The sequence below is a fragment of the Mugil cephalus genome, chromosome 16 (genome assembly GCF_022458985.1).
Source record: "Mugil cephalus isolate CIBA_MC_2020 chromosome 16, CIBA_Mcephalus_1.1, whole genome shotgun sequence".
NCBI lineage: Eukaryota > Metazoa > Chordata > Actinopteri > Mugiliformes > Mugilidae > Mugil > Mugil cephalus.
In genome coordinates, this window is record NC_061785.1 from 2,865,495 (window position 1) to 2,935,407 (window position 69,913).

Consider the following 69,913-nt stretch of genomic DNA (forward strand, 5'->3'; position numbering starts at 1 on the left):
AATCTACTGGAATTTGTAACCACTGAATATGATTGTTAACTGCATATAAAGGGTACCAGGTACAGACACTGACAGGTTCAGAGAATGGATGGTGGGTATGTTTCTGAAAATAAACATGAAAGTGGTTTATGTATGTGGTGATTTCAGGAAAGATCATTGGCAATGGCAATAATGGAAGTTATTGAAGAGATTACACATGCTCTTGAGAAAAGACAGTATGCTGTTGGAAAATGTATTGGTATAAAGAAAGCTTTTGATACAATCAATCATGGTCTATTAATGATAATAAAAAATAGAAAGATATGGTATCAGAGACATTGTGTTGAATTGTATAATAAGTATTTAAAGAACAGACAGCAGTTTGTGAAGATGGGTAATGTTTGTTCAGCATGCTTGAACATTGTCTGTGGAGTCCCCCAGGGGTCAGTGTTGGGCCCTAAGTTAATTATTTTGTAGTGTTTGGAGCTGGTGCTTTTTGCTGATGACACGAATATCTTTTTTCTGGACACAATTTAAAAGAGTTTCTTAAAGATGTTACTAATGTAATGAACAAAATGAAATTATGGTTTGACAGGAATAAGTTATTATTAAAATTAAATTCAAATCAATCTGGATGAGAAATGACTACAAGCTTCTTTTTTATCTGTTATCTGCTAGCTCTTTTAAACACCAGTGTTGTGCTCATTACTTTCAATTTCACTTTACTTTCAAGACTTTTTATCAGTGAGGTTCCAGCTGACCCCAACGATCCCAGCAATTTAAACCTCCAAAAAAATGATCATAGTTGAAAGTTTATGTGTCAGGTACTTTATGTTTGATTGTTGACTATCTAAATAGCTCTTTGAATAAAACAAGCCCCCACCCCACATATTCATTCAAATATTTGGATAAAATGATTGATGAGATATCTTTAATAGGATATAACATTTGGTATAAAAAATTCTTATCACAGCTATTATCAAGAATCATCATGTATTCTGTTGGGGCCACAGTCTGTGTCAGTGTTTCCATAAATTAGGAAAAGTCACACTGCACAGTCACATCCACTCCTAACAGCACAGGACAACCGCCTACTACAGCTCTGCAGCTGAAGTATGGAAAACACTGGCCTCATCACCTTCTACAAATGTACTGTTCAAAGCATCATCACCTACAGTTTCACCTCATGGTTTGATGGTTGAAGCAAAAAGGGAAAAAAACAGCTGAAGACAGACAGAAAAATTCATCTGTACTCCACTTCCCTGCTTGTTGGAATTATACAAGCGGAGCTGTATCCATAAAGCCATGTCCATTGATGAAGACTTATATCATCCCTCCCCTCACATCTTCTCCCTACTGCCCTCAGGGAGATGTTATGCAAACATCAGCTGTAGAACTTTCAAGAAACAGAAAAGCGTCTTTCTCAGATGATGAATGGACTGTCTCCCCTCCGTAAACATATACCTTCATTCACCCCTCTCTGACAGTTAAACCACGGATGAGAAACATTATTTCATAGGCAAAACAAATCATATCTTTAGAGACATTAAAGATTGAATGGGGTCAAATTGATTCCGTAATAGTAGATAATAGTAGAGTTAACAATGTTAAAACCCAATGCAAACTGGAATAATCTCAGTTTAAAGTTTACATGATGAGGAAGTTTTTGATCGTCTGCTCCTATTATCACCATTATTAAAAACTTTGCATGTGTAGGATTTAATAAAATCAGGAGACTTACCAATAAAAATTGCTAGAGCTATCCAAAAGACAGAGCAGAATCTGAAGTTTTGAGCCATTTTTATTAATGGGAAGCACAAAACTTCAGTAAAATAAAATCAGACACTGAGAGCTATGAGTGGATGAAGCTTCAGTGCTGAACAACCTTGAAGGATTGAAGAGTTCAGGTGTCTATGACTGGTGGGTTTAATCATTAGCCATTAGGTATTTATATCCTGACCAGTCATCAGAGGGCACAGCACTAAACATCCTCTGATGACCTTAAAGCCATTTGGATGTGCTTCTGTGTTTGAATAACAAAAAATCATATCCGGAGTTATGGCTTACTGTAAATCATACAAGTCATTTTATAACTATGCCTGGGCAGGATAGTTTCACAATATTTACCATGTTTATTACTCATAATTTGTGCACAAAATATATAGTTGTTCAAGACAAGACAAATGAAATGATCATGCACCAATCGACCACAACATTATGACCACTGACAGGAAAATTGAATAACTTTGACCATCTTGTGACAATTCAGTGTTCTGCTGGGAAACTTTTGGACCTGGAATTCATTCATGTGGATGTTACTTGGACATGTAGCCCCCACCTAGACCAGACCAGGTACCCCCGATCGCATAGCAAACAGCTGGGTTTACATGGAACCATATATTCCAATTACGATCAGTTTATAAACCCAAACCGAATGAAAATGCTCAATTTAAATACCTCAATTGGAATAGACAGACTGAATGTAATTTTATTTGGCTGATCTAAAGTCATGTAAACGGTGAATCGGAATGAAGTCAGGCTCCGTTCTAACTGCACATGCTCTGTTTTGATTGCTCAGCTACTTTTCTCACGCACACCTGACGATTTATAAATTACTGAAGAGGTCAACAATGAAAAGATGGAACAGAGATTACATGGCTTGGCAGCTTGGTTTCATGGATTTATTACAATTCCACTCAATATATACCTATTTTTCAAGTGTTATCTACTCGCAGGCGAACCAACTCAACCACAGATGTGTCCTCACACCACTATGCAGAAATCCGTGCCTATTGAGTCCAATGCAATCACTAACAAAAAGAAAATCTATATTCACTTTGTTTGAAGTGTTAATGACAACTAGAGGTGGAACAACAGGTCACAGGAGGACATAAGCAGGGTGCAAAAGAATAAAATATAAAGTTATAAAGAGCTGAAAAATGAAGTGAACTACAACTGTGAACTGGACAATTGGAAATATGAGTGTTTCAGTTTTACTGCTTTCAGACAATAACCTGGTCACTGTCCATGGAATTATATATAATTAGCTGATCTTAATCAGAGTTGCATAACCAACTTACGGTCAACTGAAGTCTTTTGCAACTTCACTGTCGTGCCTGTCAGTGGACATAAAACAGAATGACCAACATGACCTTAAGATAAAAACTCATAACTGTAGTTCAGGGTTATGAATATATGTTAATAGTTTGTTAAGTGTCCTCCTCTCCACCACCATCTCAAAAGTTCCCTGTGTGTAGTTAATGACAGAGCCAGAGCCTTCCTGATCAGTTTGTTCAGTGTGTAGCTGTTCTCCAGCAGAGAAAAGGGTTCTGGTCACAACAGACTGGTAGAAGATCTCCAGCATCTTACTGCACACGTTGAAGGATCTCAGCTTCCTCAGGAAGTAGAGTCTCTCGCAGGCCTTCTTGTACACAGCTGTACTGTTGGTCTTCCAGGTCAGTCTGCTGTCAATAGTCACTCCCAGGTATTTGCACTTCTCCACCACATCCACATCCCTACCAAGGATGCTGAGGGGCTGAGGACCTGTTCACTTCCTTCTGAAATCAATCACCATCTCTTTGGCCTTGTCCATGTTAAGCAGCGGGTGATTCCTTCAAGCCCATCCCACAAATCTGTCCACCAGTCCTTTATACTCCTCCTTGTCCCGTCCACCACTTATACACCCCACATCTGCAGAGTCATCAGAAAATTCCTGGATGTGACATGACTCTGAGTTGTGCTGAAAGTCAGTGGTGTATAAGGTGAACAGGAAAGGAGGGAGTACAGTCCCCTGTGGGACTCCCACACCACTCAGCACCACGTCAGACAGGACACTTCCCAGGCACACAAACTGTGGCCTGTCTGTCAGGCAGTCAATGATCCAGGAGACAGTGGACGCACCAACGCCCATCGACCACAGCTTCCCACCCAGCAACAAAGGCTGGATGGTGTTGAAGGCACCACCCCCAGACTCGGCTGGTAGGCAAACTGTAGAGGGTCTAAAAACGAACACAGGGGGTGGAGAAGGAGATTTGAGATGTGGGGTAGTTGGAGTCGTTGGAGGCAGTGGGGAGGTGTAGGGGGGTGGCGTAGAGGAGTTAGGAGTCCAAGAGCTAAACCTGTTGAAGAACGCATTAAGCCAGATATGTCCTTCATTCGTGACCACACCTCCCTCATGTTCTTCTTCCGGAGTTTGGCCTCCAGCTTCCTCCTGTAGGAATCCTTGGACTCCCTCAGCTTGTTCCTCAGTTGGGGCTGTACCCTCTTTAGCTCCTCCTTGTCTCTAGACATGAACGCTCTCCTACAAAGTCCCTGGTTTTGTTAGCATAAGTACTGCGTGAAAATGACATAGACGACTCTGGCCACAGCTTTTCAGTGAAGAAAACTCATCCATTCATTCATTTTCCATAACTGCTTGAGCTCGAGTGGACAAATAAATGAGTGGAGCCTATCCCCGCTGTCATTGGACAAGAATTAACTATCCCAATTTGTTCAATTTAAACAGAGCAGCTGACATAACATGACACTGAGACCCAGAACTAAACAGTAGATGGCAGCAATGTGGCAAACTTGCACTCAGATATTTTAGGTTCTTCATAAAATATTCATAATGTACTTGTAGTTACTTGTACTTGATTGTCCTTATTTAGAGATCATATGCAGTTTCACTTGAGACCAGATTGGGCTGTAAGGGCCGACTGAACTAAAATTAGGTCAACACACCTGACCTAAGAGTGCCTGTTGGAAAACATGGTGATGTTCTTGAATGAGCAGAAGCTGACTTCATTGTCCAAAGCAGCTGTGTTGGCTGACGAATTTGTGCTAACCCGCAAAAATGTGGGTAAGCACCCCCTCAAACAGGAGAACTCAGTGAGAACTGATCTGGGACGCCCTCCTTTTGACAAGGTTAAGGGACTATCGTCACCACTTTTTGAAGCTTGTGACTGCTTCTGTTGTCACTAGAAGGGCCATGTGATCCCTGACTGCCTTTCTCTTAAGTGTAAGCAACAAAATGCACCTAGCATACAACAACCAAAAGGCAGGGGCCTGCTGAAGAGTGTGTCACTATTAAACATTAAAGGTTCTTTTTTTTCCTCTAACAGGAGATCCAAAAGATCAACAGTCAGTTATGATACTAAAAGTATCTAAAACTATCTAAAAGTTCTACCAGTCCGTTTTATGGTTTGAGAGGGCATCCGAACCTTATCATCCACCTCATCCTGTCACTCAGGTGCTATTGTTTATGGTGTTAGAATGGTTTTTGTATCTGCACCTTTGCATAATGTCCATGTCCAAACTCCCCTGGTCAATGGGTATTTCCAGGTTGCTGTACTTCCGGCCGTGACCATTAAATGTGTCCATTTCATCCTCGACAATGACCTAGCTGGGGGTGAGGTTATGCTGGTCCTGGATGTCCTGGATCACCCTGGTTTAAACACCGCATCTAACGCAGCACAGATGCTTTCTGACATATTTCCTGCATGTGTGGTTACACGAGACCAGTCAAACAAATATGCATCATCTTCCTCATGTTGTGTCAAATAGGAGACCTTTGTCAAAGAAAGCCCCTGGCAGTTGTTCAATTCAGCCTGGTGGAGTCTTTTTTTTGGAGTCTCGAAGAAATTGTCAGGCGTCCGCATTCAGAGCTTCAGAGTGATCCTTATTGCCAGCAACAAAGGAGAGCAGCACTACAGTGCACACATAGTACACCACAATCCTACTCTGAAGTGTAAATGCATTTGTTCTCAGCTTTTATACTTTTGGGACTTCTCAGGTCACACCTTCTGTCCATCTCCTACATTTGGAGCGTATACCACCCCTTCATTTTAACCAATTACACCATTAGAAATTGTCATTGTCACTGTTGTTGAGGCTTGTGACCTTGTGAGCTTGATAATCTCATTTGGTGATCTCATCTTTTGTGCCACCCGCCGAGTCTTCGTGGCTTTTGGGAGCATATTGCTCATTCTTTTGCACCATTGGGATTTTTCCAACTACCTTTTATTTTTTTTGTAAGGTTCATCCTAACAGCAGGTACATCCTGACGGCAGCAGGTGAGCGTGAGCGTGTGTGTGTGATGCGTAGGCGCCAAGTGTGCACCCTCGGATAGTGATGGAGAAACCGAAGCTTTCTGAAACACTTAATCAGTCTGAAGCAACTGTGTTGCAGTGGTTCAGTGTTTCGAAGCATTGATACAATTAAGTGTAGCGACATCTGCTGGATAAAAGTGTACATGTCATTCACAGGAAACAGCGCAAAGGGTCGTAAAATAGTGAGGCCACAATAAATGATCTGCAGTATGTGAATTTTGAAATGCTTGATTTATATTCTTTCAATTAAATAATGTTATGCTTGTGTGGTTGTGTCTCCATAAGTTTTATATGTATGCTTTTGGGTGAGTGATAGGAAAAAAAAAACTAAATACAAAATAGCAAAACTGAAATACTTTTGCAACTAGGGACTGTGGTGACAATAGTTGTATGAAATGCTTGTTTCTCTGTATGTGTGCTTAGTATGTATGTAGGTAGTCGGTCAATATGTGTATGATGTGTGAATGCCTATGTGCTAATGTAAGTATACAAGTTAATCTAATGTTATACTACTCTTACCTGAAACCTCACTCTCCCTCGTTCTAAATGGATGACGTATGCAAAACTGTCCTCTCAAAAACCTACGACATTTTCAGGAAATGTGGATATTTATATACATTGTGAGATTGAAAACCCCGCACCAAATTCACTACGCCGATACGTACGATGGTTTTGCTTTGAAAGCTCGACGCTGTGTCGAGCGTCTGCCTCGAGCGTAACATCTCTACCCACAGACCTACAGCAGGAAGAACAGAGTCCAGGCAATAAATTAACAGTTTGTGGGTAAACAGGACCACAGAACCAGAACATGGTCCAGCATGCACAATGAATGCGCGGAGCGCGTCCCGACACCGGCACTCTCCGGCCGTGCTCTCCGTCATCCCACCCCTGAGCAGAACTGAACGCTTCAGATGCTACTTTGTGCCCACTGCCATCAGACTATACAACAGAACACAGCTCTGACCTCACTGAGCCCATATGTAGCATACTTACACAGCCACTATGTAACAACACCGTGTTATCCCTATGTGTTACTGTTGTCACTTTGTGTACTGTATTTTCTGTTGACTGTTGTGTTTATCCTATTTAATGTCTTTCTGGTTACTGATTTTTATTGACTTGTGCTATTGTGAGATTAGAATTTCCCCAGTGGGGATCAATAAAGTCTTGTCTTGTCATATGTAAAATTGCAATTGAATTTGCTTTGCATGTTTTTTATAGACTTTTTTGTAATATACTGGTGTGACTTGTAAGCACAAAAAAACATTTTTGCTCTGATAGTATGTCATTCTTATTTCTGATATGGGACATAATGATAAGAACTATGTTATCTCATCCCATCTTCTACTACTGCTGATCCTCACTAGGGTCTGTATGAAGGGCCACATACAGGTGTTTTCATGCAGTGTAAGTTCTCCTCCTGTCGTCTTGCTGGACTTCTTCTCAATCCTCTGCCAGTTGCTCAGCATCCCTGGTCCAACATCTCATGGGACTTCATCACAGGTCTGGCTACCTCTGAAGGTAACACCACTGTCCTCTCTGTGGTGGACAGAATTTCCGAAGCCCCTTTCACATCGCTCAGTGTGAAAGAGTCAACCTGGGATTTTATTGGCTCAGCTCGGCTTCAATGTGAGTCAGCCATGTTGAACACACAAAGTCATTATTCAAGCTCATCAATTGAAAATATTGTACTTGAGGTGATAGGCATGTGTAGTTTTAAAGTTTTAACTCTACACTGGCTTCCTAATTTTGGCAAGAGTTCACAAGTAAAGTCATTTTCCATGTGCCCACATCAAAGTTCTAGTGGGAATCATTGTTTTTCACTCCTGCCTCTTATGTATCAACTCAAAAGTATCAGCTCTGCACCTGTAAGTGTGGGGATGTTAGATCACACACACAGACAGACAAGCTTTACACAGCTAAAACAACTTGGGGTCAAATTGACCCAGCACATTGAAAAATTATGATCAGGATGATTTTATGTTTAACCAGTTGTCCCCATCAAATTAGGAAAACTCATGAAATACAAAGGAAAAAAAAAAAAAAAAAAAGTCAACTGTTATTTTTTGAATGATGAACACTGAATTGGGTCAAATTGACCCCTAGGGTAATTGGAGGGTTAAATTCAGACACACTGGTTCCCTGCCCCAGACACCCTCTGATGGGAAATGGAAGTTTGCACAAATGTTGTGGATGGCCCCTTGCTAAGGGCCATTCAGTCCCTGTACCAAAGGAGCGACAGTTTGGTCCGTGTCGCTGGCTGTAAGTCAGACTTGTTCCCGGTAAGGGTTGGACGCTAGGGCTGCCCTTTGTCCCCAGTTCTGTTCATAATGCTTATTTATTTTGTATGAATTTATTTATTTATTTTTTTCTAAATGAAATACTCTAGGATATGTGTGGAAAATTTTAATATGTATTTCACTCATCAATTGAATTAATAATATAACATACGAAAATATACAATAATATAATTAGTAAGTTAGTAAGTTTGTATAAGTTATACAAAACCACATCAGTGGTTGTGACAATCCTCATTTGGTGGATTAAGATATTGTTAAATTTATCTGAAGAACAAATTTTCATACAAAAAAACAATTATTTGTAAATTAACAGATTCAAGTTTTAGTGCAAAATTAGTGGACAGTACCAAGATGGCATGAGATGGAAATCACATCCCACATTTCATTGAAGGTGGTCAGCAAAAGACAAGATCACTTTGAGTCTTTGAAAAGTTATCATTGTCTCGCGTGTAGTAAGGGTTGTTGTAGCCCCCGCTCTGATCATTGGGGTTGTTCTGGGACTCAGCCTGGGTGGATGTTTTTCTGCCACCATGGTTGTTGTTCAGCCACTGCAGTAGAAAACAACAGTTAATTGCAAGACAGAGCTTCATTAAGTATTACTTTCCTTTTATTTAAAATGCTATGGAAAGGCAACTGGACTGGAGTTGCTTGAAGAAACTTCATCCAGGTCTTTGGTTCTAAAGAAGTGGTGAGTAACTGGGGTTTAAATAAAAACATCTGTGGGTGTTACACTTTAGGTAAATTTCTGCAGAATTCCAATGTTTAATATCACAGCTATGAGGATGACACACAGATATATCTAGCACTGTCCCCAGATGACTATAGGTGTTACTGTTTAGAGCAGGTAAATTCGGATGAACCACAGTTTCCTTCAGTTGAATCAGGAGATAACAGAGATAATTGTTGTTGGTGCTAAAGTCAAAATACCTCAAATTGCTGTAGCTAAAAACTAGAGATGGGCGGATGAAGCCTTGTGAAGCTTCTGGGGCTTCTTCCTGATTGTACCAGAAAAAGCTTTGAAGCCTCAAAGACAGACCCTACCAGTGACATCTAGTGGTCAGCTGATATTATAGCAGCCACAAACTTCCAAATGATTCACACATCAGTCAAGTAACTCTTAAACATCTGTGTCAACATTTTGAAATGTCAATTAATTCATTACTTGAAACCTGATTTAGATATCAGGCGCAACCCACCTGAGGCTGCAGCCCAATATACACTACACACCCACTACACACTACTGTATGAACAAATGGATGGGTCAAACATTTCCCCATTGTGGGACGATTATGACTTCATTGAAAAATCCAGCTGCCTTTCTTTAGTGCAATTTGAATAAACCATGACCTGGACAACCGTGAACCTTCACAAACACATTTTCTTTACACAGAGACATTAAGTTCCTCCCTACAGGGAATAGGTTTTGCTGACTGTTGCTGGCAGCTGTCTCCAAGCTGGTGCTGCTCTTCCAGGAGTTGTTGACCTTTGCCCGTGGAAGTCTAATAACCCCATCCTGGGTATAAGCTGCCAGGCCATTGGCTGACCCCTTATCAAAGACTGATCCCTGGCTGTTGACTGAGTGGCCATTAATCAGTGTTGCCTTGGAAGCAGAGTTGTTGGCGTAGGGCTTTCCGAAGAATCCAGCAGAGTATGTCTTCAACTTTTTCTTTGACAGCCTAACAACATAATAGGAAAATACAGTAGTTAACATCCCTTGCTAGTTAAGGATGTGTATTAGTGAAACAGAAGGGGGAGGGAAGGAACAGGATGAGACAGAAGAGGTCAAGGACTTATGCTCTTTCCTAATGAGATAAGAGCGACACTTGTAGACCATGTTCCCAATCATGGGCCGAGGCTGATGACGGGACAACTGTTCATGAGACTCATTCTGTGTCTTCTGGATATAGCATATAATGGAACTGGAAGCAATTGAACCACCGCACGGCTTCATCTACATGGATGAAGCTGGCTTCAACCTAACAAATTTCAACATGTGTTTTTGAAATATCATTGGCCAGACAGCAACAGTTAATGTGCCAAGCCAAAGGGGTGGGAACATTACCATGAGTGCTGGTATCTCTGCCAATAGTGTGCTAACATATATTCCCATCATTGGGCCATAGAATACAGAGCGTCACCCTTTTAGAAACTCTCTGCAGGGGTCTCAACCCTGAACAAGTGAGGGGTCGGATTGGAGATGACTCGCCAAAGTACGTGATAGTCTGGGACAATGTCAGTTTCTATCTCTCCAATATCATCAGGTAATGGTTTGCGATGGAGTCCCCTCGCCCTACTCCCTATTCCTTATCCCCAATGAGGACTTTTTCTCAGGGTGGCGATAGAAAGTATATGATGACCCTTCTTGCTGGCATGGATGCAGTGTGAGATAACATCAAAGCAGACTCCTGCAGGACCTGGATAAGACACTCTAAAAGATTCTTTAAATACTGCATTACAAGAGAGGAATTTTTGTGATGTGAATGGGAATGTGGCCCAACAAACAGGAACATCAGGAAGACTGCACTGTAATTGTACACGGAATGTACAGTTTTCATGAATGAGATTGTCCTATGTTCACGTTTCTACTTTTGCTTTGATTTTGTTCTTTGTGCTATGCAGTCCTGTCTTTTCCTTTCTGTGTCGCAATGTCATGATCTGTCAACAAATTGCAGTGCAAACCGTATAAGCATAAATGTGAATCTTGTCTAGTCTCTTGCAATCAATCTCCCACATACACTGAGGTGTAACTTACAATAATTATCATCAAAACTTTAGGCATCGTTTACATCAGAACATCCCTCCAGAGTACACTGTTATATTGACAACATGACGAAGCGGTTTGACTGTCTGACTCGTACACAATGACACAAGGACTTGTCATGCTGATGGCATGACATGTACTGATGAAAACCAATTTACAAGTGAGATCATACAGACAGGTGAGTAATTGTGCTGTTTCTTTCAGTAGTGGTTAATCATGTGCTGCATACTTAAATTCATTGCACTTCAAAACCAGGATAACCAAATGGACAACTGAAAGACAAAGAAAATGTCTTCATCATTCAGATAAATGGATGGGTGGATGGATGGATGGATGGATGGATGGATGGATGGATGGATGGATGGATGGATGGATGGATGGATGCACTTACTCGATACACTCAGAGTTCACTGCTTTTTGTCCAGAGGGACAAGCTGCAAGAATAGAAAATTTTAAAAGTCATTTTGTTGTTTGGTCAAAGAAATATTGACACAAAATCTGAAATTAAATGTTCTCACCATGACAGGCTCTGGTACTGAAGTCAGTCGGAACGTACTCGTCCTTGCAGGTGCAGCTGAAATTCCCATTTGTTGAAAAGCATCTTGCGGTGGCTACATCACATGGGTTCCTCTCACACAGGTCTTCCTCTATAATGTTACAGTGAAGGGTGAGGATGGAATGGAGGGAGGGGGTGATAAGAATCGTTCCAAACAACTGACTAATCAGGATGCCATGAAATGAAGTGGGTCTGAATGTACAGTGTCATAGCAGTCTATCACTGAGATGATGTTACTGACTGACTGTGAATTTGTGCGTTGTGGGTAATTGAAATAACTTCCCTTATCAACACCAAGTAATACGAATAGTCTTCCTACATCTCAAACATACATTACTCCTCTATTCTTACCAGTCTCACAACGATGTGTTTTGATGTGGCTTCCGGAGCTACTGTTGTTGCCGTGACTTGTGGGGCAACAGTAGTTGTTGTGGCGTCAGGAGCGACCATAGTTGTTGTGGCGTCAGGAACGACTGTAGTTGTCGTGGCTTCAGAAGCAACTGGAGTTGTGGTGGTTTCTGGAGCAAAAGTAGTTGTTGTGGCTTCTGGAGCAACTGTTGGTGTTGTGACTTCTGGAACAATTGTTGTTGTGGTTTCTGGAGCAACAGTAGTTGTTGTGGCTTCTGGAACAATTGTTGTTGTGGCTTCAGGAGCAACAGTAGTTGTTGTGACTTGTGGAGTACCTGTTATTGTGGTTTCTGTAGCAATAGTAGTTGTTGTGACTTGTGGAGCAACAGTTGTTGATGTGGCGTCTGTAGCTACTGATGTTGTTGTGGCTTCTGGAGAAGCAGTAGTTGTTGTGACTTATGGCGTAATAGTTGTTGTGGCTTCTGTAGCTACTTTATTTAATTCTGATTTAAAAGTCCAGCTGCCTTTCTTTAGCATGATTTGAATAACCCATGATCTGGATGATTGTGAACCTTCACAGTCACATTTTATTTACACACAGGCAGAAAGAATACCCACTTAGTCCCTTCCCACAGGGAACAGGTTTTGCTGACTGTTGCTTTCACTCATCTCCAAGCTGGTGCTGCTGTTCCAGGTGTTGTTGGCCTTTGCCCGTGGAAGTCTAACAACCCCATCCTTGGTATAAGCTGCCAAGCCACTGGCTACCCCCTTATCAAAGACTGATCCATGGCTGCTGACTGAGTGGCCATTGATCAATGGTGCCTTGGGAGCAGACTGGTTGACGAAGAGTTTTCCGAAGAATCCAGTAGTGTTTGTCTTTAACCATTTCTTGGACAACCTAACAACGGTAAAGGAAAATAAGGTAGTTAAGATGCCTTGCTAGGTAAAGGTGTGAATTAGTGAAATGGAAACATGGCAAAGGATTGACAGACATGTGAGAAAGTGGGAAAGAGACATGTGGGAAGGTGAAAAACTTACTTGTGAGTGACTAACGGTAGAAGAAAGAAGGACATGAGCAGCAGCGCGCCGAGCACAGAGCCGACAATCACCAGTCTAAGCTTCCATGCTAACAAACAACAATGTAGAAGAAGTCAGTATCACAGCACACAGCAACGTGGCCCAATGTGGAGTTTAGATTTTTTCTCAATCGCTTTGGTACATTTCTCAGATCAGAATTGAAATTTTCAAAACTACCTGTTCAGTCTTCACATGTGTCACTTGTATACATCGAAAAAGCAGTTTCTGATTTCTCTGAACGACTTGCTTTTCATTCTGTGCAAATGATTGTGTACAATTCCCTGCTGTTTTTTACATAATCAGTTGCTAATGTCATTTCATTGGGTGAGAGGCGGGGTAAACCCTGGACAGGTCAGCAGTCTACTGCAGGGCTACCACAGAGACAAACAAGTTGCAAATGCTTTGGTACATCCATGCAAATGATCATGTACAATTCTCTGCTGTTACCCTCATTATCAGTTGCTTATGTCACGTCATGGGGTACACCCTGGACAGGTTACTGCAGGGCTAACACAGAGACAAATAACCTTTCACACTCATACCAAGGTCACCTAGGGGTCATCTATTAGCCTAATGAGCATGTCTTTGGAGGTGGAAGGAAACCAGAGAAAACCCCACACAGACACAGGGAGAACATGCAAACTCCTCCCATAAAGGCCAGGACCTTATCGCTGGGAGGCATCAGTGCTAACTTCAGCCGCTGTGCCACTCTTTGCATAAGTCTTTACATGCAAAATGGTTGAACATGTTGTCATATATTAAGCACATTTCTATACATTGTCATTAGACTTTTTGTTCTAAATCTGTCCTTAATTTGTAAATTGCTCCCAGGTGATCTTGACTCTTTTACATTTTGACACTCTCTGCAGGGATCTTTTCCCTGAACAAGAGAGGGGTCAGTTTGGAGATGACTTGCCAAAGTATGTGGTAGTTTGGGACAATGTCGGGGGATGCAGATGAAAAGTATCACAGCAGAATCCTGCAGAGGCTGGATAAGACACTCTAAAAGACTCTTTAAATGTTGCATTGCAAGAGAAGATATTTGTTGTGATGTGGATGAGAATGTGTGGCCTAACAGGACCGTCAGGAGGTGTAAGAAGACTGTTCTCTAATTCCTACAACACAGCATGTACGGTTTGCCTTAAGGAGATTGTCTTATGTTCACATTTCTACTTTTGCTTTGTTTTTGTTCTTTGTGCTATGCACACCTGTCTTTTCCTTTCTGTGTCATAATTACATGATCTGTCAACAAATTACAGTGCGAACCGTAAAAGCATAAATGTGAATCTTGTTTAGTCTCTTGCAATCAATCTCCCACATACACTGAGGTGTAACCTACAATAATTGTCAAACTTGAGCCATAGTTTACATCAGAACATCCCTCCAGAGTACACAGTTATATTGACATCATGACTAAGCTATTTCACTGTCTGACTCGTACACAATGACACAAGGACGTGTCATCATGATGGCACAACATGTTCACTGACACAGATATTTACTCATGAGAGATGAACTAAGGATTTTGAGCAAGAGACTTTGCTTTTGCATGTAATCCATAGCATTTTGCTATTTGTACAAATTGTATTGAGAAATGCACTTAGTGTTTTGCAAATGGTGAGGATGACTCGAGAAATGTACCAAAGTGACTGAGAGAAACTGTAATGCCTTGTTTTATAACGATGAAGTTCATATTGCCTAAATAGTGTTGTATATAAGTGGTATGGTACAGGTTGTTTTATAGCATATGACTCCAATGCACAATCCTTTGGACAACATTTACAGATGAAAACCTATAATATGTACAAGTGAGATCATATAGACAGGTGACTAATTGTGCTGTTTCTTTCATGAGTGGTTAATGATGTGCTGCATACTCACATTCATTGCAGTTAAAACCAGAATAACCAAATGGACAACTGAAAGACAAAGAAAATTACTTTAGATTACTTTACTAGATCACTATTGAGATAGATAGATAGATAGATAGATAGATAGATAGATAGATAGATAGATAGATAGATAGATAGATAGATAGATAGATAGATAGATAGATAGATAGATAGATAGATAGATAGATAGATAGATAGATAGATAGATAGATAGATAGATAGAACTTACTCGATACACACAAAATTCTCTGCTTTTTTTCCACTCGGGCAAGCTGCAAAAATACAGAATTTATAAAAGTCAGCTTGTTGTTTGGTCAAAGAAATGTTAACACTCTTCAGACATTTCAAAATCTTCTCACCGTGACAGATTCTGGTACTGAAGTCAGTTGGAATGTAGTCAGCTGTACAGGTGCAATTGAAATCTCCATCTTCTGACGAGCATTTTGCTGTGACTGTATCACATGGCTTCCTCTCACACAGGTCTTCCTCTATAATTTTACGAGAGGAGGGGGATAACACTCATTCCAAACAACTGACTAATCAAGGTGCCTAATAAAATTGTAAAATAAACACATACTGCAATGGCTGTTTTTAAACTACAGCAGCCCCAAAACTACATCATAAGCTTTTCTCTGCAATACAAAACTGCAGGTAGGTAGGTAGGTAGGTAGGTAGGTAGGTAGGTAGGTGGACAGATAGATAGATGCCACTGAAGTAATAGCTGGACTAAATCCAGGTAATTAACTCACCAGCAAAAATTGCCCCTGCCACTGAACAGTTGGTGCAATTGGAGGTGGCCTTCTCCACCTCTGCTACAACTTCCGATGTTGTCATGTTGGAGATTGCTGAGTAGATGATCTCTACAGATGCATTGGTGCCAACCAACATCCTAAATAGACTGTTGTCAGCTGACCTGTAGGGACAGAAATCACTCTTAATGATGGTAATTATTAAGTGCAGGAGGATCTGAGTGAACTGGTTCAAGATAGATGGATGGTTAATAATATACTCAAAACTTACCACATTTCCAGCACTATAGATCGAACGTAAGTAGGATTAGAGCTCAATTTATGGTCCAGCTGTGTTTCGGAAAAAAGAAATGTAATTTTGTTTAAGTCATCACCTGACAACACAGGCATATGATTTCATACCAAAGTGTCAGTATAACTAAAAGATAGACAGAGAAAATATATTTTTCACCTCTTGGGAAATACGGTCTGCAGTCCTTTTGAACACTGGTGATGCCTTGTCTGACATACTGTTTTCATATGGTATGTAAGGCAGGTGTATGTGTCCAGGGAAAACTTTGGCTAAAACAAAAAGACACTCAATGTTAGTATCAGAAACTATTAGAAACTCCACATTTAATATGAAAAATGGGGGCTGCGACATTATTTACATGACATCAATTCAGAAAAAGAAAACACATTAGATTAAAATTAGCTTAGCATTTAGACTGGGAAAAGGAGAATGTGTAGCTAGCCTAAAACCTGCCAAGAGCTTCAGGAAGTTAGGAAGAAAAGTTTCCTGCCCTGGTATTACACTGTTACTTAGTTATGTAATTTCCTCATGCAGCACAGACCTCATAGTGGTAGTACCAAACAAATTCTTACCCTTCTCACAACGATGTGTATTGTTGTTGTAGTTATCACCAGCCAGACACAAACATACAAAGCCCTGATTGGCTCGAGCCTCACACGTGCTTCCTTTTCCACAAGGGTTTGAATCACAGGGATCTGGAAAAGAAAAGAAGCATCATGAGAAAACTGGTGTTGTTGTTGAAGAAGCTGTGACCTGAATGTTGTTGGAAAAGTACCTGGGACTGCTGTTGTTGGAGTTGTCACTGTTGTCATTGGAGTCACTGTTGTGGTTGTCACTTCTGGGGCCACGGTTGTTGAGGTTGACGCATCCGGGACAACTGTGGTTGTTGTCCCTTCTGGAATCACTGTAGTTGTTTTCGATTCCGGGACATCTGTTGTTGTCGTCACTTCTGGGGCCACTGTTGTTGCTGTCGCTTCTGGGGCAACTGTTGTTGTAGTTATCCAATCAGGAGCAACTGTTGTCGTTGTCGCTTCTGGAGCCACTGTGGGTTTTGTCGTTGCTAGGGCCTCTGTTGTCGCTGCTGGGGGATCTGTTGTTGTTGCTTCTGCTGTTGTTGCTTCGGGGGCCACTGTTGTTGTGGGTGTTCCTTTTGTGGTCGCAGTGGATGTTGTTGCTACTGGGGCAACTGTTATTGATGTCACTTCTGGAGTCACTATTGTTGTTGTCGATGCTGGGGTCACTGTAGTTGTTGTGGCTTCTGGGGTTAATGTTGTTTTTGTGGCTTCTGGGGCAATTGTTGTTGATGTCACCTCAGCAGCAACTGTGGTCGTTGTTGTTTCTGTTTCTACTGTTGTTGTTGTTGTGGCTACTGGGGCCACTGCTGTTGCTGTTGTCGCTGCTTCTGTGGCCACTGTTGTTGCTGTCGTTCCTGGGGCCACTGTGGTTGTTGTCGCTACTGGGGCCACTGTAGTTATCGTGGCTTCTGGGGCCACTGTTGTTGTTGTCGCTCCTGGGGCTGCTGTTATTGCTGTTGCTCCTTGGGCAACTGTTGTTATTGTGGCTTCGGTTGCCACTGTTGTTGTTGTCGCTACTGTTGCCACTGCTGTTGCTGTTGTTGCTATTTCTGTTGCTTTTGTTGTTGTTATTGCTTCTGGGGCCACTGTTGTTGTCGTTATCAAGTCAGGAGCAACTGCTGTTGTTGCCGCTTCTGGGACCATTGTGGTTGTTGTCACTTCCGCAGTTATTGGTGAGGTTGTCCCTAATGGGGCAACTGTTGTTGCTGTTGCTTCTGGAATCACTTTTGTTGTTGTCGCTTCTGGAGTCACTGTGGTTGTTGTCGTTACTGGGGCTACTGTTGTTGCTACTGGGGCATCTGTTGTTGTTGTTGCTACTGGGGTTTCTGCTGTTGTTGCTTCGGGGGCCACTGTTGTTGTGGGTGTTCCGTCTGTGGTCGCAGTGGATGTTGTCACTGCTGGGGCAACTGTTGTTGATGTCACTTCTGGAGTCACTATTGTTGTTGTCGATACTGGGGTCACTGTAATTGTTGTGGCTTCTGGGGTGACTGTTGTTGTTGTGGCTTCTGGGGCAATTGTTGTTGATGTCAGTTCAGCGGCAACTGTGGTCGTTGTTGTTTCTGTTCCTACTGTTGTTGTTGTGGCTACTGGGATTTCTGCTGTTGTTGCTTCGGGGGCCACTGTTGTTGTGGGTGTTCTGTCTGTGGTCGCAGTAGATGTTGTCACTACTGGGGCAACTGTTGTTGATGTCACTTCTGGAGTCACTATTGTTGTTGTCGATACTGGGGTCACTGTAGTTGTTGTGGCTTCTGGGGTGACTGTTGTTGTTGTGGCTACTGGGGCAACTGTTGTTGATGCCACTTCAGCGGCAACTGTGGTCGTTGTTGTTTCTGTTCCTACTGTTGTTGTTGTGGCTACTGGGGCCACTGCTGTTGCTGTTGTCTCTGCTTCTGTGGCCACTGTTGTTGCTGTCGTTCCTGGGGCCAATGTGGTTGTTTTTGTCGTCTTGGGGTCTTTGGGTGGCCCACTATTGTTGGTTATCCGATTGGGCTTCTGGGGCCACTGTTATTGTTGTCGCTCCTGGGGCAACTGTTGTTGCTGTTGCTCCTTGGGCAACTGTTGTTATTGTGCCTTCTGTTGCCACTGTTGTTGTTGTCGCTACTGGTGCCACTGCTGTTGCTGTTGTTGCTATTTCTGTTTCTTTTGTTGTTGTTATTGCTTCTGTGGGCACTGTTGTTGTGGTTATCAAGTCAGGAGCAACTGTTGTTGTTGCCGCTTCTGGGACCATTGTGGTTGTTGTCACTTCTGCAGTTATTGGTGAGGTTGTCCCTAATGGGGCAACTGTTGTTGGTGTTGCCTCTGGAATCACTTTTGTTGTTGTCGATTCCGGGGCCATTGCTGTTGTTGTCACTTCTGGAATAACTGTTGTTGTTGTCGCTTCTGGAGTCACTGTGGTTGTTGTCGTTACTGGGGCCACTGTTGTTGCTACTGGGGCATCTGTTGTTGTTGTTGCTACTGGGGTTTCTGCTGTTGTTGCTTCGGGGGTCACTGTTGTTGTGGGTGTTCCGTCTGTGGTCGCAGTGGATGTTGTCACTGCTGAGGCAACTGTTGTTGATGTCACTTCTGGAGTCACTATTGTTGTTGTCGATACTGGGGTCACTGTAGTTGTTGTGGCTTCTGGGGTGACTGTTGTTGTTGTGGCTTCTGGGGTTAATGTTGTTTTTGTGGCTTCTGGGGCAATTGTTGTTGATGTCAGTTCAGCGGCAACTGTGGTCGTTGTTGTTTCTGTTCCTACTGTTGTTGTTGTGGCTACTGGGGCCACTGCTGTTGCTGTTGTCGCTGCTTCTGTGGCCACTGTTGTTGCTGTCATTCCTGGGGCCACTGTGATTGTTGTCGCTACTGTTTGTACTGTTGTTGTTGTTGCTACTGGGGCTGTTGTAGTTGATGTTGTTGTCGTTAAGGGGGAAACTGTTGTCGCTTCAGGGTCCACTGTCGTTGTGGTTGTCTTTTCTGTGGTTGCTGCGGTTGTTGTTGTTTCTTGAGTCACTATTGTTGTTGTTGCTACTGGGACCACTGTAGTTGTTGAGGCTTCTGGGGCCACTGTTGTTGTTGTCGCTTTTTGAGTCACTGTTGTTTTTGTTGTTGCTTCAGGGTCCACTGTCATTGTGGTCATCACTTCTGTGGCTGTTGTGGTTTTTGTTGCTTCTTGAGTCACTGTTGCTGTTGTCGCTGCTTCTGGGGTCACTGTAGTTGTTGTTGCTCCTGGGATCTTTGTGGTTGTTGTCCCTTCAGGGTCCACTGTTGTTGTTGTTGTTTGTTGAGTTACTGCTGTTATTGTCACTTCTGGGGCCACTGCTGTTGCTGTTGTCGCTACTTCTGGGACTACTGTTGTTGTGGCTTCTGGGTCCTCTGTTGTTGTTGTTGTCGCTCCTGGGGCCAATGTGGTTGTTGTCGCTACTGGGGCACCAGTTGTCGCTTCAGGGTCCACTGTCATTGTGTTTGTCACTTCTTGGGCTGCTGTGGTTGTTGTTGTTACTGGGGCCACTGTTGTCACTACTGGGGCATCTGTTGTTGTTGTTGTGGCTTCTGGGTCCACTGGTGGTATTTCTGTGGTTTCTGGGTTCACTGGTGGTATTTCTGTTTCTTCTGGGTTCACTGGTGGTGTTTCTGTGTCTTCTGGGTTCACTGGTGGTGTTTCTGTTTCTTCTGGGTTCACTGGTGGTGTTTCTGTGTCTTCTGGGTTCACTGGTGGTGTTTCTGTGTCTTCTGGGTTCACTGGTGGTATTTCTGTTTCTTCTGGGTTCACTGGGGGTATTTCTGTGTCTTCTGGGTTCACTGGGGGTATTTCTGTGTCTTCTGGGTTCACTGGTGGTTTTTCTGTGTCTTCTGGGTTCACTGGTGGTGTTTCTGTGTCTTCTGGATTCACTGGTGGTGTTTCTGTGTCTTCTGGGTTCACTGGTGGTGTTTCTGTGTCTTCTGGGTTCACTAGTGATGTTTCTGTTTCTTCTGGCTTCACTGGTGGTGTTTCTGTTTCTTCTGTGTTACCTGGTGGTATTTGTGTGGCTTCTGGGTTCATTGGTGGTATTTGTGAGGCTTCTGGGTTCATTGGTGGTATTTGTGAGGCTTCTGGGTCCACTCCTGTTGACCCTTCTGGAGCTGCTGTTGTTGAGAAACACAAAATTATAATACATTTTAATTGTGTGTGTGTATATATATACAATTAAAATGTATTTTATCATAATTTTGGGGATGTATCATAATTTTGGTTGGTATTCTTATTTTACAGCATTTTTTCCACACCTTCCTAAAACCTTTTCACACTACTGTAACCTAGTGTAATAATAAATGATAAGCTGTAATGAAAGAGTCAAACCTCAGATGACGTAACGGCAACTTAAAGTGATAAAGTGAAATGATTTTATGGGTTTATAGACTGTCCCCAGTCCTTGCCTAGACATGAAGAAAAGAAGTTGACCAACGGTTCTTTCATGTGTTTCATTTATTTTCATTTTATTTTATTTTACATCTATGTATGATGTAACGAATGAATTGGCTTAGCTAGGAGACAGTGTGTCTATTAATTGTATGTGATCAACATGCTGCAATTAAAAAGAAAGCTGTCTAGGGTCAAGGAAAGCATCCTGGCTGGATGATGAGTTAAGAAATTACATTTAAAAAGGGACCGATTGATCTATGAATTCACAGGATATTGAATGCAATATAGACTCAGATAATATTTTCTTCTGTAGTGTTAATAGCAATTGCCATTAACAGAACAATTCAACCGTAATATTACACAAAAGGATAAGCTCTTCAGTGCCAGAAATTTCTCTGCCAACTTCAATAACATCAAGGAATATCTAAATCTACAGTCCCCTCCAAAAGTATTAGAACAGCAAGGCAACTTCCCTTGTTTTTGTTGTTCAGTAAAGACATTTGGGTTTTACGATCAAAAGATGAGATTGAACGTTCAGAATGTCAGCTTTTATTTCCTCGTATATACATACAGATGTGTTAAACAACTATATCACCGTTTGTATTACACCACAGCATTTTTAGGTGAGCAGTGGAGTAATGGAACAAATAACCTTAAAGTAAATAACATTTGATATTTGGTGGCATAACCCTTGCTTGCAATGACTGCTTCAAGCCTGTGACCCATCGACATCACCAGACTGTTGCATTCTTCATTTGTGATACTATTCCAGGCTTTTACCGCAGCTTCTTTTAGTTTCTTGTTTGTTTCGGGGTATTTCTCCCTTCAGTTTCCTCTTCAGGTTCTTCGTGATGTCACTTACTGATGTTTTGGAGTTTTCTTTACAGCTCTCACAATGTTTCTATCAACTACTGTCGCTTTCCTTGGCCAACCTATTCGACATCTGTTGCTCAGTACAGCAGTAGTTTCTTTCTTATTCAAGACATTCCAAATTGTTGCCCTTGCTATGCCTTGCTAAGTTTGTTGAAGAGATTACACATGCTCTTGAGAAAAGACAGTATGCTGTTGGAAAATGTATTGGTATAAAGAAAGCTTTTGATACAATCAATCATGGTCTATTAATAATAATAAAAAATAGAAAGATATGGTATCAGAGACATTGTGTTGAATTGTATAATAAGTATTTAAAGAACAGACAGCAGTTTGTGAAGATGGGTAATGTTTGTTCAGCATGCTTGAACATTGTCTGTGGAGTCCCCCAGGGGTCAGTGTTGGGCCCTAAGTTAATTATTTTGTAGTGTTTGGAGCTGGTGCTGTTTGCTGATGACACGAATATCTTTTTTCTGGACACAATTTAAAAGAGCTTCTTAAAGATGTTACTAATGTAATGAACAAAATGAAATTATGGTTTGACAGGAATAAGTTATTATTAAAATTAAATTCAAATCAATCTGGATGAGAAATGACTACAAGCTTCTTTTTTATCTGCTATCTGCTAGCTCTTTTAAACACCAGTGTTGTGCTCATTTAACCCTCATTACTTTCAATTTTTCTAAGACTTTTTATCAGTGGGGTTCCAGCTGACCCCAACGATCCCAGCAATTTAAACCTCCAAAAAAATGATCATAGTTGAAAGTTTATGTGTCAGGTACTTTATGTTTGATTGTTGACTATCTAAATAGCTCTTTGAATAAAACAAGCCCCCACCCCACATATTCATTCAAATATTTGGATAAAATGATTGAAGAGATATCTTTAATAGGATATAACATTTGGTATAAAAAATTCTTATCACAGCTCTTATCAAGAATCATCATGTATTCTGTTGGGGCCACAGTCTGTGTCAGTGTTTCCATAAATTAGGAAAAGTCACATTGCACAGTCACATCCACTCCTAACAGCGCAGGACATCCACCTACTACAGCTCTGCAGCTGAAGTATGGAAAACACTGGCCTCATCACCTTCTACAAATGTACTGTTCAAAGCATCATCACCTACAGTTTCACCTCATGGTTTGATGGTTGAAGCAAAAAGGGAAAAAAACAGCTGAAGACAGACAGAAAAATTCATCTGTACTCCACTTCCCTGCTTGTTGGAATTATACAAGCGGAGCTGTATCCATAAAGCCATGTCCATTGATAAAGACTTATATCATCCCTCCCACCACATCTTTTCCCTACTGCCCTCAGGGAGATGTTATGCAAACATCAGCTGTAGCACTTTCAAGAAACAGAAAAGCGTCTTTTCTCAGGTGATGAATGGACTGTCTCCCCTCCGTAAACATACACCTTCATTCACCCCTCTCTGACAGTTAAACCACAGATGAGAAACATTATTTCATGAAGCAAAACAAATCATATCTTTAGAGACATTAAAGATTGAATGGGGTCAAATTGACTCCGTAATAGTAGATAATAGTAGAGTTAACAATGTTAAAAGCCAATGCCAACTGGAATAATCTCAGTTTACATGATGAGGACGTTTTTGATTGTCTGCTCCTATTATCACCATAATTAAAAACTTTGCATGTGTAGGATTTAATAAAATCAGGAGACTTACCAATAAAAATTGCAAGAGCTATCCAAAAGACAGAGCAGAATCTGAAGTTTTGGGCCATTTTTATTAATGGGAAGCACAAAACTTCAGTAAAATAAAATCAGACACTGAGAGCTATGAGTGGATGAAGCTTCAGTGCTGAACAACCTTGAAGGATTCAAGAGTTCAGGTGTCTATGACTGGTAGGTTTAATCATTAGCCATTACGTATTTATATCCTGACCAGTCATCAGAGGGCACAGCACTAAACATCCTCTGATGACCTTAAAGCCATTTGGACGTGCGTCTGTGTTTGAATAACAAAAAATCATATCCGGAGTTATGGCTTACTGTAAATCATACAAGTCATTTTATAACTATGCCTGGGCAGGATAGTTTCACAATATTTACCATGTTTATTACTCATAATTTGTGCACAAAATATATAGTTATTCAACACAAAACAAATGAAATGATCATGCACCAATCGACCACAACATTATGACCACTGACAGGAAAATTGAATAACTTTGACCATCTTGTGACAATTCAGTGTTCTGCTGGGAAACTTTTGGACCTGGAATTCATTCATGTGGATGTTACTTGGACATGTAGCCCCCACCTAGACCAGACCAGGTACCCCAGATCGCATAGCAAACAGCTGGGTTTACATGGAACCATATATTCCAATTACGATCAGTTTATAAACCCAAACCGAATGAAAATGCTCCATATAAATACCTCAATCGGAATAAAAAGACTGAATGTAATTTTATTTGGCTGATCTAAAGTCATGTAAATGGTGAATCGGAATGAAGTCAGGCTCCGTTCTAACTGCGCATGCTCTGTTTTGATTGCTCAGCAACTTTTCTCACGCACGCCACACGATTTATAAGTGACCGAAGAGGTGAACAATGAAAAGATGGAACAGAGATTACATGGCTTGGCAGCTTGGTTTTATGGATTTATTACAATTCCACAAAATATATCCCTACTTTTTTCAAGTGTCATCTACTCGCAGGCGAACCAACTCAACCACAGATGTGTCCTCACACCACTACGCAGAAATCCGTGCCTATTGAGTCCAATGCAATCACTAACAAAAAGAAAATCTATATTCACTTTGTTTGAAGTGTTAATGACAACTAGAGATGGAACAACAGGTCACAGGAGGACATAAGCAGGGTGCAAAAGAATAAAATATAAAGTTATAAAGAGCTGAAAAATGAAGTGAACTACAACTGTGAACTGGACAATTGGAAATATGAGTGTTTCAGTTTTACTGCTTTCAGACAATCACCTGGTCTCACCTGGTCACCATCCATGGAATTGTATAATAATATAATTAGCTGATCTTAATCAGAGTTGCATAACCAACTTACGGTCAACTGAAGTCTTTTGCAACTTCACTGTCGTGCCTGTCAGTGGACATAAAACAGAATGACCAACATGACCTTAAGATAAAAACTCATAACTGTAGTTCAGGGTTATGAAAAATGCAACTCAACACAATAAAACTCCAAAACAGATTAATACTTAGGATAAAGTGTCAATTTTAGTTTGGAAATTCTGGTGGGGTCATGCCATAATGCAATGCAGAAATATCATAATCAATACTGTCACAACAAAAACAGAGTAGCAAGTGAAAGAGGAGACCACAGCACCTGACAACATACAAGTGATAACACAATTGTGCCTGAGCAAATTGTGAGCATGAGTTGTCCTCATGCAGCTCAAGTGGTAGAGTCCTACATCGCACTAGTCAGGTAGAAGCTTCATCATGCAATGAATAAATGAAAAGTGAATTAACTATGTAACGTTCATTGACTGGTTACGTGACGTACATCAGCCGAGCTGGCTGACCTGTGCAGTGCCCGTCCTTTGCTTCAAATCGAAAACGAGAAGCACTCGCAGCAGTTCACCAGTCCACAACACCGCAGGCCAGGGTCATCTCAGCTATGCCCCACCTAGCAGAAACAGTATAAACGTATATTCACACACAGATACACTACAAAAGTGTTTATGGAGGGAATCTCCTGAGTCTTTTGGAGAAAGAGCTCCGCTGTCTGTCTATCGTCTGGTGGACAGGGTGGTCAGGATTATCCATGACTGTTAATAGTTTGTTAAGTGTCCTCCTCTCCACCACCACCTCAAAAGTTTCCTGTGTGGAGTTAATGACAGAGCCAGAGCCTTCCTGATCAGTTTATTCAGTGTGTTGCTGTTCCCCCGCAGACCACAGCAGAGAAAAGGATTCTGGCCACAACAAACTGGTAGAAGATCTCCAGCATCTTACTGCACACGTTGAAGGATCTCAGCTTCCTCAGGAAGTAGAGTCTCTGCAGGCCTTCTTGTACACAGCTGTATTGTTGGTCTTCCAGTTCAGTCTGCTGTTGATGGTCACTCCCAGGTATTTGCACTCCTCCACCACATCCATATCCCTACCAAGGATGCTGAGGGGCTGAGGATCTGTTCACTTCCTTCTGAAGTCAGTCACCATCTCTTTGGCCTTGTCCACGTTAAGCAGTGGTTGATTCCTTCCAGCCCATCGCACAAATCTGTCCACCAGTCCTTTATACTCCTCCTCGTCCCGTCCACCACTTATACACCCCACAACTGCAGAGTCATCAGAAAAACATGGTGATGTTCTTGAATGAGCAGAAGCTGACTTCATTGTCCAAAGCAGCTGTGTTGGCTGACGAATTTGTGCTAACTCGCAAAAATGGGGGTAAGCACCCCATCAAACAGGAGAACTCAGTGAGAACTGATCTGGGATGCCCTCCTTTTGACAAGGTTAAGGGACTACTGTCACCACTTTTTGAAGCTTGTGACTGCTTCTGTTGTCACTAGAAGGGCCATGTGATCCCTGACTGCCTTTCTCTTAAGTGTAAGCAACAAAATGCACCTAGCATACAACAACCAAAAGGCAGGGGCCTGCTGAAGAGTGTGTCACTATTAAACATTAAAGGTTCTTTTTTTTCCTCTAACAGGAGATCCAAAAGATCAACAGTCAGTTATGATACTAAAAGTATCTAAAACTATCTAAAAGTTCTACCAGTCCGTTGTAATGTTTGAGAGGGCATCCTAACCTTATCATCCACCTCATCCTGTCACTCAGGTGCTATTGTTTATGGTGTTAGAATGGTTTTTGTATCTGCACCTTTGCATAATGTCCATGTCCAAACTCCCCTGGTCAATGGGTGTTTCCAGGTTGCTGTACTCCCGGCCGTGCCCATCAAATGTGTGGATTTCATCCTCGACAATGACCTAGCTGGGGGTGAGGTTCTGCTGGTCCTGGATGTCCTGGATCACCCTGGTTTAAACACCACGTCTAACGCAGCACAGATGCTTTCTGACATATTTCCTGCATGTGTGGTTACACGAGCCCAGTCAAACAAATTTGCATCATCTTCCTCATGTTGTGTCAAATAGGAGACCTTTGTCAAAGAAAGCCCCTGGCAGTTGTTCAATTCAGCCTGGTGGAGTCTTTTCTTTGGAGTCTCGAAGAAATTGTCAGGTGTCTGCATTCAGAGCTTCAGAGTGATCCTTATTGCCAGGAACAAAGGAGAGCAACACTACAGTGCACACATAGTACACCACAATCCTACTCTGAAGTGTAAATGCATTTGTTCTCAGCTTTTATACTTTTGGGACTTCTTAGGTCACACCTTCTGTCCATCTCCTACATTTGGAGCATATACCACCCCTTCAATTACACCATTAGAAATTGTCATTGTCACTGTTGTTGAGGCTTGTGACCTTGTGAGCTTGGTGATCTCATTTGGTGATCTCATCTTTTGTGCCACCCGCCGAGTCTTCGTGACTTTGGGAGCAAATTGCTCATTCTTTTGCACCACTGGGATTTTTCCAACTACCTTTTATTTATTTTTTTGTAAGGTTCATCCCAACTTACATTACACCAATAGCTTCAGAATTTCCCTAGTTTCCCATTTTAGTAAAGTCATTCTTGCCCATTTTACACTTATTTTCGAATCCACTTCTAAGCTTTTTTTTTTTTTTTTAAAAAAAATAAAAATAAAATAAAGTTTACTACAAACAAACTGTGAATGTTACCAAGTTCAATAAGTGCTACTACCCTCTACATATTATATGCCCTTACACACGTTTGTTTCTCTGGGCTGGCGCGGTGTTTGTGCTGCTGACCTTTTCTTTGTTGGCTCATCTTTGTGGCTCTTTGAGTAAGTTTTCTTTTGGTGTCTCGTAATTATGTATTGGTTCGCATTGATACTGTCTCAGTATAGTCTGATGTCGTTGTTATTATCAGGAGGCAGAATCAGAGACGGCACCTTTAAAATCAAAATCAAAAAAAGAAACGGTTCGGCAAAAATATTTACAGGTTGGGCAGATAACAGAGAAACCAAAAACCCAATAGCAGTTAGCAACAGGACGAGCTTCAGGATGCGCTTACACCAGCAACTAGCAGCCCACATAGCCACTAGGCCAGAACACTCTACCAAGTGAGCAAAGCTCCCTCTAAATACCCCTTAGCCCCTCCCCCGGGCAAACCAATAACAAATTACAGGGGTATTAACACAACTCAACCAACTGTGGGCAAAAATCCACACTTTAACAATACATTCTAACATCAGCAACATGGCACAAAAATACTTCCATATTGTGATTCCTTTATTCCCCCAAAACACAACAAATCAATAAAATATACGAATAAAACACAATGGTGTAGTCCATGATCGCATGACCATCAGAAGGAAGCCACGAAGTGTTATTCACAGCGTCGCCAGGAAGTGCCTCGGTTTGGTCCGAGACCCAGAGGCAAATACACGTGACGGCAGCAGGTGAGCATGAGCGTGTGTGTGTGATGCGTAGGCGCCAAGTGTGCACCCTCAGATAGTGATAGAGAAACCAAAGCGTTGTGAAACACTTAATCAGTCTGAAGCAACTGTGTTGAAGTGGTTCAGTGTTTCGAACCATTTGATACAATTAAGTGTAGCGACATCTGCTGGATAAAAGTATGCATGGCATTCACAGGAAACGGCACAAAGGGTCGTAAAACAGTGAGGCCACAATAAATGATCTACAGTATGTGCATTTTGAAATGCTTGATTTATATTCTTTCAATTAAATAATGTTATGCTTGTGTGGTTGTGTCTCCATAAGTTTTATATATATGCTTTTGGGTGAGTGATAGGGGAAAAAAAATAAATACAAAATAGCAAAACTGAAATACTTTTGCAACTAGGGACTGTGGTGACAATAGTTGTATGAAATGCTTGTTTCTCTGTATGTGTGCTTAGTATGTATGTAGGTAGTCGGTCAATATGTGCTAATGTAAGTATGCAAGTTAATCTAATGTTATACTACTCTTACCTGAAACCTCACTCTCCCTCGTTGTAAATGGATGACGTATGCAAAACTGTCCTCTCAAAAACCTACGACATTTTGAGGAAATGTGGATATTTATATACATTGTGAGATTGAAAACCCCGCACCAAATTCACTACGTACGATGGTTTTAATTTGAAAGCTCGACGCTGTGTCGAGCGTCTGCGTCGAGCGTAACATCTCTACCCTCGGACCTACAGCAGGAAGAACAGAGTCCAGGCAATAAACTAACAGTTTGTGGGTAAACAGGACCACAGAACCACAACATGGTCCAGCATGCACAATGAATGCGCGGAGCGCGTCCCGACACCGACACTCTCCGGCGGTGCGAGAGAGAGCGCTGGTCGGGGAATGACGCTGCGTTTAAAGACGCTCCGTCACAAGTGCGTTCAACAGCATCCAACCCACAAGCAACTGGACATGCAACTTCACCCTGACATTGCTGCCAGAATTCTGGACTACCTCACAGGACGGCCGCAGTATGGTGGATGGCTGCACATCTGAGGTCCTGACAAGAAACACGGGTGCCCCAAGGAACTGTACTGGCCCCATAATTCTTCACCCTCTACACCTCCGACAACCTCTGCGCGACGAACTGTGGCTGATGGGCAGTTCATTCACCCAGTGGATCATCCCACCCCGAAGCAGAACTGAACGCTTCAGATGCTACTTTGTGCCCACTGCCATCAGACTATACAACAGCACACAGCTCTGACCTCACTGAGCCCATATGTAGCATACTTACATAGCCACTTTATACACGCTGTTGTCCCTATGTGTTACTGTTGTCACTTTGTGTACTGTATTTTCTGTTGACTGTTGTGTTTATCCTATTTAATGTCTTTCTGGTCATTGATTTTTATTGACTTGTGCTGTTGTGAGATTCGAATTTCCCCAGTGGGGATCAATAAAGTCTTGTCTTGTCATATGTAAAATTGTAATTGAATTTGCTTTGCATGTTTTTTATAGACTTTTTTGTAATATACTGGTGTGACTTGTAAGCACATGGGACTTCATCACAGGTCTGGCTACCTCTGAAGGTAACACCACTGTCCTCTCTGTGGTAGACAGAATTTCCGAAGCCCCTTTCACATCGCTCAATGTGAAAGAGTCAACCTGGGATTTTATTGGCTCGGCTCGACTTCAATGTGAGTCAGCCATGTTGAACACACAAAGTCATTATTCAAGCTCATCAATTGAAAATATTGGACTTGAGATGATAATTTTAGAGGGGAGGCATGTGTAGTTTTAAAGTTTTAACTCTCCATTGGCTTCCTAATTTTGGCAAGAGTTCACAAGTAAAGTCATTTTCCATGTGCCCACATCAGGAGACTTATCAAAGTTCTAGTGGTAGTTCTAGTGGGTCTTAATGACCAAACAGGTTTAATCAAAGGCCGACAATCTACAAATAATGTTAGAAGGCTCCTTAACCTGATCAGAATGTCTCAGCCTAGAAACACAGAAGCCATTGTTTTATCACTAGATGCTGAGAAAGCCTTTGATAAAGTTAACTGGGCTTTCCTCTTTGCCACCCTTCAAAATTTCGGCTTTGGAGAGTGATTTATCCACTGGGTTTCTGCACTGTATAATTCACCTAAGGCCACAGTCACCACTAATGGTATCACATCACAAAGCTTCACCTTACAGAGGGGAACCGGACAAGGATGCCCACTGTCTCCCTTGCTGTTTGCTATATTCATTGAACTGCTCGCATCAGCAATATGTCAGAACTCCAGTATCCAGGGTATTCACTCACCCATCTCTGAACATAAGATCAATTTATATGCTGACGATGTTTTACTTTCCTTGCAACAACCTCAGAGATCATCACAGGAAGCTTATAATTGTATCTCAAAATTCTCAGCCCTCTCTGACTACTCAATCAACTGGTCCAAATCAACAATATTACCAATAACGGACAAAGCATGGGATCCTGCAGACCATAAACCCCATCTTCGCTTTTCCATAGGAAATATCAAATACCTGGGCATAAACATCTCACCTAAATTGTCAGAGTTAGTGCAACTGAATTTTGATCCACTCCTGGGTAAAATCTGTGTTGACCTGAAGCGCTGGACCAATCTTCCCATCTCCCTGATGGGACGCAAAGCAACAGTTAAAATGAAAATTTTGCCACAAATTAATTACTTATTTTCCATGATTCCATTCAAACCCACGTCTGGGGGGGGGCTGCGGTGGGTGGGGTCTCCGTCCGCCTTGGGGTCACCCCTGCCACCCCGGGGGGTGTAGGCGATGCCATTGCTCGGCTGGTCAATGTTGGTTCTTTGGGGTTTCCTGGGGGTCTGTCGCATCCTGGTTGCTATGCTGGGCTGGGGGCAGGGTCTGGTCGGGGGACTTCCTGAGTCCCGGGGGCCCTCGCCCTGTCTGTGGGTCCCGTGGGCTGCTGTTGTGCCTCGGCCCTGCTGCCAGGGACTTGGCCCTCACTTGCCTGCCTCCTAAATTGCACTCACCTCACACTCCCCCATACACTATGTCACTTATTACACCCATAGCTACGTACACCACATACACCCATCACAAGTTTTTAATGCACCTCACCTTGGGGGTCCACCCTGGATCGATCAGGGTCAGGGCAGGCTGCAGGACAGTAGTGTGCTGCAGTCCTCTGACCCACCCGACCCTCCTGGTTGCCCCCTGTCTTAATGCACCACACCACATCCAGGGTCACAGGGTCACAGTGTAGGGTTTTGCTTCATCATCAGGGACTGAAGAAGCACAGTAATAGGGACACTATCACTTTTCATTATCCCGTGGCACGGCTCGGAGGGCCTGGTCTTCCACTGGCAGGGGCATCTTGGGCTGGTGGTCTGTGGCCCCACGGCGGTTGGTAGGGGTACCTACCTAGGTTCTCTGGTGTCCTCTTGGCCGGGCTTTGTCTCCCGGTGCTGCGTGGCGACGGGTCTGTGGCGGCTCCCTTGAGAACTTGGTTGATCTGGTGTTGACTGGTTCGGGTGGTAGCTCGGTGCTTCCCCTCTCCCTTCGATGGGGGGCTGGGGTCTCTCCCTCGCGGGTGGGGGTTCCCTCTTCCTGTGGTCTCTGTGGCCTGGGTGTGCCAAGGGCATGGGGCTGGCACCTTGGCCCCCCTGCTCGGATGGCCCGTACCTGGTTGGGCGCCCCACACTGGGGTGGGGGTTCGCGGGGGCTGGGGCTTCTGACCTGACTCTGGGCCCCGGTAATGGTCTCACTCATATTTAGGGAATGCCCACATGCAAGTGTGTTGTCACCTGCTGCCAGCCCATGCTGGATCACATCGAGAAGAATTGATGAGTCCCGGCTATTAAGGGCTGGATTATTGTTTTCACTCTATCACTATGTACCCTATGGCAGACTTCTGTGGGAATAATTGTTTTTCCCTCCTGCCTCTTATGTATCAACTCAAAAGTATCAGCTCAGCACCTGCAAATGTGGGGATGTTAGATCACACACACAGACAGACAAGCTTTACACAGCGAAAAAAGAGGAACATCAATGCGTGCAATGTGTGTACAGCACATTGAAAAATTATCATCAGGATAATTTTATGCTTAACCAGTTGTCCCCATCAAATTAGGAAAACTCATGAAATACAAAGCAAAAAAAAAAAAAAAAGTCAACTGTTATTTTTTGAATGATGAACACTGAATTGGGTCAAATTGACCCCTAGGGTAATTGGAGGGTTAAATTCAGACACACTGGTTCCCTCCCCCAGACCACCTCTGATGGGAAATGGGGGTTTGCACAACTGGGGTGGATGGCCCCTTGCTAAGGGCCATTCAGTCCCTCTACCAAAGGAGCGACAGTTTGGTCCGTGTCGCTGGCTGTAAGTCGGACTTGTTCCTGGTAAGGGTTGGACGCTGCCAGGGCTGCCCTTCGTCACCAGTTCTGTTCATAATGCTTATGGACAGAAGTTCTAGGTTCTTGGGAATCTGTTATAACATCAAAATATAGTATTTCATAAAGGAGAAAACAACAACCCACACAAATGATAGACTACAGACATACTAGAATAAATAGAAAACAATACAAATTTATACTCTGTGGACTCTTTGTTAAAGCGTCAAGCTGATCCATTTCTAACTCATCAGCCATTGAGATTGCACAGATTAACACAGAAGTAGTCATTAACAACAAGAGAAACGGATACAGATACATGTCTTTATTAATATAGATGGATGAATATTCATATTTATTAAATCAAAAATCATGTATTCCGCCTGAGGAAGTCAAATATATTTAAAACACAAAAACTAACAAGATGATTTAACTATTGTTTTTCTCTATGAAAGAAAATCTTTTAATGTAGGCCCGTTAACTTTTTTTTTCTAAATGAAATACTATATGATATGTATGGAAAATTTAAATATGTATTTCACTCATCAATTTAATTAATAATTTAACATACAAAAATATACAATAATATAATAAGTTATACAAAACCACATCAGTGGTTGTGACAAGCCCCATTTGGCGGATTAAGATATTGTTAAATTTACCTGAAGAACAAATTTTCATACAAAAAAAAATTATTTGTAAATTAACAAGATTCAAGTTTTAGTGCAAAATTAGTGGACATTATCAAGATGGCGCGAAATGGAAATCACATTCCAAATTTCATTGAAGGTGGTCAGCAAAAGACAAGATCACTTTGAGTCTTTGAGAAGTTAATTTTCATTGTCTCGCGTGTAGTAAGGGTTGTTGTAGCCCCCGCTCTGATCATTGGGGTTGTTCTGGGACTCTGCCTGGGTGGATGTGTTACTGCCACCATGGTCGTTGTTCAGCCACTGCAGTAGAAAAAACAGTTAATTGCAAGACAGAGCTTCATTAAGTATTACTTTCCTTTTATTTAAAATGCTATGGAAAGGCAACTGGACTGGAGTTTCTTGAAGACGCTTCATTCAAGTCTTCAGTTCTAAAGAACTGGTGAGGAACTGGCGTTTAAATAAGAACATCTGTGGGTGTTACACTTTAGGTAAACTTCTGCAGAATTCCAATGTTCAATATCACAGCTATGCAGATGACACACAGATATATCTAGCACTGTCCCCAGATGACTATAGGTGTCACTGTTTAGAGCAGGTGAATTTGGATGAACTACAGTTTCCTTCAGTTGAATCAGGAGATAATTGTTGTTGGTGCTAAAATCAAAATACCTCAAATTGCTGTCGCTAAAAACTAGAGATGGGTGGATGAAGCCTTGTGAAGCTTCTGGGGCTTCTTCCTGATTGTACCAGAAAAATCTCTGAAGCCTCAAAGACAGACCCTACCAGTGACATCTAGTGGTCAGCTGATATTATAGCAGCCACAAACTTCCAAATGATTCACACATAAGTCAAGTCAGGCTTAAACGTCTGTGTCAACATTTTGAAATGTTTGAAATGTTGATTCATTACTTGAAACTTGATTAAGATATCAGGCGCAACCCACCTGACACTACAGCCCAATATACACTACACACCCACTACACACTACTGTATGAACAAATGGATGGGTCAAACATTTCCCCATTGTGGGACAATTATGACTTCATTGAAAAATCCAGCGGCCTTTCTTTAGTGCAATTTGAACAAACCATGACCTGGACGACCGAGAACCTTCACAAACACATTTTCTTTACACACAGACAGAGGGAATACCCACCAAGTTCCTCCCTACAGGGAACAGATTTTGCTGACTGTTGCTGGCAGCTGTCTCCAGGCTGGTGCTGCTCTTCCAGGAGTTGTTGACCTTTGCCCGTGGAAGTCTAATAACCCCATCCTTGGTATAAGCTGCCAAGCCATTGGCTGACCCCTTATCAAAGACTGATCCCTGGCTGTTGACTGAGTTGACATTAATCAGTGTTGCCTTGGAAGCAGAGTTGTTGGCGTAGGGCTTTCCGAAGAATCCAGTAGAGTATGTCTTCAACTTTTTCTTTGACAGCCTAACAACATTATAGGAAAATACAGTAGTTAACATCCCTTGCTAGTTAAGGGTGTGTATTAGTGAAACAGAAACATGGCAAAGGATTGACAGAAACAGTGAGGAAGGTTAGAAAGTGGGTGTATAGGGGAAAAACTTACTTGTGAGTGACTAACGGTAGAAGAGCAAGGGACATTAGCAGCAGGGCACCGAGCACAGAGCCGACAATCACCAGGCTAAGCTGCCATGCTAACAAACAACAATGTAGAAGACGTTAATATCACAGCACACAGTAACGTGGCCTAATGTGGGGTTTACAGCTTTTCTCAGTTGCTTTGGTACACAGAATTGAAGTTCTCAAAACTACCTGTTCAATCTTCACGTCACTCTTTGGTACATCCATACAAATGATTATGGGGGGGTGAGACAGAAGAGGTCAAGGACTTATGCTCTTTCCTAATTCGATAACAGCGACACTTGTAGACCATGTTCCCAATCATGGGCCGAGGCTGATGACGGGACAACTGTTCATGAGACTCATTCTGTGTCTTCTGGATATAGCATATAATGGAACTGGAAGCAAGTGCCCAACAAACAGGAATGTCAGGAGGAGTAGGAAGACTGCACTGTAATTCCTACAACACGGCATGTACAGTTTTCAGGAACAAGATTGTCCTATGTTCACATTCCAGCAATGTCATGATCTGTCAACAAATTACAGTGCAAACTGTAAAAGCATAAATGTGAATCTTGTCTAGTCTCTTGCAATCAATCTCCCACATACACTGAGGTGTAACTTACAATAATTGTCAAACTTGAGCCATAGTTTACATCAAAACTACAGAGTACACTGTTATATTGACAACATGACGAAGCGGTTTGACTGTCTGACTCGTACACAATGACACAAGGACGTGTCATCATGATGGCACGACATGTTCACTGACAGATATTTACTCATGAGAGATGAACTAAGGATTTTGAGCAAGAGACTTTGCTTTTGCATGTAATCCATAGCATTTTGCTAATTGTACAAATTGTATTGAGAAATACACTTAGTGTTTTGCAAATGGTGAGGATGATTCGAGAAATGTACCAAAGCGACTGAGAGAAACTGTAATGCCTTGTTTTATAATGATGAAGTTCATATTGCCTATAGTGTTGTATATAAGTGGTATGGTACAGGTCGTTTTATAGTATATGGATAATATTTACAGATGAAAACCAATGTACAAGTGAGATCATATATACAGGTGAGTAATTGTGCTGTTTCTTTCATTAGTGGTTAATTATGTGCTGCATACTCACATTCATTGCAGTTAAAACCAGAATAACCAAATGGACAACTGAAAGACAGAGAAAATGAAATGTCTTTATCATTCAGATAAATGGATGGATGGATGGATGGATGGATAGATGGATGGATGGATGGATGCACTTACTCGATACACTCAGAGTTCACTGCTTTTTGTCCAGAGGGACAAGCTGCAAGAATAGAAATTTTAAAAGTCATTTTGGTTGTTTGGTCAAAGAAATATTAACACACTGCAGACATTCAAAAATCTGAAACTAAATGTTCTCACCACGACAGATTCTGATGCTGAAGTCAGTCGGAACATACTCGTCCTTACAGGTGCAGTTGAAATTCCCATCTGTTGAAGAGCATCTTGCGGTGGCTGCATCACATGGGTTCCACTTACACAGGTTTTCCTCTATAATTTTACAGTGAAGGGGAGGATGGAATGGAGGGAGGGGGTGATGAGAATCGTTCCAAACAACTGACTAATCAGGATGCCATGAAATGAAGTGGGTCTGGATGTACAGTGTCATAGCAGTCTATCACTGAGATGATGTTACTGACTGACTCTGTGAATTTGTGCGTTGTGGGAGAACATGTGCCAACGCAGATGTGACAATAACCGGATAAAAGTCTTGCAGTGAATACCCAATCTGAAGAACTTATCAAAACTAGTGAAACATTAACATTGATCTTACAGACCAAATCAATTAAGCCTTGGATAAATTAATGTCAGAGTTGCAGATAGATTAAAGAACATCTCTGCCTGAGAACAAATCAGTCTTTTTTCCATTGAAGTAGTTAATAATTGGATTAGATCCAGGTAATTAACTCACCAGCAAAAGTTCCTCCTTTTAGTGGACAGTCGGTGCATTCAGTGGCCTTCTCCACCTCCGCTACAACATCTGATGCTGTGATGTCAGATTCTGGTTGTAGATGATCTCTACAGATGCATTGATCCAACCAACATCCTAAATTGATTGTTGTCAGCTGGCCTGTAGGGGACAGAAATCACTCTTAATAATGGTAATGTTAAGTGGGAGGAGGATTTAAGTGAACTGGTTCAAGATAGATGGATGGTTAATTTCTATACTCCAACTTACCCACAGTTCCAGCACTATAGATCGAACATAAGTAGGATCAGATCCCAGACTCTTGTCCAGCTGTGTTTTTGGGAAAAAAGAAATGTGTTTTTGCTTACGTCATCTTGACAACACAGACATATGGTCTGATACCAAACAGTTTAGTATAATTAAAAGACAGAGAGAGAAAATGTATTTTTCACCTCTTGGGTAATAAGGTCTGCAGTCCTTTTGAACGCTGGTGATGCCTTGTCTGACATGCTGTTTTCATATACTATGTCAGGCAGGTTTATGTGTCCGGGAAAAACTTTGGCTAAAACAAGAAAATACCACAGTAAGACAGATTCTCACTTAAAAGCTTATAAATTTTTATTCCTTCTTTTTTTGGAAGAGATTGTATCATGTCTACTGTGTAATTCTGTGACTTCAACATGTACGTTACATACATTTATTGAAGTATTTGAAACTCAGAATTTACATTGGAAACTGTCAAATGTGTAGCTAGCTTAAAACCTGCCATTAGGAGCTTCAGGAATTAAGTAAGAAACAAAAAAACTATTTTTCAAAAGCTGAGACTTAAAGCAAAGTGCTAATTAACATTGGTAATTGAAATAACTTCCCTTATCAACACCAAGTAATACGAATGGGCTTCCTACACTCAAACATACATGCTCCTCATATCTTACCAGGTCACAACGATGTGTTTTGTTGTTGTAGTTATCACCAGCCAGACACAAACATACAAAGCCCTTATTGGCTCGAGCCTCACATGTGCTTCCTTTGCCACAAGGGTTTGAAGCACAGGGATCTGGAAGCGAAAAGAAGCATCATGAGAAAACTGGTGTTTTTCTTGAATAAGCTGTGACCTGTGGGTGATGTTGAGGGAGTACCTGGAACTGCTGTAGTTGTTGCTTCAGGAGCTGCTGTTGTTGTGGCTTCTGTAGCTACTGATGTTGTTGTGGTTTGTGGAGAAGCAGTAGTTGTTGTGGCTTCTGGAGCAACTGTTGTTGTTGTGACTTGTGGAGCAACAGCTGTTGTTGTGGCTTCTGTAGAAACTGATGTTGTTGTGGTTTCTGGAGAAGCAGTAGTTGTTGTGGCTTCTGTAGCAACTGATGTTGTTGTGGTTTCTGGAGAAGTAGAAGTTGTTGTGGCTTCTGTAGCTACTGATGTTGTTGTCGTCTCTGGAGAAGCAGTAGTCGTTGTGGCTTCTATAGCTACTGATGTTGTGGTTTCTGTAGCAACAGTAGTTGTTGTGACTTGTGGAGCAACTACTGTAGTTGTGGCTTCTGTAGCTACTGATGTTGTTGTGGTTTGTGGAGAAGCAGTAGTGGTTGTGGCTTCTGGAGCACCTGTTGTTGTGGTGTCTGTAGCATCAGTAGTTGTTGTGACCTGTGGAGCAACAGCTGTTTTTTGTGGGTTCTGTAGCTACTGATGTTGTTGTGGTTTTCTGGAGAAGCTGTAAATCGTTGTGGCTTCTGTAGCTACTGATGTTGTTGTGGTTTGTGGAGAAGCAGTAGTTGTTGTGGCTTCTGGAGCACCTGTTGTTGTGGTGTCTGTAGCATCAGTAGTTGTTGTGACCTGTGGAGCAACAGCTGTTGTTGTGGCTTCTGTAGCTACTGATGTTGTTGTGGTTTCTGGAGAAGCTGTAGTCGTTGTGGCTTCTGTAGCTACTGATGTTGTTGTGGTTTGTGGAGAAGCAGTAGTTGTTGTGGCTTCTGGAGCACCTGTTGTTGTGATTTCTGTAGCATCAGTAGTTGTTGTGACCTGTGGAGCAACAGCTGTTGTTGTGGGTTCTGTAGCTACTGATGTTGTTGTGGTTTCTGGAGAAGCTGTAGTCGTTGTGGCTTCTGTAGCGACTGATGTTGTTGTGGTTTCTGGAGAGGCAGTAGTTGTTGTGACTTCAGCAGCACCTGTTGTTGTGGTTTCTGTAGCAACAGTAGTTGTTGTGACCTGTGGAGCAACAGTTGATGTTGTGGCTTCTGTAGCAACTGATGTTGAGGTTTCTGTAGCAACAGTAGTTGTTGTGATTTGTGGAGCAACAGCTGTTGTTGTGGCTTCTGTAGCTACTGATGTTGTTGTGGTTTCTGGAGAAGCTGTAGTTGTTGTGGCTTCTGTAGCTACTGAAGTTGTTGTGGTTTCTGGAGAAGCAGTAGGTGTTGTGACTTGTGGAGCAACAGCTGTTGTTGTGGCTTCTGTAGCTACTGATGTTGTTGTCATCTCTGGAGAAGCGGTAGTCGTTGTGGCTTCTGTAGCTACTGATGTTGTTGTGGTTTCTGAAGAAGCTGCAGTAGTTGTTGTGTCCTGTGGAGCAACAGTTGTTGTAGCTTCTGTAACTACTGTTGTTGTTGTCATCTCTGGAGAAGTAGTAGTAGTTGCAATTTCTGTAGCTACTGGTGTTGTTGTGGTTTCTGTAGCAACAGTAGTTGTTGTGACTTGTGGAGCAACAGCTGTTGTTGTGGTTTCTGTAGCTACTGATGTTGTTGTGGTTTCAGGAGAAGCTGTAGTTGTTGTGGCTTCTGTAACTACTGATGTTATTGTGGTTTCAGGAGAAGCTGTAGTTGTTGTGGCTTCTGTAGCTACTGATGTTGCTGTGGTTTGTGGAGAAGCAGTAGTGGTTGTGGCTTCTGGAGCACCTGTTGTTGTGGTGTCTGTAGCATCAGTAGTTGTTGTGACCTGTGGAGCAACAGCTGTTGTTGTGGCTTCTGTAGCTACTGATGTTGTTGTGGTTTCTGGAGAAGCTGTAGTCGTTGTGGCTTCTGTAGATACTGAAGTTGTTGGGGGGTTTGTGGAGAAGCAGTAGTTTGTTGTGGCTTCTGGAGCACCTGTTGTTGTGATTTCTGTAGCATCAGTAGTTGTTGTGACCTGTGGAGCAACAGCTGTTGTTGTGGCTTCTGTAGCTACTGATGTTGTTGTGGTTTCTGGAGAGGCAGTAGTTGTTGTGACTTCAGCAGCACCTGTTGTTGTGGTTTCTGTAGCAACAGTAGTTGTTGTGACCTGTGGAGCAACAGTTGATGTTGTGGCTTGTGGAGCAACAGTTGATGTTGTGGCTTCTGTAGCAACTGATGTTGTGGTTTCTGTAGCAACAGTAGTTGTTGTGACTTGTGGAGCAACAGCTGTTGTTGTGGCTTCTGTAGCTACTGATGTTGTTGTGGTTTCTGGAGAAGCTGTAGTTGTTGTGGCTTCTGTAGCTACTGATGTTATTGTGGTTTCAGGAGAAGCAGTAGTTGTTGTGGCTTCTACAGCACCTGTTGTTGTCGTTTCTGTATCAACAGTAGTTGTTGTGACATGTGGAGCAACAGCTGTTGTTGTGGCTTCTGTAGCTACTGATGTTGTTGTCCTCTCTGGAGAAGTAGTAGTAGTTGCGATTTCTGTAGCTACTGGTGTTGTTGTGGTTTCTGTACCAACAGTAGTTGTTGTGACTTGTGGAGCAACAGCTGTTGTTGTGGTTTCTGTAGCTACTGATGTTGTTGTGGTTTCAGGAGAAGCTGTAGTTGTTGTGGCTTCTGTAGCTACTGATGTTATTGTGGTTTCAGGAGAAGCAGTAGTTGTTGTGGCTTCTACAGCACCTGTTGTTGTCGTTTCTGTATCAACAGTAGTTGTTGTGACATGTGGAGCAACAGCTGTTGTTGTGGCTTCTGTAGCTACTGATGTTGTTGTCGTCTCTGGAGAAGCAGTAGTCGTTGTGTCTTCTGTAGCTACTGATGTTGTTGTGGTTCCTGGAGAAGCAGTAGTTGTTGTGACTTGTGGAGCAACAGCTGTTGTTGTGGCATCTGTAGCGACTGATGTTGTTGTCGTCTCTGGAGAAGCAGTAGTTGTTGTAGCTTCTGATGTTGTTGTGGTTCCTGGAGAAGCTGTAGTCGTTGTGGCTTCTGTGGCTACTGATGTTGTTGTGGTTTCTGGAGAAGTGGTAGTGGTTGTGGCTTCTGTAGCTACTTGTGTTGTTGTGGTTTCTGTAGCAACAGAAGTTGTTGTGACTTGTGGAGTAACAGCTGTTGTTGTGGCTTCTGTAGCTACTGATGTTGTTGTCGTCTCTGGAGAAGTGGTAGTCGTTGTGGCTTCTGGAGCTACAGCTGTTGTTGTGGTTTCAGGAGAAGCTGTAGTTGTTGTAGGTTCTGGAGCTACTGGTTTTGTTGTGGTTTCTGTAGCAATAGAAGTTGTTGTGACTTGTGGAGTAACAGCTGTTGTTGTGTCTTCTGTAGCTACTGATGTTGTTGTGGTTTCTGGAGAAGCAGTAGTTGTTGTGGCTTCTGGAGCACCTGTTGTTGTGGTTTCTGGAGAAAGAGTAGTTGTTGTGGCTTCTGTAGCTACTGATGTTGTTGTGGTTTCTGTAGAAGCAGTAGTTGTTGTAGCGACTGATGTTGTTGTGGCTTCTGTAGAAGCAGTAGTTGTGCTTTCTGTAGCTACTGATGTTGTTGTCGTCTCAGGAGAAGCGGTGGTTGTTGTGGCTTCTGTAGGTACTGATGTTGTTGTCGTCTCTGGAGAAGCAGTAGTCGTTGTGACTACTGGAGCACCTGTTGTTGTGGTTTCTGTAGCAACAGTAGTTGTTGTGGCTTCTGTAGCTACTGATGTTGTTGTGGTTTCAGGAGAAGCTGTAGTCGTTGTGGTTTCTGAAGTTACTGATGTTGTTGTGGTTTCTGGAGAAGGAGTAGTTGTTGTGGCTTCTGTAGCTACTGATGTTGTTGTGATTTGTGAAGAAACAGTAGTTGTTGTGGCTTCTGTAGCTATTGATGTTGTTGTGGTTTCTGTAGAAGCAGTAGTTGTTGTTGCTACTGATGTTGTTGTGGCTTCTGTAGAAGCAGTAGTTGTGGTTTCTGTAGCTACTGATGTTGTTGTGGTTTCTGGAGAAGCAGTAGTTGTTGTGGCGTCTGTAGCAACTGATGTTGTTGTGATTTCAGGAGAAGCAGAAGTTGTTGTGGCTTCTGTAGCAACTGATGTTGTTGTGGTTTCTGGAGAAGCAGTAGTTGTTGTGGCGTCTGTAGCAACTGATGTTGTTGTGATTTCAGGAGAAGCAGAAGTTGTTGTGGCTTCTGGAGCGACAGTTGTTGTAACTTGTGGAGCAAGAGTAGTCGTTGTGGCTTCTGTAGCTACTGATGTTGTTGTGGTTTCTGGAGAAGCAGTAGTTGTTGTGGCGTCTGTAGCAACTGATGTTGTGATTTCAGGAGAAGCAGAAGTTGTTGTGGCTTCTGGAGCGTCAGTTGTTGTAACTTGTGGAGCAACAGTTGTTATTGTGGCTTCTGTAGCAACTGATGTTGTTGTGGTTTCTGTAGAAGCAGTAGTTGTTGTAGCTACTGATGTTGTTGTGGTTCCTGGAGAAGCTGTAGTCGTTGTGGCTTCTGTGGCTACTGATGTTGTTGTGGTTTCTAGAGAAGCGGTAGTCGTTGTGGCTTCTGTAGCTACTTGTGTTGTTGTGGTTTCTGTAGCAACAGAAGTTGTTGTGACTTGTGGAGTAACAGCTGTTGTTGTGGCTTCTGTAGCTACTGATGTAGTTGTCGTCTCTGGTGAAGCTATAGTCGTTGTGGCTTCTGTAGCTACTGATGTTGTTGTGATTTGTGGAGAAACAGTAGTTGTTGTGGCTTCTGTAGCTACTGATGTTGTTGTGGTTTCAGGAGAAGCTGTAGTCGTTGTGGTTTCTGTAGTTACTGATGTTGTTGTGGTTTCTGGAGAAGGAGTAGTTGTTGTGGCTTCTGTAGCTACTGATGTTGTTGTGATTTGTGGAGAAGCAGTAGTTGTTGTGGCGTCTGTAGCAACTGATGTTGTGATTTCAGGAGAAGCAGAAGTTGTTGTGGCTTCTGGAGCGTCAGTTGTTGTAAGTTGTGGAGCAACAGTTGTTGTGGTTTCTGTAGCTACTGATGTTGTTGTGGTTTCTGGAGAAGCAGTAGTTGTTGTGGCTTCTGGAGCACCTGTTGTTGTGGTTTCTGTAGCTACTGATGTTGTTGTTGTCTCTGGAGAAGCGGTAGTCGTTGTGGCTTCTGTAGCTACTGATGTTGTTGTGGTTTCAGGAGAAGCTGTAGTCGTTGTGGTTTCTGTAGTTACTGATGTTGATGTGGTTTCTGTAGAAGCAGTAGTTGTTGTGACCTGTGGAGTAACAGTTGTTGTTGTGGCTTCTGTGGCTACTGATGTTGTTGTGGTTTCTGGAGAAGCAGTAGTTGTTGTGGCTTCTGTGGCTACTGATGTTGTTGTGATTTGTGGAGAAACAGTAGTTGTTGTGGCTTCTGTAGCTACTGATGTTGTTGTGGTTTCAGGAGAAGCTGTAGTCGTTGTGGTTTCTGTAGTTACTGATGTTGTTGTGGTTTCTGGAGAAGGAGTAGTTGTTGTAGCTACTGATGTTGTTGTGGCTTCTGTAGAAGCAGTAGTTGTGCTTTCTGTAGCTACTGATGTTGTTGTCGTCTCAGGAGAAGCAGAAGTTGTTGTGGCTTCTGTAGTTACTGATGTTGTTGTCATCTCTGGAGAAACAGTAGTCGTTGTGGATTCTGTAGCTACTGATGTTGTTGTGGTTTCTGGAGAAGCAGTAGTTGTTGTGGCTTCTGGAGCACCTGTTGTCGTTTCTGTGGCAACAGTAGTTGCTGTGACTTGTGGAGCAACAGTTGTTGTTGTGCTTTCTGTAGCCACTGACTTTGTTGTGGTTTCTGGAGATCCAGTAGTAGTTGTGGCTTCTGGAGCTACTGATGTTGTTGTGGTTTCTGTAGAAGCAGTAGTCGTTGTGGCTTCTGGAGCACCTGTTGTTGTGGTTTCTGGAGAAGCAGTAGTTGTTATGGCTTCTGGAGCACCTGTTGTTGTGGTTTCTGGACCACCTGTTGTTGTGGCTTCTGTATCAACAGCAGTTGTTGTTACTTGTGGAGTAATAGTTGTTGATGTGGCTTCTGTGGCTACTGATGTTGTTGTGGTTTCCGGAGAGGGAGAAGTTGTTGTGGCTTCTGGAGAAGCAGTAGTTGTTGTGGCATCTGGAGTTCCTGTTGTTGTGGTTTCTGGAGAAGCAGTAGTTGTTGTGGCTTCTGGAGCACTTGTTGTTGTGTTTTCTGGAGAATCAGTAGTTGTTGAGGCTTCTGGAGTACTTGTTGTTGTGGTTTCTGGAGAAGCAGTAGTTGTTGTGGCTTCTGGGCCACCTGTTGTTGTGGCTTCTGGAGCTCCTGTTGTTGTGGCTTCTGTATCAACAGTAGTTGTTGTTACTTGTGTGGCAACTGTTGTTGTTGTGACTTGTGAAGCAACGGTAGTTGTTGTGGACTCTGGAGCGACTGGTATTGTTGTGGCTTCTGGAGCAACAGCTGTTGTTGTTGTGGTCTTTGGAGCGACTGTTGTTGTTGTAACTTCGGGAGCAACTGTTGTTGTTGTGTCTTCTGGAGCGACTGTTGTTGTTGTGGCCTCTGGAGCAACAGCAGTTGTTGTGGCCTCTGGAGCAACAGCAGTTGTCGTGGCCTCTGGAACGAGTGGTGTTGTTGTAACTTCTGGAGCAACTGTTGTTGTTGTGATTTGTGAAGCAATGGCAGTTGTTGTGGCCTCTGGAGCAACTGTTGTTGTTGGGCTTCTGGAGTAACTGTTGTTGTTGTGGTCTCTAGAGCAACTGTTGTTGTTGTGGCCTCTGGAGCAACTGTTGTTGTTGTGGCCTCTGGAAACAACAGCAGTTGTTGTGGCCTCTGGAGCAACAGTAGTTGTTGTGGCCTCTGGAGTGAGTGGTGTTGTTGTGGCTTCTGGAGCAACTGTTGTTGTGACTTGTTGAGCAACGGTAGTTGTTGTGGACTCTGGAGCGACTGGTGTTGTTGTGGCTTCTGGAGCAACTGTTGTTGTTGTCACTTGTGGAGCAACAGCAGTTGTTGTGGCCCCTGGAGCAACACTAGTTGTTGTGGCCTCTGGAGCGAGTGGTGTTGTTGTAACTTCTGGAGCAACTGTTGTTGTTGTGACTTGTGGAGCAACAGTTGTTGTTGTGACCTCCGGAGCAACTGTTGTTGTTGTGGCTTCTGGAGCGACTGTTGTAGTTGTGACTTGTGGAGCAACAGTAGTTGTTGTGACTTGTGGAGCAACTGTTGTTGTTGTGGCTTCTGTAGCGACTGTTGTTTTTGTGACTTGTGGAGCAACAGTAGTTGTTGTGACCTCTGGAGCAACTGTTGTTGTTGTGACTTGTGGAGCAACTGTTGTTGTTGTGGCCTCCGGAGCAACTGTTGTTGTTGTAACTTCTGGAGCAACTGTTGTTGTTGTGACTTGTGGAGCAACGGTAGTTGTTGTGGCCTCTGGAGCAACTGATGTTGTTGTGGTCTCTGGGGCAACTGTTGTTGTTGTAACTTCTGGAGCAACTGTTGTTGTTGTGACTTGGGGAGCAACGGTAGTTGTTGTGGCCTCTGGAGCCTCTGTTGTTGTTGTGGCTTCTGGAACCACTGTTGTTGTTGTGGCCTCTGGAGCAACTGTTGTTGTTGCGGCTTCTGGAGTAACTGTTGTTGTTGTGGTCTCTAGAGCAACTGTTGTTGTTGTGGCCTCTGGAGCAACTGTTGTTGTTGTGGCCTCTGGAGCAACAGCAGTTGTTGTGGCCTCTGGAGCAACAGTAGTTGTTGTGGCCTCTGGAGTGAGTGGTGTTGTTGTGGCTTCTGGAGCAACTGTTGTTGTGACTTGTGGAGCAACGGTAGTTGTTGTGGACTCTGGAGCGACTGGTGTTGTTGTGGCTTCTGGAGCAACTGTTGTTGTTGTCACTTGTGGAGCAACAGCAGTTGTTGTGGCCCCTGGAGCAACACTAGTTGTTGTGGCCTCTGGAGCGAGTGGTGTTGTTGTAACTTCTGGAGCAACTGTTGATGTTGTGACTTGTGGAGCAAGAGTGGTTGTTGTGACCTCCGGAGCAACTGTTGTTGTTGTGGCTTCTGGAGCGACTGTTGTTGTTGTGACTTGTGGAGCAACAGTAGTTGTTGTGACCCCCGAAGCGACTGTTGTTGTTGTGGCTTCTGGAGCGACTGTTGTAGTTGTGACTTGTGGAGCAACAGTAGTTGTTGTGACTTGTGGAGCAACTGTTGTTGTTGTGGCTTCTGGAGCGACTGTTGTTGTTGTGACTTGTGGAGCAACAGTAGTTGTTGTGACCTCTGGAGCAACTGTTGTTGTTGTGACTTGTGGAGCAACTGTTGTTGTTGTGGCCTCCGGAGCAACTGTTGTTGTTGTAACTTCTGGAGCAACTGTTGTTGTTGTGACTTGTGGAGCAACGGTAGTTGTTGTGGCCTCTGGAGCAACGGTAGTTGTTGTGGCCTCTGGAGCAACTGATGTTGTTGTGGTCTCTGGGGCAACTGTTGTTGTTGTAACTTCTGGAGCAACTGTTGTTGTTGTGACTTGGGGAGCAACGGTAGTTGTTGTGGCCTCTGGAGCCACTGTTGTTGTTGTGGCTTCTGGAACCACTGTTGTTGTTGTGGCCTCTGGAGCAACTGTTGTTGTTGTAACTTGTGGACCAACTGTTGTTGTTGTGACTTGTGGAGCAACGGTAGTTGTTGTGGCCTCTGGAGCAACTGTTGTTGTCGTGGCTCCTGGAGCAACTGTTATTGTTGTGGGCTCTGGAGCGACTGTTGTTGTTGTAACTTCTGGAGCAACTGTTGTTGTTGTGACTTGTGGAGCAATGGTATTTGTTGTGGCCTCTGGAGCCACTGTTGTTGTTGTGGCTTCTGGAGCGACTGTTATTGTTGTGGCCTCTGGAGCAACTGTCGTTGTTGTCACTTGTGGAGCAACAGCAGTTGTTGTGGCCTCTGGAGCAACAGTTGTTGTTGTAGCCTCTGGAGCAACAGTAGTTGTTGTGGCCTCTGGAGCGAGTGGTGTTGTTGTGGCTTCTGGAGCAACTGTTGTTGTTGTGACTTGTGAAGCAACGGTAGTTGTTGTGGACTCTGGAGCGACTGGTGTTGTTGTGGCTTCTGGAGCAGCTGTTGTTGTTGTGGTCTCTGGAGCGACTGTTGTTGTTGTAACTTCGGGAGCAACTGTTGTTGTTGTGACTTGTGGAGCAACGGTAGTTGTTGTGGTCTCTGGAGCAACTGTTGTTGTTGTGTCTTCTGGAGCGACTGTTGTTGTTGTGGGCCTCTGGAGCAACAGCAGTTGTGTGGCCTCTGGAAACGGCGTGGTGTTGTTTGTAACTTCTGGAGCAACTTTTTGTTGTTGTAGAATTTTTTGGTGGATAACAATGGGCCAGAGTGTTGTGGCCTTTTTACCTTTTGGGGCAACTGTTTGTATTGGTTGCGGGGTTTTTCTGGAGTACTGTTGTTGTGTTTTGGCTTTTGGAACACTGTTGTTGTTTGTGGCCCTGGAGCAACCTGGAATGTGTTGTTTTGTTTGGCCTTGGAGCAACGGTTGTTGTGGCCCCTGGAGCAAGGGGGGGTTTAAAAATTTTTTTGTGGGGTCTGGAGGAGTTGGTGGGTTTTTTCTTCGGAGCAACGTTTTGTTGTGACTTGTGGAGCAAGGTATTGTTGTGGCCCCTGGAGCCACTTTTGGTGGGTGGGGGATTTTTTGTGGCTTTTGGAGCAACTGTTGTTGTTTTTGTCCAAAATTGTGGGCCCTTAGCCAAGTTGTTGTGTCCCCTGGACAACATAGTTGTTGTGGCCTCTGGAGCGAGTGGTGTTGTTGTGGCTTCTGGAGCAGCTGTTGTTTGGTTGTGAACTGTAGTGGGGACCGGGGGTGGTTTGTTGTGCCCTCCGGAGCAACTGTTGTTGTTGTGGCTTTTGGAGCGACTGTTGTTGTTGTAAATTGGGGAGCAACTAGTTGTTGTTGTGACTTTGTGGAGCAACTGTTGTTTGTGGCTCTGGAGAAATGTTTGTTGTTGTGGGGGAAATTGGTTTGGGGCAACAGCAGTAGTTGTTGTGGCCTCTGGAGCAAAAGGGGTTGTTTGTTCTGGAAAATTGGGGGGAATCAGCAACTGGTTTTTGGTATGTTGTGGCCTCCGGGAAGTTTTGGGCCAGAAATGTTGTTGTTGGTAAACTTCTGGGAGCACTGTTTGTTGTTTGTGGCCCTTTGGAGCAACGGAGTTGTTGTGGCCTCTGGAGCAACGGGGGTTAGTTGTTGGTTTTGTGCCTTTTGGCAACTGATTGTTGAGTATGTGGCTCTGGGCGACTGGGGTTGTGTGGTTTGCACTTGGGGAGCAACGCAGTTGTTGTGGCCCCTGGAGCCAACTGTTTGTTGTTGGGCTTTTGGAAACGGGAACTGATGTTGTTGTGGGCCTCGGAAACAACTGTTTGTTGTTGGTTTAAACTTAGTTTTGGGCCAACAGTTGTTGTTGTGACTTGTGGAGCACTGTTGTTGTTGGCTCTGGAGCAACTGTTGTTTGTTGTGGCTTCCCGGAGCAAATGTTTTTTGGTTGTTTTTGTGGCTTTTGGAGCAACGACTGGTAAAAGTTGTTGTAAAATTCTGGAGCAACTGTTGTTGTTGTGACTTGTGGAAGCAATGGATTTGTTGTGGGCCCCTGGAGCCAACTGTTGTTTGTTTGGGCTTCTGGAGCAATGTTTTGTTGTGCCCCTGGGGCAACTGTTGTTGTTTTGGGTCGTCAAATTTTTGGGGCCAGCAACAGCAGTTTTTGTGGCCTCTGGGAGCAACAGTTGTTGTTGTAGGCCTCGATTTTTGGGGGGGAGCAACGTGTTTGTTGTGGCCGGGTCCTGGAGCGATGGTGTTGTTGTGGCTCTGGAGCAACTGTTGTTGTTTGTGACTTTTTTGCCCTGGTAAGGGGCAACGAGTTGTTGTTTTACTCTGGGCAACTGTTGATGTTGTTTGTGGGCTTATTGTGAGCAACTGTTGTTGTTGTGGCTTCTGGAGCGACTGTTGTAGTTGTGACTTGTGGAGCAACAGTAGTTGTTGTGACTTGTGGAGCAACTGTTGTTGTTGTGGTCTCTGGAGCAACTGTTGTTGTTGTGTCTTCTGGAGCGACTGTTGTTGTTGTGGCCTCTGGAGCAACAGCAGTTTTTTGTGGCCTTCTGGACAACATAGTAGTTGTCGTGGCCTCTGGAACGAGTGGTGTTGTTGTAACTTCTGGAGCAACTGTTGTTGTTGTGACTTGTGAAGCAATGGCAGTTGTTGTCGCCTCTGGAGCAACTGTTGTTGTTGCGGCTTCTGGAGCAACTGTTGTTGTTGTGGTCTCTGGAGCAACTGTTGTTGTTGTGTCTTCTGGAGCGACTGTTGTTGTTGTGGCCTCTGGAGCAACAGCAGTTGTTGTGGCCTCTGGAGCAACAGTAGTTGTTGTGGCCTCTGGAGTGAGTGGTGTTGTTGTGGCTTCTGGAGCAACTGTTGTTGTGACTTGTTGAGCAACGGTAGTTGTTGTGGACTCTGGAGCGACTGGTGTTGTTGTGGCTTCTGGAGCAACAGTAGTTGTTGTGACCTGGAGCAACCTTTTTTGTTGAGATTGTTGTTGAACTTTGGAGCAACTGTTTGTTTATGTTGGTGGGCCTCCGGGGCAACTGTTGTTGTTTTCTTCTGGAGCAAATGTTGTTTTTTTGACTTGTGGAGCAACGGGAAATTTTTTGTGGCCCCGAAACACGTGGTTGTTGTGGCTCTGGAGCACTGTGTGTTGTGGCTTTGGGGGCAAAAATGTTGTTTTTAAAAATGTTGTGGCTTTGGAGGGAACGGTAGTTGTTGTGGCCTCTGGAGCCACTGGTTTTTTGTTGTGGCTTCTGGAACACTGTTGTTGTTTTTGGCCTCTGGAGCAACTGTTGTTGTTGTAACTTGTGGACCAACTGTTGTTGTTGTGACTTGTGGAGCAACGGTAGTTGTTGTGGCCTCTGGAGCCACTGTTGTTGTTGTGGCTTCCGGAAACAAACTGTTTTTTGTTGTGGGCCTCTGGAGCAAATGTTGTTGTTGTAACTTTGGACCCAAATGTTTTGTTGTGACTTGTGGAGCAAGGTATTGTTTGTTGGCCTCTGGAGCCACTGGGTTGTTGTGGCTTCTGGAGCGCTGTTGTTGTTGTGCCTCTGAGCAAATGTTTTGTTGAGTTGTTGGTTGACTTGGAGCAACGGAGGTGTTGTGGCCTCTGGAGCAACAGTTTGGCCCAAAGTGTGTTGTTTTACTCTTTGGAGCAACTGTTGTTGTTGTGGCTCTGGAGCGATGTGTTGTTGTCTTCTGGGAGCAATGTTGTTGTTGTGACTTGGAGCAACGGTAGTTGTTTTGGCCCCTGGAGCAAATGGGTTTTTGTTGTGGCTTCTGGAACACTGTTGTTGGTTTTTGGCCTCTGGAGCGAACTGTTGTTGTTGTAACTTGGGACCCAAATGTTGTTGTTTTAAATTGTGGACCCAAATTTGTTGTGGCTTTGGAGCAACGTTGTTGTTGTGCCCCTGGAGCCACTGTTGTTGTTGTGGCCTCTGGAGCAACGCGTTTGTTGTGGGCCCCTGGACAACGTTGTTTGTGTCCTCGGGGAACGTGTTGTTGTAAATTTGGAGCAACGTGTGTTGTTTGTGGGGCTTGTGAAGCAAGGCAGTTTTTGTGGGCCTCTGGAGCAACTGTTGTTGGGTTGCTGGGCCTGATTTGGCCGAACCTGTTGTTGTTGGGGCTCTGGAGCAACTGTGTTTGTTGTGCTTTGGAGCAATGTTTTTGTTGTGGCCTCTGGAGCACGGGGTTGTTGTGGCCTTCTGGAGCAGCAGTTGTTGTTGTGGCTCTGGAGGATGTTGTTGTTGTCTTTGGGGGCAACCCGTTGTTGGTTTTACTTGTTGGAGCAACGGTAGTTTGTTGTTTGGCTCTGGAGCAAAAGTGTTGTTTGTCTTCTGGAGCCAAATGTTGTTGTTGTGCCTTGGGAGCAACACAGTTGTTGTGGCCCCTGGAGCAACTAGTTGTTGTGGCCCCTGGAGCGAGTGGTGTTGTTTTTCTTCTGGAGCAACTGTTGTTGTTGTGGCTTGGGAGCGATGGTTGTTGTAAATCGGAGCAACTGTTGTTGTTTGTGGCTTGGGGGGAAAGTGTTTTGTTGCTTGGGGGCAACATGTTGTTGTTGTGGCTTTGAACCACTGTTGTTGTTGTGGCCTTTTGGAGCACTGTTGTTTTTGTATAAAGTTTGTGACTTGTGGAGCAAGAGTAGTTGTTGTGGCCTCCGGAGCAACTGTTGTTGTTGTGGCTTCTGGAGCAACTGTAGTTGTTGTGGCCCCCGGAGCAACTGTTGTTGTTGTAACTTCTGGAGCAACTGTTGTTGTTGTGACTTGGGGAGCAAGGTAATTTGTTTTTGGCCTCTGAGGGGGCAACTGTTAGTTGTTTGTGGCCCCTGGGGCAACTGTGTTGTTGTAAATTTGGAGCAACCAGTTTGTTGTGGCCCCTTGGGGAGCAACAAGTAGTTGTTGTTGGCCTCTGGAGCGATTGGTTTTTGTTGTGGCTTCTGGGAGCAACTGTTGTTGTTGTGACTTGTGAAACAACGGTAGTTGTTGTGGACTCTGGAGGGGACTGGGGGTTGTTGTGGCTTTTTGGGGCAGCTGTTGTTGTTGTGGTCTCTGGAGCGACTGTTGTTGTTGTAACTTCGGGAGCAACTGTTGTTGTTGTGACTTGTGGAGCAACGGTAGTTGTTGTGGTCTCTGGAGCAACTGTTGTTGTTGTGTCTTCTGGAGCGACTGTTGTTGTTGTGGCCTCTGGAGCAACAGCAGTTGTTGTGGCCTCTGGAGCAACAGTAGTTGTCGTGGCCTCTGGAACGAGTGGTGTTGTTGTAACTTCTGGAGCAACTGTTGTTGTTGTGACTTGTGAAGCAATGGCAGTTGTTGTGGCCTCTGGAGCAACTGTTGTTGTTGCGGCTTCTGGAGCAAATGTTGTTGTTGTGGTCTCTAGAGCGACTGTTGTTGTTGTGGCCTCTGGAGCAACTGTTGTTGTTGTGGCCTCTGGAGCAACAGCAGTTGTTGTGGCCTCTGGAGCAACAGTAGTTGTTGTGGCCTCTGGAGCGAGTGGTGTTGTTGTGGCTTCTGGAGCAACTGTTGTTGTTGTGACTTGTGGAGCAACGGTAGTTGTTGTGGACTCTGGAGCGACTGGGGTTGTTGTCAGTGGGGGCTTTTCTGGCAACCTTTTGTTGTTGTGCCTTGGAGCAATGGTGTTGTTGGCCCCTGGAGCAACTGTTGTTGTTTTGGCCTTGGAGCGAGTGGTTGTTGTGACTCTGGGGGCAACTGTTTTGTTGTGCTTGTGGAGCAAAGTAGTTGTTGTGGCCTCCGGAGCAACGTGTTGTTGTGGCTTTTGGAGGATGTGTTGTTGTCGCTTCAGGAGCAACTGTGGTTGTCACTTCTGGAGCAACGGGGTTGTTGTGGACCTGGAGCAAATGGTTTTTGTTGTTCTTTGGAGCAAAGGTTGTTGTGGCCCCTGGAGCAACAGCAGTTTTTGCCTAGGACGAGGGTTTTTTTAATTCTAAAAGTTTTTTTGGGCAAAGTAGGGTTTTTGTGGCCTCCGGAACGTGTTTTTGTGGCTTCTGGGGGACGTTTTGTTGGTGACTTGTGGGAAACAACAGTTTGTTGTGCTTGGAGCAACTTTTTTTGTGTTGGATTTGGGTGATTGGAGCAAAGTAGTTTTTGTGGCTCTGACGACTGTTGTTTGTTGTGCCTTTGGAGCAACTGTTGTTGTTGTGGCCTCTGGAAGAACCAGCAAGGTTGTTGTGGCCTCTGGAAACAAGTGGGGTTTTTTGTGGCTTTTTGGAGTTTGGGGTGGTGTGTGTTGTTGCTTCTGGAGCAACTGTTGTTTTTGACTTGTGGAGCAACGGGAGTTGTTGTGGCCTCTGGAGCGAGGTGGTGTTGTTGTTGGGCAATTTTTTCCTGGAGCGAAATGTTGTTGTTGTCACTTGTGGGGCAACAAGCAAGGGTTTTTGTTGTGGCCCCTGGGAAGTCGAACACTGTTGTTGTTTTGGGCCCCTCCTGGGAACGGTGTGTTTTTGTTGTAACTTTGGACAACGTTGTTTTTGTGACTTGTGGAGCAAGGTATGTTGTGGCCTGGAGCCCCGTTGTTTTGTTTGGATGTTGGGTGGCTTTTGGAGCGACTGTTTTTTGTTTTTACTTGGGGGCAACAGTGTTGTTGTGACTTGTGGAGCAACGGTAGTTGTTGTGGTCTCTGGAGCAACTGTTGTTGTTTTGTTCTTCTGGAGCGACTGTTGTTGTTGTGGCCTCTTGGGGCAACAGCAGTTGTTTGTGGCTTTGGAGCAACGAGTTGTCGTGGCCTCTGGAACGAGTGGGTGTTGTTGTAAACTTCTGGAGCAACTGTTGTTGGTTGTGATTGTGAAGCAATGTGCAGTTGTTGTGCCTCTGGAGCAACTGTTGTTGTTGGGGGCTTCTGGAGAACTGTTGTTGTTGTGGTCCTGGAGCAAATGTTGTTGTTGTGCTTCTGGAGCACTGTTGGGGTTTTTGTGGCCTCTGGAGCAACAGCAGTTGTTGTGGCCTCTGGAGCAAAACTGTTGTTGTTGTGGCCTCTGGAGTGAGTGGTGTTGTTGTGGCCTCTGGAGCAACTGTTGTTGTGACTTTTTTGGAGCAACGGTAGTTGTTGTGGACTCGTGACGACCTGGTGTTGTTGTGGGTTCTGGGGCAACTGTTGTTGTTGTCACTTGTGGAGCAACAGCAGTTGTTGTGGCCCCTGGAGCAACACTAGTTGTTGTGGCCTCTGGAGCGAGTGGTGTTGTTGTAACTTCTGGAGCAACTGTTGATGTTGTGACTTGTGGAGCAAGAGTGGTTGTTGTGACCTCCGGAGCAACTGTTGTTGTTGTGGCTTTTCGCTGGAGGACTTTTGGGAATGTTTTTTGGCTTTGGAGCGACTGTTTGTGGTTTTTAAGGGGTTTTGACTTGTGGAGCAACAGTAGTTGTTGTACTTGGAGCAACGGTTGTTGTGTGGCCTTGGAGGGGACCGAGCTAATGTTGTTTTAAATTTTTGGAGCAAATGGTGTTGTTGTGGTCTGGAGCGAGGGTTGGTGTTGTTGTGGCTTCTGGAGCAGCTGTTGTTGTTGTGGGTCTCTGGAAGGACTGTTGTTGTTGTAACTTTCGGAGCAACTTGTTGTTGTGACTTGGGGAGCAACGGGAGTTGTTGTGGCCCCTGGACAAATTTTGTTGTTTGTGGCTTCTGGAGCCACTGTTTGTTGTTTTGGCCTCTGGAGCAACTGTGTTGTTTTTAAATTGTGGACCAACGTTAGTTGTTGGCTTTGGAGCAAGGTGTTGTTGTGGCTCTGGAGCCAAATGGGTTGTTGTGGCTTTTGGAGCACCTGTGTTTTTTGTGGTCCTGGAGCGACTGTTGTTGTTGTACTTCGGGGGCCGACACTGTTGTTTGTTGTAAATTTGGGGGCAACGGGGTTGTTGTGGCTTTGGAGCAAAGTATTTTTGGTGGCCTCTGGAAACCATGGTGTTTTGTGCTTTTGGAGCACGTTGTTGTTGTGGTCCCCTGGGGCGACTTTGTTGTTGTAACTTCGGGAGCAACTGTTGTTGTTGTGACTTGTGGAGCAACGGTAGTTGTTGTGGTCTCTGGGGCAACTGTTGTTGTTTGTGGTCTTCTGGAACCAAATGTTGTTGTTTTGGCCTTTTGGAGCAAATGTTGTTGTTGTGGCTCTGGGCAACCAACTGTTGTTGTGGCCTTGGACCCAACTGTGTTGTTTGACTTTGGAGGCAAAGGTGTTGTTGTGGCCTTTTGGACACTGTTGTTGTTGTGGCTTCCGGAGCAGCTGTTGTTGTTGTGGTCTCTGGAGCGACTGTTGTTGTTGTAACTTCGGGAGCAACTGTTGTTGTTGTGACTTGTGGAGCAACGGTAGTTGTTGTGGTCTCTGGAGCAATGGTAGTTGTTGTGGCCTCTGGAGCAACCTGTTTGTTTGTAAAGGGGTTGGCTTGGAGCAACTGTTTGTTGTGGTTGTGGGTTTTGGGCCGGACTGTTTTTGTTTGGGCTCTGGAAGCAAATGTTGTTGTTGTACTTGGGAGCAATTTTTTGGGATTTGTTGGGCCATTGGGGCCCTGGGCAGTGGTGTTGTGGCTTCTGGAGCAACTGTTGTTGTTGTGGTCTCTGGAGCGACTGTTGTTGTTGTAACTTCGGGAGCAACTGTTGTTGTTGTGACTTGTGAAGCAACGGTAGTTGTTGTGGTCTCTGGAGCAACAGTAGTTGTTGTGTCTTCTGGAGCGACTGTTGTTGTTGTGGCCTCTGGAGCAACAGCAGTTGTTGTGGCCTCTGGAGCAACGGTAGTTGTTGTGGACTCTGGAGCGACTGGTGTTGTTGTGGCTTCTGGAGCAGCTGTTGTTGTTGTGGTCTCTGGAGCGACTGTTGTTGTTGTAACTTCGGGAGCAACTGTTGTTGTTGTGACTTGGGGAGCAACGGTAGTTGTTGTGGCCTCTGGAGCCACTGTTGTTGTTGTGGCTTCTGGAACCACTGTTGTTGTTGTGGCCTCTGGAGCAACTGTTGTTGTTGTAACTTGTGGACCAACTGTTGTTGTTGTGACTTGTGGAGCAACGGTAGTTGTTGTGGCCTCTGGAGCAACTGTTGTTGTCGTGGCTCCTGGAGCAACTGTTATTGTTGTGGGCTCTGGAGCGACTGTTTTTGGGGGTAACTTCTGGAGCAACTGTTGTTGTGGTGACTTGTGGAGCAATGGTATTTGTTGTCGCTTCTGGAGCCACTGTTGTTGTTGTGGCTTCTGGAGCTACTGTTGTTGTTGTCGCCTCGGGAGCAACTGTCGTTGTTGTCGCTTGTGGAGCAACAGCAGTTGTTGTGGCCTCTGGAGCAACAGTTTTGTTGGGGTTTTGTGGACTCTGGAGCGACTGTTGTTGTTGTGGCTTCTGGAGCAACTGTTGTTGTTGTGACTTGTGGAGCAACGGTAGTTGTTGTGGCCTCTGGAGCGACTGGTGTTGTTGTGGCTTCTGGAGCAGCTGTTGTTGTTGTGGTCTCTGGAGCGACTGTTGTTGTTGTAACTTCGGGAGCAACTGTTGTTGTTGTGACTTGTGGAGCAACGGTAGTTGTTGTGGGGCCTCTGGAGCAACTGTTGTTGTTTGTGTCTTCTGGAGCGACTGTTGTTGTTGTGGCCTCTGGAGCAACAGCAGTTGTTGTGGCCTCTGGAGCAACAGCAGTTGTCGTGGCCTCTGGAACGAGTGGTGTTGTTGTAACTTCTGGAGCAACTGTTGTTGTTGTGATTTGTGAAGCAATGGCAGTTGTTGTGGCCTCTGGAGCAACTGTTGTTGTTGCGGCTTCTGGAGTAACTGTTGTTGTTGTGGTCTCTAGAGCGACTGTTGTTGTTGTGGCCTCTGGAGCAACTGTTGTTGTTGTGGCATCTGGAGCAACAGCAGTTGTTGTGGCCTCTGGAGCAACAGTAGTTGTTGTGGCCTCTGGAGTGAGTGGTGTTGTTGTGGCTTCTGGAGCAACTGTTGTTGTGACTTGTGGAGCAACGGTAGTTGTTGTGGACTCTGGAGCGACTGGTGTTGTTGTCACTTGTGGAGCAACAGCAGTTGTTGTGGCCCCTGGAGCAACACTAGTTGTTGTGGCCTCTGGAGCGAGTGGTGTTGTTGTAACTTCTGGAGCAACTGTTGATGTTGTGACTTGTGGAGCAAGATGGTTGTTGTGCCTCGGAGCAACTGTTGTTGTTGTGGCCTCTGGAGCAACGAGTTTGTTGTGGACCTTCTGGAGCAAAAGTTTGTTTGTGGCCTTGTAGGATGTGTTGTTTGGCTTTTGGAAACAACGTGTTTGTTGACTGTGGAAGAACGTGTTGTTGTGGCTCGGCACTGTTTGTTTTTCATTTGGAAACACGATTGTTGTGCCCTGGAGCAAACCTAGTTGTTGTGCCTCTGGAGCGATGGTTTTTGTTTGTCTTTTGGGCAACTGGTTGTGTGTACTTTGGGGCAAAATGTTGTTTGACCCGGGGCAACGTTTTGTTGTGGCCTTTTGGAGCACTGTTGTTGTTGTGACTTGTGGGGAACATGTTTTTTGTTGTGACTTTGGAGCAACTGTTTTTTATTGTGTCTTCTGTAGCAAATGTTGTTGTTGTGACTTGTGGAGCAACGGTAGTTGTTTTTTGGCCTCTGGAGCAACTGTGTTTTTGTTGGCACTGTGACAACTGTTTTGTTGTGGCTCCGGAGCAACTGTGTTGTTTGTAACTTCTGGAGCAACTGTTTTTTGTTGTGGCTTGGAGGCGGTTGTTGTTGTGGCCTCTGGAGCACTTGTTGTTTGTTGTGGTTCCCTGGAGCGACTGTTGTTTTGGGACCTCTGGAGCAACTGTTTTTTGTTGACTTTGTGGAGCAACAGGTTTTTTGTGGCCTCTGGAAACAGTTTTTGTTGTACTTCTGGGGCAACTGTTGTTGTTGTGGCCCCGACAAAGTTGGTTGTGTAACTTCTGGAGCAAACTGTTGTTTGTTGTGACCTTGGGGAGCAACGGTAGTTGTTGTGGTTGGCCTGTTTGGGGGTATTCTGTTGTTGTTGTGGGCTCTGGGGGGGCGATGTTGTTGTTGTGTGTGCTTCTGGAGCAAATGTTTTTGTTGTACTTTTGGCCAACTGTTTGTTGTTTGTAACTTGTGGACCAACTTTTGTTGTTGTGACTTGTGGAGCAACGGTAGTTGTTTGGCTCTGGAGCACTGTTGTTGTTGTGGCTTTTGGAGCAACTGTTTTGTTGTGGCTCTGGAGCGACTGTTGTTGGTATTAGCATTTTTACGGGAGCAAGTTTGTTTGTAGTTGTTGCTGTGGGAGCACGGTTTGTTGTCCCGAGCCCTTTTTTCCTCTGGAGCACAGTTGGTTGTTTGTTGTCTTCTGGACAGTTGTTTTTTGGTTGTGGCAACTTTTGGGCCACAACTGTTGTTGTTGTGGCTCTGGAGCAACGGTTGTTGTTTGGGTCTGGACGACTGTTTGTTGTAACCTGGCAACTGTTGTTGTTGTGCTTGGGGGCAATGGATTGTTGTGGCCTCTGGGAGGCCCAGACTGTTTGTTTGTGGCTTCTGGACAACTGTTTGTTTGGAAAGGGGTTGTGCTCTGGAGCAAAGTTGTTGTTGTGAGCCTCTGGAGCAACTGTTGTTTGTTGTCTTTGGAGCAACGCGTTGTTTTCACGGAGCAACACTAGTTGTTGTGGCCTCTGGAGCAAGTTGTTTGTTGTAACTTTGGAGCAACAGTTGTTGGACTTGTGGGCAAGTGTTGTTGTGGGCCTCTGGACGACCCGGGGATGTTGTTGACTCTGGAGCACTGTTGTTGTTGTGCTTTGGAGCAACTGTTGTTGTTGTGGCCCTGGAGCACTGTTTTGTGTGCTTCGGAGCCGGTTTTTGGGGGCCTGGGGATTTTAGGTTTTTCTTTGGAGCAAATGTTGTTGTTGTACCCTTTCGGAGCACTGTAGTTGTTTGTACTTTGGGGGCAACGTTTTGTTGTGGCCTCTGAGCGATGTTGTTTTGTTTGGGCTTTTGGAGCAACTGTTGTTGTTGTGGGCTTCTGGAGCGACTGTTTTGTTGGCTTCTGGAGCACTGTTTTTTTGTTTTGGGGCTTTTTTTTTGGAGCACAGGGTAAGTTTTGAGACCTCGGAAACTGTGTTGTTGTACTGTGGAGCAACGTGTTGTTGTGGCCTCTGAGCAACTGTTGTTGTTTGTCTTCTGGAGCAAATGTTGTTGTTGTGACTTGTTGAAACACGGTAGTTGTTGTGGCTTCTGGAGCGACTGTGTTGTTGTGGCTCTGGAGCACTGTGTTTTGTTTCGGAGCACTGTTGTGTTGAACTTGAGCAACGGGGAAAGTTGTTGGGCCCCTGGAGCCACTGTTGTTGTTGTGGCTTCTGGAGCACGTTTGTTGTGCCCGGCCTTTGTGAGAAACGTGTTGTTGTACTTGTGGAGCAACGGTAGTTGTTGTGGCCTCTGGAGCACGTGTGTGTTGTTGTGCTTTGAGCATTTTTTTTGGGGGCCTGTTGTTGTTGTGGCCTTGGAGCAAGTAGTGTTTGTGGGTCTGGATCAATTTTGTTTGGCTTGGAGCAAGCGTGTTGTTGTGGGCCTCTGGAGCAAAAGTTTTTGTTGTGCTCTGGAGCACTTTGTTTGTGCTTGGAGCATGGGGTTTTTTGTCTTTTGAGCCACTGTGTTGTTGTCTTGGGGCCGTTTTGGGGCAGCAGTTTGGTTTGTTGGTTGGTCTCTGGAGCAAAGTTGTTGTTGTAACTTTGGACAACTGTTGTTGTTGTGACTTTGGAGCAACTAGTTTGGGTTGTTAGTTTGGTCCTCTGGAGCAAGCGTGTTGAGTGTTTGTGCTTTTGGAGCAACTTGTTGTTGGTTGTGTCTTCTGGAGCAAATGTTGTTGTTGTGGCCTTGGAGCAACGAGTTGTTTGGCTCTGGCATTTGGATTTTAACGTGTTGTTGGGCTCTGAGCGACTTTTTGTTGTAGCTCGGGGGCACTGTTGTTGTTGTGCTTGGAAGCTGGTAGTTGTTGTGGTCTCTGGAGCACTGTTTTTGTTGTCTTCGGAGCACTGTTGTTGTTGTGCCCCGGAGCAAAAGCAGTTTGTTTTTGGCCTCTGGAGCAACGTTGTTGTTGTGGCCCTTCGGGGGGGACGGGGCAAATGTTGTTGTTGTGGCCTCGTGGAGCAAACCCGTTGTTGTTGAACTGGGCCCGGGAACTGTTGTTGTTGTGTCTTTTGGGGGGCAACGGTGTTGTTGTGGCCTTGGAGCCACACTGTGTGGTTTGTTTGTTGGGGTTTTGAGCAACTGTTTTTTGTTGTGGTCTGACAAATGTTGTTGTTGGCCTCTGGGGGCAACTGTTGTTGTTTGGCCTCTGAGCAACGTTGTTTGGCTCTGGGGCAACTGTTATTGTTTGCTCTGGAACGATTGTGTTTTTTCCTGGAGCCACTGTGTTTGTTTGTGGGAACTTTTTTTTCCCGGGGCAACTGTTGTTGTTGTGGCTTGGAGCACTGTTTGTTTGTGGCTCTGAGCACTTGTAGTTGTTTGCTTTTTCTTGAGCCAACAGTTGTTGTGGCCTCTGGAGCCCAAAAGGTTGTTGGGCCTCGGAACGGTTTAAGTTGTTTGTCTGGGAAAAGGGTTTTGGACCCGAGCGACTGGTTTTTGTTGTGGCTTCTGGAGCACTGTTTGTTGGGCTGGGTTTGGTCTCTGGACACGTTGTTGTTGTAACTTTTTTCGGAGCAACTGTTGTTGTTGTGACTTGGGGGCAACGGTGGTTGTTGTGGCCTCTTGGAGCCAAATGTTTGTTGTTGTGGCTTCTGGAACCACTGTTGTTGTTGTGGGCTCTGGAGCCAACGTTGTTTTGTAACTTTGGACCCAAATTTTTTGTTGTTGGGGGACTTTGGTTTGTCTGGACAACGTTGTTGTGGGCTCTGGAGAACTGTTGTTGGGGGCTCCCGGACAAATGTATTGTTGTGGCTCTGGAGCAACTGTTGTTGGTTGGGAACTTCTGGAGCAACTGTTGTTTGTGCTTTGGAGCATGTATTGTTGTGGCTCTGGAGCACTGTTTGTTGTTGTGGCCTTTTCTGGAGCAAAAAGTTTTGTGGCCTCTGGAGCACTGTTGTTTTTTCACTTGTTTGGGCCAGCAAGTGTTTTTTGGCCTTAGCAACTGTTGTTGTGGTTGAGCCTCTGGAGCAACGTGTTGTTGTGGGCCCGTGGAGCAACTGTTGTTGTTGTGCTTCTGGAGCAAATGTTGTGTTGTGACTTGTGGGGACAAGGGTGAGTTTGTTTGTTGGCTTGGGGCACTGTTTTTGTTGTGGCCTCTGGAGCAACTGTGTTGTTGTACTTTGAGCAAATGGGTTTTTGTGCTCTGGAGCAACTGTTGTTGTGGCTTGTACAACGTATTGTTGTGGTCTTTTTTTGGGTTTAGCAACTGTTGTTGTTGTGACCTGTGGAGCAACTGGTTTGTTGTTGTGGCCCTGGAGCACGGTGTTGTTGTGGCCTCTGGAGCATGTTGTTGTGTGGCTCGGAACTGGTTTTGGTGAATTGTTTGGGGACTTGTGGAGCAACGGTTTTGTTGTTGGGAATTTTTGTGGGAGCAACGGTTGTTGTGGCTCTGGAGCAACGTATTGTTGTGACGGCTTCTGAAACTGTTGTTTTTTTCTGTAGCAATCAGGTTTTTGTGGCCTCTGGAGCACAGTTGTTGTTGGGCTCTGGAGCTGTTTGTTGTGGTGTTGTTTTTGGCCTTGGAGCAACAGTTGTTGTGCTTTGGAGAAAAGTGTTGTTGTGGCCCCTGAGACTGGTGTTGTTGTGGCACCTGGAGCAATGGGCCAGCAAGGTTGTTTTTTGGGGGCCCCTGGCAACGAGTTGTTGTGGGGTCTGGAGCAACGTGGTTTTTTGTTGTGTTGTTTAAATTCTGGAGCAACTGTTGTTGTTGAGACTTTTGGAGCAAGAGTTGTTGTGGCCTCGGGCCTGTGTTGTTGTGGCTTCTGGAGCCATGGTTTTTTGGGGGTCTGAGACTTGTTTAGAATTTACAGCTTGTTGTTGTTTGACTTTTGTGGGAGCAACGTGTTTTGTGGCTCTGGAGCACTGTTGTTTTGTTGGACTTGTTGTTGGGCAGCAGTTTGGTGTTGTACTCTTGGAGCAACTGTTTTGTTTGTGACTTGTGGAGCAACGTATTGTTGTGGCCTCTGGAGCACTGTTGTTGTTTGGCTTCTGAGACATGTTGTGGTTGGGTGTTGTTGCCTTTGGAGCAACAGTAGTTTTTTGTGGCCCCCTGGAGCAACGTATTGTTGTCCTTTTGGGAAAACTGTTGTTGTTGTGACTTGTGAGCAACGGTAGTTGTTGTTTGGGGCGGGGCTTCTGGAGCAAATGGGTTTTTGTTGTCCCGGGGGACTTGGGAGCACTTTGTTGTTGGCTTTGGCAGGTTTGTTGTGGCCTCTGGAGCCACTGTTTTTTTTGTGCTTCGGAGCACTGTTTTGTTGTCTTGGACAACGGTTGTTGGTTGAGCAACAGTTGTTAGGGCCAACGTAGTTGTTGTGTGGCTCTCTGGAGCAAACTGTTGTTGTGGGCCTGGGGCATTTTTATTGTTGGGCTCTGGAGCACCCGGGGTTTTTGGTTTTTGACACTTTTTCCTGGAGCAACAGTTTGTTGTTGACTTGGTGGGCCACCGAGGATTGTTTGTGGCCTCTGGGGCAACGTTGTTGTTGGCCTTTTGGAGCAAAATTTTTGTTGTGGTCTGGAGCAACGTGTTGTTGTTCTGGAACTTTTTTTGGGCTCGAGCAGTTTTGTTGTGGCCTCGGAGCAATTTGTTGTTGGACCTTTTTTTTGGAAACAACGTGTTGTTGTGGCCTCTGGAGCAAAGGTGTTGTGTTGTGGCTTTTGGAAACTGGTTGTGTGAACTGTGGACCAAGTGTTGTTGTTGTGACTTTGGAGCAACGGTAGTCTGTTGTCTCTGGAGCATCTGTTTTGTTTGGCTGGAGCAACATTTTGTTGTACTTTGAGCAACTGTTTTGTGTGCCTCTGGAGCAAGGAGTTGTTGTGGCCTCGGAGTTTTTGTTTGTGTTGGCCTTTTATTGCCAGCGTGTGTTGTTGTGGCCTCTGGAGCAACTGTTGTTGTTGGCTGTGACATTGTGGCCCGAACTGTTGTTGTTGTGATTTTGCCTGGAGCAACTGTTTTGTTGTCTTCTGGGGCAACTGTTTTTTGTTGTGGCTTGGAGCAACGGAGTTGTTGTGGCCTGAGCACGTTGTGTTGTGTCGGAACATGTTTTGTGGCCTCTGGACATGTTGTTTTTGTTCTGGAGCAACTGTTTTGTTGTCTTGTGGAGCAAAAGTTGTTGTGGCCTCTGGACACTGTTGTTGTTTTGGGGTCCTGGAGCAAATGTTGTTGTTTGGGCTTTTGGAGCGACTGTTGTGTTGTACTTCTGGGGCAACTGTTGTTGTTGTGCTTGTGGACAAAGTTTGTTGGCTCTGAGCACTGTTGTTGTTGGGCCTTTGGAGCGACGGGTTATTTGTTTTTGGCCTCTGGAGCAAAATTTTTGTTTACTTGTGACAACGAGTTGTTGGGCTCTGGAGGGAACGTTTTTGTTGTAGCTCTGGAGCAACGTTGTTTTGTAGTGGTTGGGCCGTTGTTGTTGTGGCTGAGCAATGGTTTTGTTTTTGACTCTGGAGCAACTGTGTTGTTGTGGCTCTGGAGGCGGCTGTTTTGTTGTCTTTTGGGGGGGAAATGTTGTTGTTGGCCCGGGAGCAGGGTTTTTCCCCCCGGAGCCGTTGTTTTTTGGGCTTTGGACAAAGTTTGTTGGGCCGGGGGTTGGGTTTTTGGGGTTTGGACAATGTTGTGGGTTTTTTGGGGGACAAAGGAGTTTTTTGTGGCCTCTGGGAAAGGGTTTGGGGGCTCTGGAGAAGGGGGGGGTCTTTGGGGTTTTTGGGGGGGAGAGGGGGGGGCGGGGGGGGGTTTTTGGGCCGGGGGGGGGGGGCTTGGGGGGCCGGGGGGGTGGTTTTGGGGAAAGTTTTTGGGGGTTTGGGTGTTTTTTTGGGGGGGTTTGGGAGGGGGGGTTGGGAAAGGGGGGGGGGGGGGCGGTTTTTTTTGGGTTTTTTTCCCCCCCGGGGTTTTTTGGGGCAAATGTTGTTTTTTTTTTTGGAGCAAGGTTTTTTTTGTGGCCGGAAATTTTTTTGGGTTTTTGGGGGCACTGTTTTTGTTTGCTTGGAGCAACGGTTGTTGGGCCCTTTGGGCAAAATTTGTGGGCCCCTGGGGGCCGTTTTTTGTCTCTGGGAACTTTTTTTTGTTGGGGCTTGGAAGTTTTGGGGTTTGGGTGGGTTTTGGGAAAAAATTTTTTTGTTTTGGGCCCCGGAGGAAAGGTTGTTGTGGTTCTGGGGGACTGTTTGTTTTGGTTTTTAAACCGATTATAACTGGAATATCTGTCTTCATGTAAACCCAGCTACTGTTGCCTGCAGACACTCATTATTATAAAGAAAGATGACTTCATGAGACATACAGTCCCAACTCCAGGGAAAAATGACTGTGTCTAGGAACAACAACTATTTAGACGTTTTGGAGGATTTTCCAAGACAGTCCATTATAGAGAAATAAATCCCAAATTTTTTATTAAATTGTTTAAAAAACAAAAACAAACAAATAAACAAAAAAAAATAGGTGAAATGATCGAATTTTCGAGAAGGCATCATCTGAGCATTTTTCGAAGTCGCTGCTGTCGGAAAGATGGCGAATAAATTCATGAAACTAGGAGCATGTGTCCTAATTGCAGACAAAAGAGTTAAACATGGCAAAAATAAATAAATAAGAAGAATGTTAGGATGTAAATTTTGCAAGTTAGAGTTGGAATATGATCTACAGTTGTGTTGTTTAAATTGAAACTTCGTTAAATGGTTCCACAAAAAGCATCCTGGCTTGATGACAAGTTAAGAATTTACATTAAAAAAAAGGGAAACTAACACTTTTCTGTGACAAGGCAGAAGAAAAAATGTTGAAGAACACTTCATTTTCTGGAATTATCCCTAGATTACAAATGTCTAAGCCTTTTAAACACCAGCTGTGTGCTCATTTAACCTTCAATTTCTCAAAGTTTATGAGTTTATGTCAAGTAATTTATGTTTTTTTTTTTGTTTTTTTTTGTTGACTACCTAAATAGCTCCTTAAATAAAACAAGCCCCCACCCCAAATATTCATTCAAATACTGATTGAAGAGATATCTTTAATGGGCTTTATGTCAAGTACATATCCGTGTTATTTATGACATTAAGTATGAAAATTATTGCCACAGCTCTTATCAAGAATCATCATGTATTCTGTTGAGGTCAGAGTTTGTGTCAGTGTTCCCATTAAATTAGGAAAAGTCGCACTGCACAGTCACATCCACTCCTAACAGCACAGGACAACCAGGTACTATAGTTCTCCACAGCTGAAGTATGGAAAACACTGGCCTCATCACCTTCTACAAATGTACTGTTCAAAGTATCATCACCTACAGTTTCACCTCATGGTTTGGTGGTTGAAGCAAAAAGGGAAAAAAACAGCTAAACAGAACTGTGAAGTCTGTGAAGTCGTCTGCTCCTATTATTACCACCATTAAAGACTTTGCATGTGTAGGATTTAATAAAATAAGGATACTTACCAATAACTGTAACAATTATCCAAAGCACAGAGCAGAATCTGAAGTTTTGAGCCATTTTTATTAAATGGCTCGCACAAAACTTCAGTAAAAGAAAGTCAGACACTGAGAGCTATGAGTGGATGAAGCTTCAGTGCTGAACAACCTTGAAGGATGAGAGTTCAGGTGTCTTGGACTGATGGTTTTATTCTTAGCCACTCCTTTTAAGGTGCATCTGTGTTTGAATCAATATAGTTATGGCTTCCTTTTAAACATTTTATAACTATGACTGAGCAGGGTAGTTTCACAATATTTTATAGCTGGAGATCACACCTGATCAGGTGTTTCCTTCTCAGAAGTTATACATAAAATATATAGACAAAACACATTTAATGATCATGCACTGATTAACCACAACATTATGACCACTGACACGTAGCACCCATCTGGATCAGACCAGACAGGAGAATTGACTAACATAGACCACGCCGTGACAATACAGGGAAACTTCTGGACCTGAAATTAATTCATGGGGATTTTACTTAGACATGTAGCACCCATCTAGACTAGGGATGGGCATTCGAATAAATTTATTTGATCGATCATCGGGAAAATTAACGATCAATTATCGATTAATCATTTTATTTTTTAAATTAAAAATGTAATGAAAATACAAATACAATGTTTTTCTTCGATGAAATCTTCATTACAAGACCAGTCCAACTCTTATGGCAGTTAAACACGACGTTCAATGGTTAAATTTAAAGATATGCTCTAAAGCAGCAGAGCCTGCGCTCTTAAACACAACTGATCCTCTTTTGTTCCAAAAAAAATATATTTTTTCAAAACAATAACTTAATCAAAAACATAATAATACTTAGGTCTGACAGAATTTGTCAAAACGTTACTTAAATTTAAAATCGAGTCGGGAAAGACGGGGAGATTAAGGGAAAGATTACATAACAGTTAAATACTTAATAAAGCCTCATAAAAAATAACTAGTAACTCACATACAGGCTACGTTGGTGATGGATCCCCAACAGTAACTTCAACACCAGCCTACTGATTTTTGTTGAGAAAAATAAGCATGTTAACCTGCTCTGGGGTCAGACGCGAGAGCAGCCTGGTGACCGTCAGTCCAGCAGCCGAAAACAGCCGCTCTGAGGGGACTGACGTTGCCGGGATGCACAGGTACCTCCGCGCTAACTTGGCCAACCTGGGGAACCTTATTCCATTCACTTTCCACTTGTACACGGCTTCGCAGTGTTTTCAGTGAACTTCGTTATTTTTTTTTTTTTATTTAAAATGGTCCCACGCCACACTTCGCCGTGACCTCTTCATGATTATTTTTGAAACCTATGGAAACTTGCAGGTAGCTGATTACACCGTTTTCTCAAATATCGCCCCCGTTTGGTAAAATGTTTCATTGCTGCCACACAGTGAAATTAATTGCATTGCTTCAAGACTCGCACTACGCAGCACAACCTTTATTTAATACCAACGTTTAATCGATAAAACATTCACATGATCGACACAATTCTTAACGATCAATTATCGATCATCAATTAATCATGCCCATCCCAAATCTAGACCAGACCAGGCACCGCACCCCATAGCAACAGCTGAAGACTGGCTACAAGAAGGCTAACTCAAAAGGCAACGCAAAAGTGGATATGACCCCACAAACTTTCTGAATCAAGCTGTTGCTTCAAGTATAAAAGTGTAAGAACACTAGAATCTACTAATGATTAGACGTGAGATCAGTCACGGGATGTTTTCATCAATCTGTGCATGTCACAGGTCTGTTTCCGATTAAAAGTTGTAGTACATGTAAACATCAAATCAGAATTACATGTAACAACAACTATTTAGACGTTTTGGAGGATTTTCCAAGACAATCCATTATAGAGAAATAAATCCCAATTTTTTTACTAAATTGTTTAAAAAACAAAAACAAACAAATAAACAAAAAAAAATAGGTGAAATGATCGAATTTTCGAGAAGGCATCATCTGAGCATTTTTCGAAGTCGCTGCTGTCGGAAAGATGGCGAATAAATTCATGAAACTAGGAGCATGTGTCCTAACTGCAGACAAAAGAGTTAAACATGGCAAAAATAAATAATAAGAAGAATGTTAGGATGTAAATTTTGCAAGTTAGAGTTGGAATATGATCTACAGTTGTGTTGTATAAATTGAAACTTCGTTAAATGGTTCCACAAAAAGCATCCTGGCTTGATGACAAGTTAAGAATTTACACTAAAAAAAAGGGAAACTAACACTTTTCTGTGACAAGGCAGAAGAAAAAATGTTGAAGAACACTTCATTTTCTGGAATTATCCCTAGATTACAAATGTCTAAGCCTTTTAAACACCAGTTGTATGCTCATTTAACCTTCAATTTCTCAAAGTTTATGAGTTTATGTCAAGTAATTTATGTTTTTTTTTTTGTTTTTTTTTGTTGACTACCTAAATAGCTCCTTAAATAAAACAAGCCCCCACCCCAAATATTCATTCAAATACTGATTGAAGAGATATCTTTAATGGGCTTTATGTCAAGTACATATCCGTGTTATTTATGACATTAAGTATGAAAATTATTGCCACAGCTCTTATCAAGAATCATCATGTATTCTGTTGGGGTCAGAGTTTGTGTCAGTGTTCCCATTAAATTAGGAAAAGTCGCACTGCACAGGCACATCCACTCCTAACAGCACAGGACAACCAGGTACTACAGTTCTCCACAGCTGAAGTATGGAAAACACTGGCCTCATCACCTTCTACAAATGTACTGTTCAAAGTATCATCACCTACAGTTTCACCTCATGGTTTGGTGGTTGAAGCAAAAAGGGAAAAAAACAGCTAAACAGAACTGTGAAGTCTGTGAAGTCGTCTGCTCCTATTATTACCACCATTAAAGACTTTGCATGTGTAGGATTTAATAAAATCAGGAGACTTACCAATAATTGTAACGACTATCCAAAGCACAGAGCAGAATCTGAAGTTTTGAGCCATTTTTATTAAATGGCTCGCACAAAACTTCAGTAAAAGAAAGTCAGACACTGAGAGCTATGAGTGGATGAAGCTTCAGTGCTGAACAACCTTGAAGGATGAGAGTTCAGGTGTCTTGGACTGATGGTTTTATTCTTAGCCACTCCTTTTAAGGTGCATCTGTGTTTGAATCAATATAGTTATGGCTTCCTTTTAAACATTTTATAACTATGACTGAGCAGGGTAGTTTCACAATATTTTATAGCTGGAGATCACACCTGATCAGGTGTTTCCTTCTCAGAAGTTATACATAAAATATATAGACAAAACACATTTAATGATCATGCACTGATTAACCACAACATTATGACCACTGACACGTAGCACCCATCTGGATCAGACCAGACAGGAGAATTGACTAACATAGACCACGCCGTGACAATACAGGGAAACTTCTGGACCTGAAATTAATTCATGGGGATTTTACTTAGACATGTAGCACCCATCTAGACTAGGGATGGGCATTCGAATAAATTTATTTGATCGATCATCGGGAAAATTAACGATCAATTATCGATTAATCATTTTATTTTTAAAATTAAAAATGTAATGAAAATACAAATACAATGTTTTTCCTCGATGAAATCTTTATTACAAGAACAGTCCAACTCTTATGGCAGTTAAACACGACGTTCAATGGTTAAATTTAAAGATATGCTCTAAAGCAGCAGAGCCTGCGCTCTTAAACACAACTGATCCTCTTTTGTTCCAAAAAAATATATTTTTTTAAAACAATAACTTAATCAAAAACATAATAATACTTAGGTCTGACAGAATTTGTCAAAACGTTACTTAAATTTAAAATCGAGTCGGGAAAGACGGGGAGATTAAGGGAAAGATTACATAACAGTTAATTACTTAACAAAGCCTCATAAAAAAAAAAAACTAGCTCACACACAGGCTACGTTGGTGATGGATCCCCAACAGTAACTTCAACACCAGCCTACTGATTTTTGTTGAGAAAAATAAGCATGTTAACCTGCTCTGGGGTCAGACGCGAGAGCAGCCTGGTGACCGTCAGTCCAGCAGCCGAAAACAGCCGCTCTGAGGGGACTGACGTTGCCGGGATGCACAGGTACCTCCGCGCTAACTTGGCCAACCTGGGGAACCTTATTCCATTCACTTTCCACTTGTACACGGCTTCGCAGTGTTTTCAGTGAACTTCGTTATTTTTTTTTTTTATTTAAAATGGTCCCACGCCACACTTCGCCGTGACCTCTTCATGATTATTTTTGAAACCTATGGAAACTTGCAGGTAGCTGATTACACCGTTTTCTCAAATATCGCCCCCGTTTGGTAAAATGTTTCATTGCTGCCACACAGTGAAATTAATTGCATTGCTTCAAGACTCGCACTACGCAGCACAACCTTTATTTAATACCAACGTTTGATCGATAAAACATTCACATGATCGACACAATTCTTAACGATCAATTATCGATCATCAATTAATCATGCCCATCCCAAATCTAGACCAGACCAGGCACCGCACCCAATAGCAACAGCTGAAGACTGGCTACAAGAAGGCTAACTCAAAAGGCAACGCAAAAGTGGATATGACCCCACAAACTTTCTGAATCAAGCTGTTGCTTCAAGTATAAAAGTGTAAGAACACTAGAATCTACTACTGATTAGACGTGAGATCAGTCACGGGATGTTTTCATCGATCTGTGCATGTCACAGGTCTGTTCCGATTAAAAGTTGTAGTACATGTAAACATCAGATCAGAATTACATGTAAACAGGTGACCTGAAATCTTCAATTGCAATGACAAAAAAATTCTCCATGTAAACCCAGTTACTGACACTCCTTGATGGCAGCAGCCATCCCTGACATAGACACACACACAAGAACACTCTCGGATCAACTGGAAAAAAAC

The 69,913-nt window shown here is 43.6% G+C and overlaps 3 protein-coding genes and 1 long non-coding RNA gene across 6 annotated transcripts; all 4 read right to left on the minus strand.

Annotated features, from left to right (window-relative positions):
* Positions 1–8,612: 8,612 nt before the first annotated feature.
* Positions 8,613–18,555, minus strand: LOC125022362 (mucin-13-like). 3 transcript variants are annotated; one of them, XM_047608985.1, is made up of 14 exons: positions 16,819–18,555; positions 16,616–16,738; positions 16,203–16,312; positions 16,023–16,081; positions 15,752–15,915; positions 15,362–15,490; positions 15,232–15,274; positions 14,992–15,029; positions 13,072–13,159; positions 12,037–12,931; positions 11,648–11,776; positions 11,521–11,563; positions 9,780–10,044; positions 8,613–8,916 (listed from the first exon to the last, which is right to left on the minus strand). In XM_047608985.1, exons 1-10 carry the CDS (start codon positions 17,759–17,761, stop codon positions 12,652–12,654), a joined length of 1,977 nt encoding a protein of 658 aa, XP_047464941.1. In that variant the 5' UTR covers positions 17,762–18,555; the 3' UTR covers positions 8,613–8,916; positions 9,780–10,044; positions 11,521–11,563; positions 11,648–11,776; positions 12,037–12,651. The 3 variants fall into 3 exon arrangements, with proteins under 3 accessions (XP_047464941.1, XP_047464940.1, XP_047464943.1); XM_047608984.1 differs by having other exon boundaries at positions 8,613–10,044; XM_047608987.1 differs by lacking the exons at positions 8,613–8,916; positions 9,780–10,044 and adding an exon at positions 11,308–11,401.
* A 29-nt stretch (positions 18,556–18,584) lies between these two features.
* Positions 18,585–23,688, minus strand: LOC125022788 (mucin-2-like). Its single transcript, XM_047609715.1, has 2 exons — positions 23,554–23,688; positions 18,585–20,716 (listed from the first exon to the last, which is right to left on the minus strand). Exons 1-2 carry the CDS (start codon positions 23,609–23,611, stop codon positions 18,585–18,587), a joined length of 2,190 nt encoding a protein of 729 aa, XP_047465671.1. The 5' UTR covers positions 23,612–23,688.
* Positions 23,689–37,184: 13,496 nt separating this feature from the next.
* LOC125022369 lies at positions 37,185–38,206 on the minus strand. The gene is made up of 4 exons (XR_007114433.1): positions 38,054–38,206; positions 37,850–37,971; positions 37,367–37,476; positions 37,185–37,244 (listed from the first exon to the last, which is right to left on the minus strand). It is a non-coding gene; the product is annotated as an uncharacterized LOC125022369 (long non-coding RNA).
* A 2,514-nt stretch (positions 38,207–40,720) lies between these two features.
* Positions 40,721–44,670, minus strand: LOC125022790 (mucin-5AC-like). The gene is made up of 2 exons (XM_047609716.1): positions 42,081–44,670; positions 40,721–40,744 (listed from the first exon to the last, which is right to left on the minus strand). Exons 1-2 carry the CDS (start codon positions 43,602–43,604, stop codon positions 40,721–40,723), a joined length of 1,548 nt encoding a protein of 515 aa, XP_047465672.1. The 5' UTR covers positions 43,605–44,670.
* Positions 44,671–69,913: the final 25,243 nt, after the last annotated feature.

Coding starts and splice junctions, on each gene's coding strand:
- LOC125022362 (XM_047608985.1), bottom strand. CDS start 17,761: ATGGTCCCAGAAGCGGCAACAACAGCAGTTGCTCCTGACTTGATAACG. Junction 16,739..16,818: donor TCCAACAACAGCAGTCCCAG/GTACTTTTCCAA, acceptor TTTCTTTTCCAG/ATCCCTGTGATTCAAACCCT. Junction 15,491..15,751: donor GGCAGGGGCAATTTTTGCTG/GTGAGTTAATTA, acceptor GTAAAATTATAG/AGGAAGACCTGTGTGAGAGG.
- LOC125022788 (XM_047609715.1), bottom strand. CDS start 23,611: ATGGCCCAAAACTTCAGATTCTGCTCTGTCTTTTGGATAGCTCTTGCA. Junction 20,717..23,553: donor AGCTCTTGCAATTTTTATTG/GTAAGTCTCCTG, acceptor TCTCAACAACAG/CAGCTCCAGAAGGGTCAACA.
- LOC125022790 (XM_047609716.1), bottom strand. CDS start 43,604: ATGACAACAACATCAGTAACTACAGAAGCCACAACAACTTCTGCTTCT. Junction 40,745..42,080: donor CAACATCAGTTGCTACAGAA/GCCACAACAACT, acceptor CTGTTGATACAG/AAACGACAACAACAGGTGCT.